Source organism: Orcinus orca, chromosome 1 (assembly GCF_937001465.1).
Source record: "Orcinus orca chromosome 1, mOrcOrc1.1, whole genome shotgun sequence".
Classification (NCBI taxonomy): domain Eukaryota; kingdom Metazoa; phylum Chordata; class Mammalia; order Artiodactyla; family Delphinidae; genus Orcinus; species Orcinus orca.
This window is the reverse complement of record NC_064559.1, coordinates 115,568,511-115,640,159: the sequence shown is the minus strand read 5'-3', so window position 1 is coordinate 115,640,159 and position 71,649 is coordinate 115,568,511. Positions and strand designations below refer to the sequence as shown.

General features: G+C 44.9%; 2 protein-coding genes across 6 annotated transcripts in view; both read right to left on the bottom strand.

Annotated features, from left to right (window-relative positions):
- Positions 1-3,840, bottom strand: part of KCNA2 (potassium voltage-gated channel subfamily A member 2) — a 5,115-nt gene extending 1,275 nt beyond the window's left edge. Inside the window, exons 1-3 of one of the 4 annotated variants that reach the window (XM_049710412.1) lie at positions 3,701-3,840; positions 1,410-1,748; positions 1-964 (exon numbers count right to left, since the gene is read on the bottom strand). The exon at positions 1-964 is cut by the window's left edge and continues 1,275 nt beyond it. In XM_049710412.1, the coding sequence (XP_049566369.1) occupies positions 1-801 (801 nt within the window). In that variant the 5' untranslated portion in view covers positions 802-964; positions 1,410-1,748; positions 3,701-3,840. Of the gene's footprint in view, positions 965-1,409; positions 2,231-2,253; positions 3,040-3,267; positions 3,378-3,700 lie in introns of those variants that run through there. The other 3 variants (XM_049710399.1, XM_049710396.1, XM_033435001.2) reach the window with 3 other exon arrangements.
- Positions 3,841-45,748: 41,908 nt separating this feature from the next.
- Positions 45,749-66,060, bottom strand: KCNA3 (potassium voltage-gated channel subfamily A member 3). 2 transcript variants are annotated; one of them, XM_049710328.1, is made up of 3 exons: positions 62,579-66,060; positions 59,270-59,391; positions 45,749-51,379 (listed from the first exon to the last, which is right to left on the bottom strand). In XM_049710328.1, exon 1 carries the CDS (start codon positions 65,928-65,930, stop codon positions 64,182-64,184), a length of 1,749 nt encoding a protein of 582 aa, XP_049566285.1. In that variant the 5' UTR covers positions 65,931-66,060; the 3' UTR covers positions 45,749-51,379; positions 59,270-59,391; positions 62,579-64,181. The 2 variants fall into 2 exon arrangements, with proteins under 2 accessions (XP_049566285.1, XP_004263219.1); XM_004263171.4 differs by lacking the exon at positions 59,270-59,391.
- Positions 66,061-71,649: the final 5,589 nt, after the last annotated feature.

Sequence of the window (71,649 nt, the reverse complement as noted above, 5' to 3'; positions counted from 1 at the left end):
GAAGTAGGGGATGATGGCTACAATGTCAATGATGTTCATGATGTTGGTGAAGAAGCCGGCTTTGCTGGGACAGGCAAAGAACCTCACCAAGAACTCAAAGGAGAACCAGATGATGCAGAGGGTCTCTACAATGAAGAAAGGGTCGGTGAAGGAAGTGGACTGCTGGTACCCGATGGTGCTATTGGAATAGGTATGGAAGGTCACTCCACTGCCATGTATGTCTTCATTCTCATCCCGGAATATGGGCAATGTCTCCAGGCAGAAGCTGACGATTGAGATCAAGATCACCATGACAGATACAATAGCTATAATCCTGGCAGGCCCTGAGCTCTCTGGGTATTCAAAGAGAAGCCACACCTGTCTCTGAAATTCATTTTCGGGTAGAGGACGCTCTTCCTCTTTGATGTAGCCTTCATCTTCCCGAAACATCTCCATTGCTTCTTCTCCTAGCTCATAAAACCGAATTTCTTCGGAGAATATATCTAAGGGCACATTCACGGGTCGCCTCAACCGGCCCCCAGACTGGTAGTAGTACAAAATGGCATCAAAGCTTGGGCGGTTCCGATCGAAAAAGTACTCATTCCGGAGAGGGTCAAAGTATCTCATCCGCTTCTTTGGGTCCCCTAAGAGGGTCTCTGGAAACTGGGCTAAGGTCTTTAGCTGGGTTTCAAACCGCAGCCCTGAGATGTTGATCACCACCCTCTCACAGCATTCGTGGTCTGCTTCTGGGTCATAGGTGTCCTGCGGGTGCCCAGGGAGGGCAGCGGCCTCATCCACTGGGTCTCCGGTGGCCACTGTCATAATTGGAACCAAGAGAAGCGCCTCTCGCTACGCCTTCTAGCTGCCTGGCGGCAGGGAGCTCAGGGCGCTGCTTACGGCCCCAGGAAACACAGCAGCATCGGCCTGCACTCCTGCAGGGGAGCCCCCAGGTCTCTCTGAGAGCCAGAGAGATAGCCCCGCTTGGCTGAAAGACAGAGGTGGTTAAGGACATAAGACCACTCAGCATTGGCAACTTGACCTGGGTTGCTGCTTTTTCTCTCTCATCTCTCAGCCAAGAAGCTCAAAAATATGAACGCCACCACAAAAAAGTAAGATTTATGTTCACCTCGTAGCCTGGCTGGGGATGAGAGGGGAGCAGGTGGCGGTCTCTCAAGAAAGCTCTGGATTGCCCTGCACTGGGGGCAGGTGGCTGGTACAGGTCCCTCTGCACTGCACAGGCTTCATGGAGCACAGCCCCATATCAGAGGCTGGAAGGGAACCTTCTCCCAGGCAGTGAACTAACGTCTTGCAGATACCTGCACCCTGGGAGGTATTTGCAGTGGTGGACCTTGGGCCTGGGCCTCTCTCATTGCCCACACCCCAATGACTCTACACATGGCTATTGGTTATTAAATAATAGATTGATTTACCTGACAAGGCAGGAATCTGCAGCTCTCTTCCTTGCAGAACTGATCTGATGCTGCAGGAATCCTAGATACACAAACAGGCAGTCTGATTCCCCATCACGTCTTCTCACTTGAGCTAGAAATAATGGTGAGTCATTCTGGGCAGGAGGGTAGGCTCCAGGTCCTGGAGGTGAGCTCCAGGGCTGGGCTGGGCTGGAGGGGCAGTGGGATGCCTGGTCAAGGGCACGCAGGACTCGAGGACAGCCGAGATTGGGTCTGGAGCCTTTGAAAGGAAGGAGGCAAGATGCAATGCTCAGCAAAAGCCAGAGTCCTCCTGGCTGTCCTCAGGAGGTGTGACGTTGCCTGGAAAAAACAAGGTGGAATCAGGGCTTTTGGGCAGCTGGTGCCAAGATTTAGGAGGGCGCTGGCAGCTTCTCTTCCATGCCCACCTTGCATTCTGGTGTCACACCTGAGAACTATCCCTCAGCCTCCCAGCCTCCTCTGGGCAGGCTTACATCAGTTGGAAGTATGCTCTCCCAGGGAACAAGCCTTTAGACTTGGCTGGGCCTGTCTCCTCCAGGGGCCTCCCCGGGCTGAGCCAGATGCCCCATTGGTCCTCTGCAGCCATCAGGAGGGACTCTGGGCAAAGCCTCCCACCCCCAGGTCAGGACACAGCATCTCCCAAGGGGAGGGCTTCCTACGCCGCAGCCTGACTTCCAGCTCTGTCCTCTGCAGAGTCCTGGAAGAAGAACGGCTCCTCCCTACTCTGGCCCCCCAACACACACACTCCTTCAGAGCTCATTTAGGGAGACTCCTCACACAGAAAGGTCGATCTCCAAAAGCTGGCTGGCTTGGTCCCAGGACTTACTCTCCCTCAGGGATCCCTAAACTGCAGGCCTCCCTCCGGGCGCGGTGGCATTTGAACTGGGCAGGCGCTCGACCACCGATTTCTCCCCAAGACAAAATCCCTCACGTCGTCTCCTCGGCAGTGAGCACAGAACCAAGGCTCAGTCAGCCTGGCTTCGAGGCGGCTTGGCAGCAGCGAGAGGGGGGAGCCTGGAGGAAGCCGGCTTCCGGGCTGGCCCCCTGCCGGCCCAATCCTGCCGGCCCCAGGGCGGGGAGGGGTCCGGGGCCTCTCCCCATCGCCCCGGGCTCCGGCCGGGACTCCGCCGGGCGCGCTCCGCGCTCGGCTCGGAGCGAGTGGATCAGACCCACCAGCTGGCCGCGGCAGCCAGCGCCACCTTAACCCCCTCCTGCCCGATCCGGAGGGGGCTCTAGCGTCGGGCCTGAGCGCAGCCCAGCTGTTTTGCCCCTAGGATCCGAGGGAGCTCCTAGGCTCCATCTCCTTCGGAAAACACTGGAACCTAAACACTGGGGGTGGGGAGTAGGCTGCTGCCCCAGATCTTGGCTTCCTCCCTCCTAAGAGCGGGGTCACCCCGGCAGCCCACGGCCCCAGGGAGGCGGAAAAGCCCTTCTCTGCCGAAAAGCCGTTTTCATTCCGAGCCGGAGGGGGGAACGCTGCCCGGCCGTCGCAAGTGATATGGGTCCTACCAACCGGCTCTATTTACCAGACATGGTTATGCTGTCACTGCACTTCCCATCACCCACCAGCTCCTCTCTGCGCCCCCCGCCCCGCGCCCCGCATTGCCCGGAGGGTCCCCGAGCCCGTTCCGTGTTCTCTCCTTCCGCTGGACGCCAGCCCCCCTCGCCCGCCCCGGCCCGGGCCGGCAGCCATGGTCGGCACAGACTCGCCCGCCCCGGACTCAGCCCGAGCCCGCCGCGCTGCCGGCTGCGCCGCCCGGTGCCCCGCAGCCCCTGTGGGCGCCGCAGCCCAGGCAGGGGGAGGCAGCACGCGCAGCCGAGCGCCCCGACACCCATTTACCCTTCCCGATGGGCACCCGGAGCCTCCATGTTTCTGGGTGACCGCAAGCGCCGGCGGAACCGCGGCGGCAGCGGGCGGCGGCAGCGGGCGGCGGCAGCGGGCGGCAGCGGGCGGCGGCGGCGGCGGCGGCGGCGGCGGCGGCGGCGGGGTGCGGGCGGCCAGCCGGGAGCCGGCTCTGCAGTCCCGCCGGCGGCGCGTAAGGAGAGCCCGGCCGCCGCCAGCAGCCGCACCGCGCCACGCAGCGCCGCACCTGGCCGCCAGCGAACTCGAATTAAAGGGGCCGGCGGGGGCCGGAGCCGACGAGGCGCGCCGCCCGCCGCCGCCGCCGCCACCGCCACCGCCACCGGGCTGTCCTCTCAGTGGGGCCCCAGGGCCTCGGCCCCCTCCCCGCAAGGAAAGCACCCCATCCCTTGGCAGAGCTCAGCTTACTGACCAGAACCTCGTGGAGGGCTGAGCTGGGTGCTACCAGGGCCGGGGAACCGGGGGCAGAAGTTGAGGAGCGGTCATGAGAGACTCCTGCCAACAGTAAGAAGTAGCCAAGGAGGAAACATCAGTAGCAGCTCTCCCAGGCCCGAGAAGGGATCCAGCCCCGTGGGAAATGTGTTGCTATTCTTATGATGCTGCCAGACAGAATCTGCAGACCCCCTCCTTGCCCTCTAGCGCCGCCTCACCCCCTCCTCCTGCTCTGCCTCCCACCCGCCTCTTACCCAGCCAAAGCTTTGGCTTCTCAGAGGGGAATGCAGCAGGTGCGGGCCGCAGTGTGGCAGAAACTCGCTGCTGTGTTCGCCCCCACCGGGACGAGCCGCAGGAACCCGCAGAACTGCAGCGCTGGCTCTCTGGACTCCCTCCCGCAGAGCCGGGGCAGGGAAGGCTGGGGGACGTGCAGCTGCCCCAGGGAAGCGCCAGCTCCTCACAAAATGGGCCCCTGACAGACCTCACAAAACCAGCTGGCCCACGGGGCTCTGGAATTGGAAATGCAACTCACGGCGCACCGGGGTGGGTGATGGAAGATGCCCTTTGCTTTTGGAAGAATGTGTGGGAAGCCCAGTCTGCCCTCTGCTCAGATGGTGGATCTGAGAGGGCCCAGGGTGCTCTTGGGAGCCCCGTGACAGCCCCAAGCCCTTGCCAGTTCTGGTGTCCTGTCTGAATTGCTGTTCCAAACAGCGGTTCCTGCAGCAGAGCCCAAACTGCAGCAGACACGGAGCCCTGTGTGCAGAGGACCTCTAGTCCCAGGGAGGCTGCTGCTGGGCCCTCCTTGATCAGATAACCCTCCTCTTTAGGCCTGTAGTTCCTGATGGAAGCTCTGAGAACCCACAGGGTCTGGGTCTGTGGAATTCAAGTGTTTCATCAAGGTAGTATTCAAGGCATTGTTTAAGACTGGGGGCCTAACCAGAGCTGCAGGCGGACAGTGACCTCAGTGAGCTCTGGGAATGACAGATGACTACCAGGCAGGACTGGTTTGGTTTAGGGCCTCATAGAAGCTGGACTGGCAGTGTCCCAGCCTGAGTGTGACCTGGGTATTTTGGAACCAGCCAGGCTGGGACTTAAATCCCTGCCAGGTCCTAGGCAAGTTCATTCATGTCTCTGGACCTCAGTTTCCTCATCTGCAAAATGAGGATACTTCACAGGCTGTTGTGAGGGTTAAATTGTTTATGCAAAGAGTTTAGCCCCCAGCAGACACTCCACAAATGTTGGTTTCTCCACTCTGCTTCCCTAGGAAACTCCCCTCCCAGCTCCCAGCTTCCTGCTTAGCTTTGGGCTCTTTCTCTAGGTACCCAGTCACCAGGTTCTCTCTGCTTCTCAGTCTGCCCACCCCTCGCTCTCCTTGAGGTCTCAGCCATTCCCACCTCCTTCACCAAACTATCCTCCAGAACTCTGCTTCACACTCCTTCTAGAGGCTTCCCCCGACCAGCCCCCAGGGCTCTCGTCCTCCTTCTTGCCACATAGGGTCTTTCTGTCAATTAAAACACAACAGTCTTAGCCATTTCATCATGTCTATATATTTTCTTGGCCCTCCTCTGTTGAAATGAAAGCCGTGGATAGAGAAAAGTTCTCAAGGGAGAATTAATAATTGTGCTCGTTGGTGACATATGCTTACCATGTGTCAGATACTGTGCCAAGCACCGCTAGCCCAGTGGGACGTGTAATCCTCACAGCTCGAGGAGGTGATTCCTACATCAGCACCATCGCAGAGAAAAGGAAGCTGAGGCAGAGAGATGAAGCAACCTGCCCAAGGCCACCGAGTGGTGGCTCTGGGACTTGAATGACGTCTTGACACACCTGTAACCCTCACAGTCCCTGCTCAGGTAGAATGGGCAGCCCTTACATTTCCTTTCCTTCTCTGGGATTTTCCTCTGACCCTCCTTCCATCTGGTTGGCCTCAGGCCTATGTCATCCTACCTCTCCCCTTTAAAGCCTGATCTAAGGGTGAACGACAGCCAAAAAGAAATTAACCAGAGAAGGAAAGAAATTAACCAAAGAAGGAAATTAAAAAGAGAAGCATAGGGACTTCCCTGGTGGTGCAGTGGTTGAGAGTCCGCCTGCCGATGCGGGGGACACGGGTTCGTGTCCCGGTCCGGGGAGATCCCACATGCCGCGGAGCGGCTGGGCCCATGAGCCATGGCCGCTGAGCCTGCGCGTCCGGAGCTTGTGCTCTGCAACGGGAGAGGCCACAACAGTGAGAGGCCCGCATACCACTAAAAAAAAAAAAAAAGCGTAACAGTTGTTCACGGCTCTACCTCTGTGGCTCCCGCTCTGAAAGGTGTCACTTGGTTTGGTAATGCTGGGTGAGAAAAAGAACGGGGCCCAATTCTTACCCCTGACACTTGCTAGCTGTGTGAACTTGAGCAAGTTATTTCAACTCTGAGCCTTAGTTTCAGAGTTGCAAAATGACTTCGCGGGGGTGAGGGGTAAGGATTAAATGAGGTATGGATTGGACAGCCAGCTAGCTTAACCTAGGTGTTTAAGGTCACCATTTCCCATTTTGGCCACGAAAGATCAGCTGGAGTGCCCCTAGATGTCCTCCCTGGGGCAGGTCAAACCCCAAAGACCACTCCCTGCCCCTTCAGTCCAGTTTTCTGCTTGGGAGCTAGGTCCTGCTTTCAGCAGAGGGAAAGACTGGTGACCGTCACAGCGAGTGACCGGCCCCCACCCAGCACAGGGAAGGTGTCAGTTCCTGCGTTCCAGGACTACAGCCATTGAAGGGAGGAGTTTATGACGGTGTGTCCATGCCCACACCGACCCCCATCCCCACCCAAGCACCACAGGGACAGGAGGGAGGGGCTTCGTTTTTTCCACCACAATTCATGAACATAGTGGGGTCACTCCCGGAGGACCAGCTCTCCCTCCTTGCATGACGGCCACATCTGATGATGCTTGCTGTAAAATGGGGATACCTCACAGGCTGTTGGGAGGGTTAGCCCACGAACCCACCCACCCACTGTGGCAGCGCAGCCCCCGCTAGCCCACCAGAAGCAGGGCAGGGAAGCATGGAATGTGAGCCCAGGCACTGGGCTGACAGCTCTCATAGACCGTTTGATTTAATCCTTGCCACCAGCCAGTGGGAAAGGTGCCATTATCTCCATTTTACAAATGCAGATACTGAAGCTCAGAGAAGGCAAGTCGCTGTCCAGGGTAATTTAGCCGGTAAGTGACGAGACTAGGATGGAACTGGCCTGTCTGGTTCCACAAATCACCGTTCCATCCTGCTGCTTGCTTCCACTGTTAGCAGAGTGGCAGGCCTCTGGGCTCGCTTCCTGGTCTCAGGAACGTGGATTCAATCCAGCAGAACTTGCAGAGCCTCAGGTCATATCAGCATGTCCTGTGGAGGTTGCCCAGCCCAACAGGAGGTCTGTTTTAGAGGCGGGTTGGTGCTGACGGTGATGAACTCTTCACACCAAGGGAGTCGGGGCTGTGGCGCATATGATTCAGGACCTGAAGGCTCTGCCCTGTGCCCTTTGCTGGAGCAGCTCTAGTGATTCTTCTCTCATCTGCAGGACCCAGGGCTCAGCATCCCTCACCCTGGCCAAGGAATATACAGCACAGAGCATCGGACCAGGGCTGTAGTCTTAGCAGGCAGAGCTGTGTGACCCAAGGCCACTCACTTGACCTTTCGGTGCCACAGTTGACTTGTAAAATAGGAAGGATGACATTTCCCGCCCCACCCCCTTTGTTTCATAGGGTTTAAAGAGAAAGAGGGAGGAAGGAAGGAAGGAAACTAACATTCACTTTAGTGTGTGTTACAATCTCATTTGTTAGGATCAAAGAGAAGAATACGTGTGGACACACTTGGAGAAGCCAAAAGCCTGATCCGTGTGGAAGAGTCCACTGTTCTTGTGATTGTCATCACTGCTGTTGTGACTGTGCCCTGCCAGTGTGCGTCATGCCTGACGTCTGAGGACTTCCCCCGGAAGTACAGTGAGCATCATTGCAGCCCCCTACCTATCTGAGAACTGCCTCCTACACGTCTCCTAAGGTGGTCAAGGGCTGCCTCCTACAGGAAGCCTTCTGAGATTAACTCCTGCTGCCTCCAAGGAACTCCTGTATGGAGGCCTGGGCCTTGGTTCCTGTCCTGAATTAGCTGCTATGCACTCATCCCACTGTCCTGCAAATCTTGGCCAAATAGAAGTGTACATTAAGGAATGGTTGAAGGGGGTGGGCCTTCCCTCACCTTTTGGAGCCACGCCCCCGTGTCAGGCGCTATGCTGGTTGTCTCACAGTCAGGCCCCTGCTGTTAACACCCAAAGGCGGAATAGCATAGTGGTTGAGGCACAGCTGTCGGTGCTGGCAGGTCCAGGGCCCGATCCCAGGCCTGGCACCTTTTGGCTCTGTGACTTGGGTCCTCCCCTCATATTTCTATTGAGTGATTGGAATGTAAAGCACTTAGAACAGTGCCTGTGCCCTAGCAGACACTAAGCGTTAGCCGCCAGCAGACCATCGTCTCAGCATGGTCACCATGGTCTTCTCTATTAGAAAGGGAAGTGGGAGAAGTTTATGACGAGCTGTGAGAGCAGACGCCTTTTGTGTTCTAGGCCACATCCCCTGGACCACCTATGACTTTAGCTGCCCGTGGAGGAAGTTTGGCTTCTGGGAGTGCTGGCAGTGTCCCCCGTCAACCACAACGTCTCTGGGCTCTTCTGATGCAGGACTCTTTCTGTGGCCAGGGCGGCTCACTCAGGCTGCCCAGTGTGGCCTGGATGTCGGAAGAGGCGACTGAATGCCCTGACAGCCCGTCTGTAAGAGGGACAATTCACGTTCTCCAGCCAGCACCACATATGGCTGCCATCTGTACCGAGTCCCGGTGGCTCACAGAGGAAAGCAGCTCAATCTCGTGAGCCAGCTGGCCCGGGTCAGATCAAGGTCCGGAGCAAGGTTGCTCCCTGGCGCTGCTCATGGCTGGCTCCCTGGGGCCTCTGTCCTCAGCCCAGGCCTGTCTCCACAGCTGCAGGCTCCTCAGCCCCACTTCACAGGCCTGCTTCTCCCTCTCACTCTCCTTGTTGGGAGTGGACACCTTTTACCCTGTTGCCCAAGCTAGAAACCTGGGAGTCTCTATCAGCTCTCTTTGCTTCCCCCACCCTGACATCACCCACAGGCAATTAATCACTTGGCCTTGGCGTCTGTTCACTGCTCTCTAACTCCCTCTCCCTCTCCTGCTACCCTGGTTTAAGCCACCTGCAGGCATGGTCTGGGCCACTGCAGCCTCTCCTGGTCCCCTGCCTTTAGACTAGCTCCCCCCTGTCTCCTCCCCCCACGGTTGTCATGGTTATCCTCCTAAAGCGCAAACCCAATCGCGTCACTTACTTCTTTTTTTTTTTTTTTTTTTTTTTTAACATCTTTATTGGGGTATAATTGCTTTACAATGGTGTGTTAGTTTCTGCTTTATAACAAAGTGAATCAGTCATACATAAACATATGTTCCCATATGTCTTCCCTGTTGCGTCTCCCTCCCTCCCACCCTCCCTATCCCACCCCTCCAGGCTGTCACAAAGCACCGAGCCAATCCCTGTGCCATGCGGCTGCTTCCCACTAGCTATCTACCTTACTGCGTTTGTTAGTGTGTATATGCCCATGACTCTCTCTCGCCCTGTCACAGCTCACGCGTCACTTACTTCTGAACTCCTGCTTTGGCTCCCTAAACTGCGTGACCTAAAAGGCAAGCAAAGCCCTTCAGGATCTGATGTTCCCCTGCCCTCCCTTTGTCCCCCATCCCAGAAGTCTATATTGGCATCAAATTAAATTATCTCGAAGGCTCAAACTGGCTTAAAACACACAGATTAACCAAAGACCTAAAGTCAGATAGGCCTGGGATTGAGTCCTGGCTCTGCTGTTTGCCACTCATGTGACCTCAGGTGGGGTATTTTTCCTCTCTGGGTTCCAGTCTGTAAAATGGGAATAATAATGCCTAATTTTCGCTCCAAGGATCAAATGAGAGAATGTGCACAGGGTGTTTATCTCAGTACCTCACCTGCAGGAAGGGCTAAAAGAAATATGAGCTTCCAGATGGTTCCAGGCTCCCAACACAGAACACCTGCCCCCACATCAACCCAATGACTACTTTTCTAACATTCAACTCATGTCACATCCTCCACGAAGGCTTTCTGGACCTCTTCCCTGGTCCCCACCCTCTAAGGCAATGCCTGAACGTTTTCTGGGACACAGGTTATCACATTGAGTTCCTGGGTTCTGTCTCTGTCCGTATGTTGTCTTCCACTGGGCAGAGGGCATCTTGAAGGCAGGGGTGCATGTCTTCTGCCTGCATCCCTGTGTTTGGTCCAGGCCGAGCACAGAGCATCTGGCCCAGCTGTGAGTGTGAACTAGTGAACACTGGCACATGCATGGACTCCGTGACACCCCACAGCTTAACCATCTCTCACTGCCTTTCAGCCCCCAGACTTGGCATCTCTGGAAGGCCCCTGCTTCTGAAGAACCCTGAGTCACCACAGGACCAGGTAGGGATTGTTCCTGACTCTTGCCTTAGGCCTAGAGGGGTCAAGAAGGAGGGCCGGCCTTACACCAGCCACTGCCAGGGGGCAGAGCATCGCCCAGAGGATGGCAGAGTGGGGAGGATGATTGCCTGGAGGGTTGTGGCTCCCTATTTCACAGAGAGGTTAGGCAACTTGCTCAAGGTCAGACTGCTGGTCCAGGCAAGAGCCAGGATTTGAATTCAGGCCCCAGAATTCATGGTCTTAACTGTTCTGCTGTGCTGTTTTCATAGCTCGAGTATCCAGGCATCCTACAGGCTGGACTTGATCTTGTCCACCTGTCACTCTACGCTTTAAGCTTTTCAAGGATTCCTAAGGACTCTTTAACTCACTTTCCTCCCGCTTCTGCATGCATGCTTTCAGGGACGGTGCTCACTCCCTCTCACCGTGGGCCATTCCAGTTTTGGACAGAGCTGACTTTTTGATTGCCTTTTGTTGACCTGGAATCTTCCTTCCTGAAGCCTTCACTCAGGGTTCTTCATTCCACTCATGGCCATAAAGTACAGTTCTGTACCCCCCTCCCCAGCAAACATCTGCACTTCACAAAGTTGAAGAGAGTGACCAGGAGCCCCAAGGCCTCTGTTCTTTGAGGTCCTCCTCCCTGGGCCCTCACCTCTTCCTAAAATGCCATGGCTGAAGGCTTTGCATCACCCTGCCATTCTCTGAAAATGACTCCTTAAGTATGCCTCATGAGAGGTCCCCACTGGAGAGAGCTTTGGCCCAGGTGTGGCCCAAACGGCCCAGAGGTAGGGGAACAGTCACTGCTCTTGCCCCACGAATGCAGCCTAGCACACACTGTCTCCTTAGTGTCCACAGCCCGGGGCCTGATGGTTACTATAACCCCTACATCCTTCTTCTCTCCTCTTTACTGCCTTTAGTCCATAGAGAAGGGGAATAAGGCAGACAAACCAGAAGCAACTTGATATCATGGAAAGACAGTCGGCTTGGCAGTTCCAGCCGCGGCTCCGCCACCTTGGGGCATGTGACCTTGAGGAAGTCATTTCCCCTCGCTGGGCCTCAGCTGCTTCCTCTGTAAAATGGGAAAGCTGGACTACGTGATGTACATGGCCTCTTCTTGTTCTATGACTTGTTCTTTGACTTTGCCCCAGCTAAGGAATGGGAGCCCCATACAGACAAATAGACGTGTCTCATTTATGCTCCACTAGTCTTCTAAGTGAGCTGATTATAACTATTCTACTGAGAGAACATAGAGGCTCAGAGAGGTTGTGTGCACCTGCTCAAGGTCACATGGCTCTAGTAAGTGGCAGAGCTGGGATTTGGGCCCAGGCCTCAAGGATCCCCAAGTCAGCAGTTCCCCCATCACATCTCACTGCCTGTTTAAAAAGGGAGGAAGGAATTTGGGAGCTGCCAAATCACTTTGAAACGAATCCTGAAGTAATTCAAAACAGTGCAAACCTGATGCTCAGAGCATCTTAATAATGTTCTCTGAGTCCAAGATGGGTCATTACAAGGGGAACTCAGGGGAGTCTTCAATTCTGAGCCCCTAGGGAGAAAAAGTGGGTTTAAACTGCAGTGAGAGGGTTCAGTTAGATATGGGGGCAAATGATGGACTCTGTGGGGCATTTGACTGACTAAGGGACCCAAAGGAGACCTTTAAGAACAGGGTAGGGGCCTGATTGCCTGCTACACACCACTTAGGAATGGCCTTCCCCAGAATGCTGAGGAAGTAGAATTGGGTAGGTGAAAGATTGGATAGGAAAATACTGGCGAGCAAATCCGTGTTTGTTGAATGGAATGAGTTCTGGTCTGGAGAGGCAGCAGGGCCTTGTCCAGGGAACTCGGATCTGGGGTTCTAGATGATTCCTACTTTCTGACCTGTCTTTGAAGAAGGGGAGAGAAAGGGAAGATAGAGGATTGAGCCATCTTGGCAACTTTCCTGTTGTTGCAGAGACAAGATGCACCTGGGAAAGTGAACGGAAGGCAACCTCTGAATGAACAAGGGCCTAGGGGCGCAAGGTATAACTAGATGAGGGGACAGGGCGTCAGAACCCTGTCCTTCTACCCGTCCACACTCCCAGCCCAATCTTGGCTTGCCTGCTTTTCTCCTGAAATTCCAGGATCATCCAACAGTGCCACCCAGTGGCCATATGGGTGAGGTGCGGAGAGGTGCCCAGGGAAGCCAAAACCGGATGGGGGAAGAGGGAGAGGACCCAGCCACGCAGAAAGAGAAAACTCTGAGCTTCTTCCTGCCTTAAGGGTGTGGTGCTGGGCTGTCCACGGGCCTCTGGGTCTAGGCAGAGATGTCCTATAAGATTCCTGCACACCCCAAAGGACTTGCTTTCTTCTCTGATCTCTGGCCCTTAGAATCTGCTGCGTTAAGCCGTAGATCCCCAAGCCAGCTTGGCCGTGCACTTGAAGAGGCAGGGGTGTCTGCAGCCCCTCCCCCGGGCCTCCCTTTCTGGGGTGAAGAGGGGCTGTGGAGGCAGCTGCCAGCTGGCCCTCCCCCTGCATTCATCTGGTCACAGCCAAGGTCATGGTTGTTGCCAGGTCAGCACAGTGGGGTCTCCGGGACAGCAGTGGAGGGGCTGGAAGTCACTTCACAATGGACTGCATACCTTTCCCTTCTCTTCCAGCTGCACCCTGTCTGAGGCCCATGAACTTCCGGTAACTAAGCAGAAGTTTTCCCTCTAAGAAAAGTGGGACCTCAGCGTTAAATGGTAAAGAAGGTGGCATGGTGCCTAAGAAAAATACAGTAGAACCTGGGCATGAGGGTTCAATGGAAACTCTTCTCTCCAGGCTTCTGTGATACAGATAAGACCTAACAGGGATGGGTACTATTTTCATTCCTGCTCTACAAATACAGAGACGGAAGCTTAGTGAGGCTGAGTGACTCGCCAATGGCCATGCAGCCAGTGACCAGGTGTAAGAGTCAGGAGCTGAACTGCGGTCTGTCTGACCCGCCAGCCCAGCCCTTGGCACGAGCCAAGCGCCATGGGGGCACCTGGAGCTTGGCACTTAAGAGCCACTCAACAAATATTAGTTGAATAAGTAGATCCTTCTCTAGAGCTGGAGGGGGCAGCAGAGTGGTCAGCAATTGACTCTAACCCAAGGCAGAATGAACTAGCTTAAATTCAGGAATAAAGTACAAAAGGGCATAAGAAAAGGAAAGCCTTCATAAAATATGGGGGATTTGAGAGGTGTCTTTAAGGAGAATGTCCAAAAGCCTGAAAGAGGTGTTGAGGCAAGCATTGGGGCTTTCTGCCTGGGAAATCTGTGTACCTCACCCCCTACTTCATACATCCGTCCACTCGCTGCAGAAGGGCTCTCCAGGACAGCCCATCTCAAACAGCAACCTCCACCGCTTTGCACCTAATCATGCTGTATTTCTCTTCATAGCATTTATCTCAACCTGTCAATTTGCTATGTACTTCTTTGTTCATTGTCTTATTCCCCTACTACTAGAACGTAAAGTCCATGAGGAGGGATTTTGAGGATTTTTCTATATTTCCTTATTCCCAGTGCCTGGGACACTGTGGGTGTTCAATACATAATTGTGAAATAAGTGCCTAAGTGAATGAGTTAATTCCAGGGTCAGGGGACAACAGGGACAGAGCACAGAAGAAATCTCACCTGTCCCAGGAATTCCAGGTCAGGCAGCATGGAAAGACATGGCAGGACAGGAAGGATCATTGAGAAAGACTGGGAAAGGCCTAGAATGTCATTCTGAGGAGTTGATTTATTTTGTCCTGTAGACAAAAGGGAACCCCTGAGGGTTTTGTGTCGGTGTGTGACAGGAGCTAACCTAGGTTTTAGGAAGCTAACTTAGGAATGTAATGTACTTTGTAGTGAAAACATGGAATGGATGATCTGAGAACAGAGGCAGGAAAGCAGAAAGGAGAAGGTTGCATTTCCAGGTGAGAGATGACAAGGGATGAAGGGATGAAGCAGTGAGGATGCCAGCAAAGAGGAAACACCAACAGCGAGCCATCGCAGGGAGCCAATAGGATTCAGTGGGATGGGAGTGGGAAGTGTGCTGGTGCCTTGGGCCGAGCAGGGGACTCGGAGGGTGCTGTGTGCGTGGCGCCTGTGCGTGTGAGCTCACCTATGTGCTGGGGGATGGAGCTCCCAGGGCGGGCCGTTCTGGCAGATGTGGAAGTTTGTGGGGCTGCTGTGACACGCCTGTCCGTTGTCAGCTAGGCAGATGGCAATGCTGGCCTGATGCTCAGGAGAGGGGCCGGGGACTGGGGATGGAGAGTCATCACCGTGGAGGGGTATTTGAATCCATAGGGAAGAATGTGATCCTCCTGGATGGCAGCATAGATGGAATGAAAAGAGAAGTCTCTAGAACACCCACACTATGGGGAAAGGAAGGGAAAGGAGGGGAAGGAGTGAGCAGAGCTGTGGTCAGAGGGTCAGGAGAGGGTCCAAGTGCCGTGGCCCACAGAGCTACCTCTGGGCCAGGGCCGCACAAACACACTTACAACGTCCTCCGTTGACAGGACTCCACACCCCATCTGGGTCCCATGGCCTCATCCTTGCCACACAAGCACAGGACATGGCAGAGTCTGATAGCACTAGGCCTCCATTCAGGGTCAATATTTGTACCACATCAGGGTCACAACTTCTATTTCAGGCAAGAAGAAATAATTTATTAGTGGTAGAGCTAAAAATGTTACTTAAAAAAAAGCCTGGTAAAGTCTCACTAGAGTTTTATTCAAAGTAGCCTTATCTTTCTTCCCATTCATCTGTTTGGAAGTGTGGATTGTAATATAGAGATGGGACCAGTATCCAGATGGGGAGAGTTCTGAGCAGGGTTTTCAAGGAGGAAAGACCTGGGCTGGCAGAGGATAGGGGAGGCAGTACGGCGGTGGGGGGAGAAGTGGTGGCCCCCCGCTCTTGGTGCTCACTGACCACAGGGGGGCCACAGACTTGCAGAAGGCGGGTGATGGGTGCGAAGATGCCGTGGGAGCCCAGTTCCCCGCGCTGGGTGGCTGTAGGAAAGGAGGCACAGGGAGGACTCAGGACTCCACCCTGGGAGGCAGGGTCCTGCCGCTCCCTGCTGGGATCACAGGATCCCACACTCCACAGTAGGATGGGTCCAGCCACATGGAGAGCAACCTGTCAGCTTGTGATGAAAAGTTTTTTCTCCTCTTCTAACCCTCCTTTGGAGAGTCCGAGGAACCCAGAATCCCAACCTCCTCCCTGGCTTTGCCATTCAATTGAGGCTCCACCCTGGAAGATCACTAACACCCTCTGTTCTTTCTGTTTGGAATTATTGCCCTGGGAGGGATTTCCTTTTGGGAAGTAAGAGGGAGGAGGCATGGCCCTCTGATGAGAAAGAGACCCAGGAGGGTTACGAAAGAAACAAGGAGAGAAGGAAAAGGATGCTCAGGCGTACCTTACATCATTACTTAGACTTCTAATAGGCAGCGCCAACTTGGCACTTCCAATGCAATTCTCCTTTTTGTCACCTAACTCCCAAGTCTGACCCCCCCGCCATGTCTTTAGGTAGCACCACTCCTCACCCAATTGCTCAGGCCCCAGTCCCTGGAGACAGCCTTTGACTAACCCATGAGCAACTCCTATTTATTGTCTCTGTCTTCAGTGTATTCTGAATCTTTTGTCTTGTCTCCTCCAAGAACAATCCAGGTGCCAGACTCTTATCTCTCACCTGGGCTCGCAACAGTTCTCCCGGCTCTTACCCTCGCCTCATGCAGAAGCCAGAGTGATGTTTTAGAAACAGAAATCAGGTTGCGTCATGCCTTTGTTCAAAATCCAATGGTGTTCACCACCCTTCGAACTAAACCCACAGCCTTTCTGTGGCCTGGAAAGCTCTGAACCATCTGTGACCTGGATACCTTTCTGACCTCATTTCCAACCACCCTCCTATGTTCATTTGGCTGGACCAGCTGCCTCCTTGCCCATCCTCAAACCCAGCAAGTACATCCCCGCAGCAGGGCTTGGAAGACTTGTCTCCCAAACATACTCATGACTTGCTCTCTTTATGGCATCTCTGCTCACACATGACTTCCTAGGAGATGCCTGACGCATATTGGGGGAATAAGTGAATGAATAAACGAATGAATGATAATACCTGTATTTACCCTGTGCGTGGGTCTAGGAAGCACGTAGTAACAGCCTGACTTAAGCTCTCTTGTCTTGGTTTTGAAATCTGCTCCCATTCCCAGGGGTCCCTCTGGACCTGCACAGAGAAGGTGGAAATCACTTCTGTGGAAAGAACCAGATGCATACACAGCTCGTGGCCACCAGAGGGCGCCACACAAGGCAGCATCTGCGCACTGCGGCACGGGCTGCGGCTACAGCGACCCTCCCCTCACCAGCTCCGGAGAGACGTAGAGATGGGAACTGGATATCCACAGGCTAGGGTTTCTGAAACAGCCCCTGGCTCCCTGCATATTCGCTAACCCAGGTCCTGAGAGCTTTTTTAAAAAGGGCAGGTGAGATTTTGAGACTTAAAAATGGGGTTTTCCCCCCACTATTTGTCAAGCTCCAAACCCCAGCACCTCCAAGTCACCTGAGATCAGGTTGCTGACAACAGTCCCTTCCTCCCCCCACCCCCACCAAATACAGACCCCAGAAACTGGAGGTTTAATTAAGTAATACAAACCCCTCTACCTGATAAACCCCTTTAATCATCCACCTCCTCCAGGAACAGTGTTCCCAGCCTGTCCAGGATGACTTGGGTGTATCCCCTTCTAGAAGGCCACTGCTCCATGTAACATCTCCCACAGCAAGCACTGCTGTGAACTGCGATTATGAGAGCCTCCTGAAAGCAGAATCTGGTTTAATGAGGGTGGGGGTGTGGAGATAGAAAGAGATTAGGCACCAACAAAGGGAGTACCCAGGGCCAGGAGTCTCCTTTCCGATTTCTCAGCCCCCGTACTAAGTCTGAAATCTCTAGCATCCAGACTCAATCCCTGTACTCACACACCCTTCTCCAGACCCTCCCTCTTCCCCCCTGGGTGAATCCTGCGTGGGCAGGTCAGCCCTGCAGGCTGCATGCTGGACAGCGTCTTAGAGGTCACCTCACGGTTTCCAGGGCACATCCAGCACGCTGAGAACCCACTGCTCATTCCCGCCTCCGCCCCATCCCAGGTCCTCATGTTGTGGTTTGGCCCACTGGGCTTGGTGGAGCGTCTTCCTGATGGTACGCACCCTCTGCTTCCCAGGCACGGCTGCCCATGGCCTCGCCTGTCTTTCCCGTGCCCCTTCTCAGGGGCTGAATGCTGTGCTGTTCAGAACGGGGCCCTCACTTAGCAGAGAGCCAGAAGGTGGGACTGGGCAGGGCAGGGAGTGAGGCGGTGAATTGCTGCTCTAGCCAACAGATGTCCTGAGGTGGGGATGTGGCAGGGAGGTGAGTTCAAGGATTTAGGGCAGGGCAGCATCTGAAGTGGATGTAGTCAGACTCCCAGGTCCTCCTGTCTTCCACATGGCTCCTGCTTTTTGGCCATTCCCACTGAAAGCTCCTTTTAAAATCTCCTCACTCACCCCCAGGTGCCCCATGTGTGGGATCGCTTTGCCTGCAAAACAAACTGCTTTCATTATGTAAAGATGAGTGTGTCTATTCACTGTTAACAATGTGAACATTTATAACGGCCAACATAGCTTCTGGCCAACATGAGAGACTGTGGACCGCCTCGCTGAAGTGTGAGAATTCAGCCCAAAGTAAAGCCACTTGACATTCTCTTTTGCCTGGGAAGCCTTGTTACAAGTAAAGGTGTGACTTTTCCTAGGGCTTTTTGAAATCCTAAAATAACTAGAGTGCCTCAGTATTACCCCCACAGACATCAGTCTCTGGAGATCCCTGAGTGTTAACACTGGCTTTGGCATCTGACTTGTTCTGTCCTGCAAAGTCCCACTCCTTAGATTGCTGTTTTTTGCTGGGTGAATAAAGGTTCATCTGCTAATTTTTCACAAGTTTCTGTAAAAAATGGATTCGTGGACTAATTTTAACCATAGCCCTTGCAGGTAACATAACTCTTTAGCCCAACAAAACACAGCTATCTCTGGAACATAAAATTGTATGCACAGCATGGCTATAACTCCATTAAAAGCAACAACAACTGGTAGGATTTCCAGTCATGGCAGAGTGAAGAGGTTGGCAAATCCTCGCATCCAAAAATAATGTTAAACTGGACAAAATTGTCAAAAATAATCATTTCAGGGCTGGCTCTGAAAATTGATCAAATACAAATGACACATTAAGAAATATTTATTCATAAAAAAACTGTTGAACTTCTGTTAAGAACAACGGGAGTCTGGGGTGTTCTTGCTCCAGGCTGCCCCCCTCCGTCTGAGCTCGGGAGAGTAGAGCTGGCAGAGTGTGGCTGGATGTGAAATCCAGCAGCTTTACTGCTGAAGGAGGCTGTTGATTCAGAGAAGAGGGTGAAAGTCCCATGTTCAGCAGTTTTCAGTGAAAGTAGCAAACTTGGTATAAAACAAATGGGAAAGCCCACCGCCCTGCTTGCTTGAAGTTTCATGCTGCTCGAATTAAAAAAAGAAAAATGTAGGGGGCTTTCCTGGTGGTGCAGTGGTTGAAAGTCCGCCTGCCGATGCAGGGGACATGGGCTCGTGCCCGGTCCGGGAAGATCCCACATGCCGCGGAGCGGCTGGGCCCGTGAGCCATGGCCGCTGAGCCTGCGTGTCCGGAGCCAGTGCTCCGCAACGGGAGAGGCCACAACAGTGAGAGGCCCGCGTACCGCAAAAAAAAAAAAAAAAGAAAAAAGAAAGAAAAATCTAATGCATCAAAATTATTGGAATGCCATTAAAGCAGTACTTAGGAGAAATTTATAGCATTGTATGCCAATACTACAAAGGAAGATCTCAAATCAATAACTCCAGTTTCTACCTTAAGAAACTAGAAAAAGCAGAGCAAATGAAACCCAAAGTAAGCAAAAGGAAGGAAATAAAGATCAGGATGGAAATCAATAAAATAGAAAACAGAAAACAATAGACAAAAATCAATGAAGCCAAAACCAATTTTTGGAGAAAATCAATAAAATTGATGTAGTCAGTTTAACTAGACAAAAGAGAAATAAATAAAACCATAAATGAAAGAGGTGATATTACTACTGATTCTGAAGACATGAAATGAATAATAAGGGAAAAAATCTAGTGAACACCTTTATGCCAGTAAATTCAACAACTTAGCAAAATGGAGAAATTTCCTAAGAGACACAAACTACCAAAGCTCACACAGAAGAAATAGATAGCCAAACACCTCAATGCTTATTAAAAACATAAATTTGTAGTTGAAATTGTAGTTGAAATTTGTAGTTGAATTTGTAGTTGAAAACCTGTCACCAAAGAAAATTTCAGGCTCAGATGAATGCTACCAAATATTTAAGGAAGAAATAATTCTACACACACACTTTCAGAAAATCAAAGAAAATACTTCTATCATTACCCTAATACTAAAACCAGACAAAGACATCACAAGAAAAGGAAACTACAGAGCAATATGCTTCATGAACATAAATGGAAAACTTGAACAAAAATTTATCAAATCAAATCCAAAATAATAAAAAAAGGATAATACATCATGACCAAGTGGGGTGTATCCTAGGAATACAAGTTTGGTTTAACCTTCAAAAATCAACGTAATTGGGCTTCCCTGGTGGCGCAGTGGTTGAGACTCCGCCTGCCGATGCAGGGGACACGGGTTCGTGCCCCGGTCTGGGAAGATCCCACATGCCGTGGAGCGGCTGGGCCCGTGAGCCATGGCCGCTGAGCCTGCGCGTCCGGAGCCTGTGCTCCGCGACGGGAGAGGCCGCAGCGGTAAGAGGCCTGCGTACCGCAGAAAAAAAAAAAAAAAAAAAAATCAACGTAATTCAACATACTAAAGAAATAAAAGAGAAAAACCATATGATTATCTTAACAGACACATTTGACAAAACCCAATATTCACTCCTGATAGAATCTCAGCAAACTAGGAATAGAAGGGAGTTTTTTCAACCTGGTAAAATGCATCTATTACAAAACCTTTAGCGAGCACCATACTTAATGGTGAACAACAGAATGCTTTCCCCCAACATCAGGAAAACAAGTATGTCCACTCTAACCGTTTCTATTCAAGAGCCTACTGGAGATTGTAGCCAGTGCAAAAAAGACATTCAGGTAGGAAAGGAAGAAGTAAAAGTATCTTTATTCACAGATGACGTGATTATCTATGTAGAAATCCAATGGAATCTATTAAAAAAAAGCTACTAGAATTTATAGATGAGTTCATCCACGTGTCAGGTTACAAGATCAAAGTACAAAAATCAACCATATTAGTTCTAAATACTAGCAACAATTAGAAATGGAAGTTAGAAACATCATTTACCATAGCATTAAAATATGAAATACATAGGGACAAGTCTGATACAAGATGTGAAAAACTTTTACACTGAAAACTGCAAAACATTGCTGACATAAATGAAAGACCTAAGTAAACAGAGGGATCTATTACATTCCAAAGTTGGAAGACGCAATATTAAGATGTCAGTTCTTCCCCAAATAATCAATATGTTCAATGCAATCCTAATTAAAATCCCAGCATAATTTTTAATAGAAATTGACAAATGGGATGCAAAGGACCTTAGAGTAACGAAAATAAATTTCAGAAAGAACAAAATTAGAGGGCTAACACTATGTGATTTCAAGATTTATTGTAAAGCTACAGTAATAAAGAGTGTGTGATATTGATGTCAAGATAGACAATTAGATTCACTGAGCAGAAAAGAAAGCCCAGAAATTGACTTCCACATATATGGACATTTCTGATAAAGCTGCAAAGGCAATTCAGTGTGGAAAGGATAGTCTTTTTAACAAGTGAGGCTGGAATAATTGAATAGCTGAATGCAAACACATGAACGTAGGCCCTTCCCAATACCATAAACAGAAATCAACTTCAAAACGGATCATAGACCTAAGTGAAAGAGCTAAAACTAAACGACGGCTAGAAGACATGTGGAAAATTTTTGTGACCTTGTGTTATTGGGAGATTTATTAGATGTGACTAAGAAAGCATGACCTATAAAAGAAAAAAATGATAGTCTAATTTTCTTCACCAAAATTAAAAGCATTTGCTCTTTGAAAGCAACACTAAGAAAATGAAAAGGGAGAGACCCAGGCTGGGAGATAATATTTGCAAATCCTATATCTGATAAAGGACTCACATCCAGAATGTAGAAAGAGTTTCTATAAGTCAATAAAGAGGAGAAAAACAACTCAAAAAATAGGTAAGAGATTTGAAGGAACATTTCACCAAAGAATAAATACAAAGGGCTAATAAGCACATGAAAAGATGCTTGACATCCTTAGTCATCAGGAAATGCAAATTAAAATCACATTGAGAAGCCACTACACACTATAACTATAATAAAAAAGACTGACAATACCAATTTTTGATGATGGTGTGGAGAAATTGAAATCACATACATTGTTGGTGGGAGTGACAAATGGTAAATCCACTTTGGTAAATAGTTTGCGGAGCCTGTGCTCCGCAACGGGAGAGGCGACAACAGTGAGAGGCCCGCATACTGCAAAAAAAAAAAAAAAAAAAAAAAAACCAACAAAACATCCATGACCCGCTTCCTGCTTCCCCTGTGAAGCTTTAATGATAAGAATGTAACAAGGATGCTGCTGCTGATGATGAGGAGGAGGAAGACGACCATTGTTTACTGGGTATCTACTGCAGTCCGTGTTTTATTGCATCTCATTTAGTCTTCCCACCAACCCTATGAAAGAGGAATTGCTGTCCCTGTTTCACGCACAGGAAACTGACTCCACAGGTGGTGTGGCTCTTGACCCAAACCTTGATGTCTGGGGTCACAGAGGCTTGGGCTAGACTCCCAACTCAGCTCCTTCCTGGCTCTGTGACTTTGGAAAGTTACATCATCTACAGAAGCTATCATTTAATTATCAGTAAAACATGAATAATAAAAACACCTACTTCAAGGAGCTGTTAAGGATTAAATGAGACACTGAAAGAAAACACTCAGCACACTGCTTGGCACAAAGTAAGTGTTAAGTTAATGGCCACTCAAAAAGACTTGGTAGTTCCAGATTCTATCCACTGCCCCATGTTGAAGTCTCCCTCCCTTGAAATGTGAAGTCCTAACCACTAAGCCTCTTGTTTATACCAACAAGACCATGCCAGCTAATGCCATGTTATCTTGATCTACTTCTGCTTCTCCTTCTCTCATCAGTTAGATCATAAGCACTTCAGGACCAGGACTAACTCCTGGGTTTCTCTATACTCCATGATTGAAACTGGCACTTAGTAGATGCTCAGTAAATGTTTAATGATTGATTAAGTCTGAAGAAAGAGAGCAGGGAGGGAAAGGAAAAACGGTGAGAGAAGAACACTAAAATAAAACTGGAGACATCTAAATAGTAATCTAATTATAGAAAATGTTAGTGCCAGACTTGGGTTGGGGAGGAAGTGAGAGAGGCAGAAACTCCTGTGAGGTGGACAGGAAGTGAATAGCAAGGCCAGGAATGGGAAAAGAGGGTATTGAAAGTAGTGCAATGCCTTGAGGCAAACATTTATATTTAGAGGGACCGCTCTTGGGCAATGTTGAGTTTCCCCTTTTCTTGAATTCAGTACCACATGGATGATTGAAATGAGGTGAAAAAGCCACTGTTGGCACAGTGGTCAAGAATCCGCCCGCCAATGCAGGGGACACGGGTTTGTGCCCTGGTCCGGGAAGATCCCACATGCCGTGGAGCAAATAAGCCCGTGTGCCTCAACTACTGAGCCTGCGCTCTAGAGCCCACGAGCCACAACTACTGAAGCCCACGCGCCTAGAGCCCGTGCTCCACAACAAGAGAAGCCACCGCAATGAGAAACTCACGCACCAACAAGGCCTTATTGTTTGGAGATGATGGTGCTGGTTGAAGAGGCTTTTCACTGATCACAGTCTGCACATGTGACCTGATGAGGGGAAAAGCAGTGTGCGGCCAGAAGCGTTAGTGGGCACGGGTCCAGCAAAGGTCAAGAAGCAATTCCCAGCTCTGTCCTCCACACTGGGCACATCCTGATTGGGAGTTGGCTTCTCAGTTTTGATCCATGGGTTTTAAAGAAGAGAGAGAAATGGGAAAGAATGTAGCAAAATAGGTGAGGAGTGAAATGCTTTCCCCTTCTTCCACGCTCACCCTCTGGAATCTCACCCATCTATTAAGGTTTGCTTTAAAGAGTCCCCTCCCCCACCATGTCAGGGCTGACCTGACCATCCTCCATATTCCTACAGCACTGGTTTCTACTTGGGGACAGGATTCACCCCAAGCTGTTTTGTATGAGAAAAATGAGAGAGGAAGACTTCGTTCCCCGTAGTCTGTGAACTCATTGAGAGTAGGTCTCTATCTCGTTCATCTCTGTACTGCCTTAGGGGGCTTCGCCCAGTGCCTGGCATATAATGGGTGTCCCATAAATTTTTGTTGGTTGAGTTCTCTTTGTGGAGGACTGCACAAGAGGAGAGGACTTGAAAGGATTCAGGAGGCCAGATACGGTGCCCTTGTGGTACCCTGGATTTCCCACGTCTTATTGCCAATCACACAGGATTCTCTTGAACATTTTAGATCCATCTTCCCCAACCAGATCCTCGAGAGCAGAGATGGGCTGACTTGTGCTCAGTGGAGGACAAGTGAGTGCTAGATGACCGCTGGGTGAGTGCACACAACTTCACACACTGTTGATTGACTTAGGGCTCAGCAGGGCCCATTCCTTGAGGGTCATGGTCTTGTCCTTCAGACTCAGGAGCAAGTCCCTGGCTGCAGGGCCTCCCATGTTCTCCTCAAACTTGCATATGATTCCATTCATCTCCCAGGACAGATCCTTGAAGTTCTTCAAGAGTGGCTCTCAAACTTGGCCTCCTGGGAGAACTTTTAAAATCCCTGGTATCCAGACCACATGTCAGATGATTAAATCTGAGCGTCTGGGATGAGGACCTGAGATGAGATTTTATTTATTTATTTATTATTATTTTTTGCAGTACGTGGGCCTCTCACTGCTGTGGCCTCTCCCGTTGTGGAGCACAGGCTCCGGATGCGCAGGCTCAGCGGCCACGGCTCACAGGCCCAGCCGCTCCGCGGCATGTGGGATCTTCCCGGACCGGGGCACGAACCCGTGTCCCCTGCATTGGCAGGCGGACTCTCAACCACTGTGCCACCAGGGAAGCCCCCTGACATGAGATTTTTAAAAGAGCCCCAGGTGATTCCAAGGGCTGATAAGTTTTAGAAACACCTGTTTGGGAAATTGAGTAAGTCTCAATAAACCAGAAAATTAAATAAACAAGGACACCCATGCCTCTGACACAACATAAATAGAGGTACCAGTGTAGGACATTTATTAAAGAACCAAGGATCTGGTGTGATGGCCATAATTTGTCCAGATGCTGCCAACGTTTGCAGATCACCCTGAGAAGTAGGCACTGTTGGGTACCTCCTTCTTAGCACATGTGTTCTCTCTTCCCCTGTGTGTTTATTCAGCATTTGAATATTTTTTGCCATGTTTCTCCCCTCACTAGACCATGAGTAACCTGAGAGCAGGAACTGTGTCTTCATAAGCACACTGTCTGACCTGTGGTAGATGAGTGACATATATTTGTGACATAAATGTGTCCATGAATTCATTCATTCATTGATTTACTCATTCATTTATGCAAGCATGTATTCACCAAACGATAATAATGACAGAGAGAAAGGTATTGCATTGGCAGAGAAGGGGAATTAATCAGGAAGGGAGGAAAGAGAATAGATCCCACGAAGAAATAGAATTGAAAGTAGGGAAGTCAAAGCTGAAGAAGAAAAGAAAAGAAAAAAGAATATTCATCTGTGTAATGCGGTGGTAGGTAAGTCAGGCTTGGAGAAGCCAATGTTTTTTAATCAAATGGACTCAAAATTAATTAATAACATCTGTAAGTACTCTGTACTTTTCCTCCTTTTTAGAAAATCCATTAATTACTATGGAGTTATTTGCATCACCTCTCTCTTCTCCTCCAGGGGAGTAGCTCTAGAAGAGCTCCCACCCTTGGCATTTCCCTCCCTGTCCCCAGTGTCTAGCGCAGTATGACACATAGTGAAAGCTCAGGAAATACTCACCAAATGACTCAATGAATTGCTCAGTTTCAGTTCCCTCTTCCATTAAAAAAAAATCATACTATCCTCACCTCAGGGTTGTTATGGGGAATAAGTTAGATAGTATACATAAGCACCGGCTGCATGGTAGGCATCCAACAACAGTTAGTTCATTATTAGTGTTAAGAAAAACAATAAATACTAAGTGCCGACTCTGTGCCAGGCCCTGTGCTAAGTGGTGGCCAGCAAGAGATGACCAAAAGTGCAAAGAAATTGCCCCTTTTAGAAAAAGTAAGGATTTGAAGACTCCAGTGTCACCACTTCTCCCTTCAGCCACCAGAGAGCCTCAGCAAACTCCCACATCCACCCACAACGCCCTCCCTGGCCACGCCCTCACTGCAAGTCCTGGAACCTCGCAAACTGGCCTTTCACTCCACCACCACCAGATGGCAGCACAAAGCCCATGGACTGCTCGGCCTGTGGCAGGCCAGGCACAGTCAAAGCCCTGTGCAGGGTGTCTGAGAAGGAGGGGACCCAGCCCCTGCCCATCTGGCCTTGATATGCTGGTTGGGACTTATAGTTAATGCTTTGGGATTGGCCCTTTCCTTTCCATTTCCAACGCCCAGATTCTAGCCCCTCATCCTGGGGTCACCACCCACCTGCAGGGTCCTTGCTCAGAATCCTTCCCAGAGCACCTTCCTTTCACCTCCGTTTGCTTACAGATCCCCTGCTTTTGTGAAGACTCAGAATCCCCTGTACGGCTCTTAAGGGACACCCCCATCAAAGCTCACCTTCTCAAGCCTTGTTACACCTCAACATGACCTGCGATTCATCTCCCGTCCTCTCTGCCTTTACTCACATCACTCCTTGTCTGATAATATCCATGCTCATATATGGGGCCCCTCTTTTTCTCTCACCCCCTCGGAAACCCAGCTGAATGCTCACTTTTAGGAAATCTTCCAGATTGACACCGGATGATGACTTACTCTTCTGTGTGCTCCATCAGCACTTCCTTTCTTGGTAACTGCTCTCTGGGCTTCAGGTTTGGGTTGACCTGTTTGCATAATGCTTTATCAGCAATCTTCAGGTGTTTCCTGTCACCCCAGCAAGGGAGGGCAAGAATGGGTCTTTCTCTTAAAAGAAAAACAAGGCCTTTCTCAGTGCCCTAGTCTGTACCCTTAATAGTCCTTAATAGCCCTTAACGGTCACTGATGGACTGAAGGGAGAAAGAAGGAGGTCTGTGAGTGATGAAGTGCACAGGAGCCTGGACGTCAGGGTGATGCCTGGACGCGAGGGGAGGACTGCGGGGCAGGTGCGAAGGCTTGCACTGACTGGGGAGGGACAGATTGTTGACAGACGGCCAAAAAGGAAGGGAATCTGGTGCTGTACCGGGTCCAGGAGCCTCCTAAGAGCAGGGTTGTTACAGGAGGGCCGGGAGCCGTGACTCTGGGGATAGGGTCGTGGGGAACAATAGCCTTCACCATTTGAAAGGGCAGCAGCTAAGTGCCGGCAGAGGAGACAGATTTCCTTAGGGTGAGGAGTACAGGAGCATCACCAAGCAGGTGAGGGTCCAGGTGCAGGGGGAACATATGGGAGAGAGGAGAGCCGAGGTAGGGATGCCCTGAGCCGCATGGAGTCAGAGGAGGATGAGCAGAGCCTGGTTGCAGGCGTAGGCCCTGGGGTGCTGCTTTCCCTCCCAGGGCTCTGCCCCCTCCTTCATCCTCTCCTCTACTTCTTCTTTGTTCTCCACTCCCCACAGCCAGAGCAAAGCACCAGTCTGTGGCATTCGAGCGGTGCCCTGATGACAACCGTGGTGGCTAAGAACTAAAGGAGAAATGCTGAGCCCTCGAGGGTGGGGGTGGCCCGGACACGGCACCTGCCAGCTGGGCGCACCCTCTCATCTGGATCCCTGTTCTCCACTCACCCAAGGCTCTGTTCTGCTGAGGACTTGCCATTTTCTAGATGCTGAAGTCTGAGCAGGAGAGGCCTCAAGAAGACACTGGACCTAGCCCCAGCCTTAAGCCAGCTGAGCTGGGTGGCTGGTCTGAACACAGGCAGCTGCAAGGTGGCAGAGACAAAATTAAAATTAACCTAATGTGTGGACTCACCTCCTCTTCCTACCTGCGTGGGCTGCCCGTTTGTACGGTTGTTTTGCTTTACTGAAAGCTCGGTTTACAAGGCCCTTTATTCTGCTGAACCTGTAGTATGTATTCACCACGTGACCTTGGGAAATGCACAACATGTACTCTGGCCCTCAGTTTCCCCCTCTGTACAGTGAGGTATTGAACCAGAGTGGTGAGTTTTCAACCATGTCAGGTGGAGCCCAGGACTCAGCAGAAGAGGCCAAGGGACCCCTGGGGGCGGATGCTGGGGAGAGTCTGAGCGGGGATGTTTCCCGGTTCCATCTGGGTTTCCACCTGAGCAGCTGCTCTTGGACCTGCCTGAATACTGTGGTTCTGCGTGAGATTGTGTTTGGAATGAGAATTCAGCTACTAAAACAATGTTAGAATTTGTGGTCTTGCCTAACCCTGACCCTGCATGAGCCTGTTGCAGTTGTACTGTGAGGCGTGTCCTTGGGGGTGTGTCCCCATCTGCAGGCCCCTGTCAGTGTGAATGCCTAACCACTTGGGGGGTCACACAGGCACCTTCAGGACCTCTCTGCTCAGTGAAAAGCTGATGCTCTTTGGTGGTGGTTGTGATGTTCTCTCAGAAACCTGCTTTTACTAAAGTTGTTTGATGGGCCCAGGGTTTGGGTCCCCCATAGTAACCTTGCTGATAAATTACATCCCAAGTCTAGCGAGCAGGGCAGACAGGTCCTATAGCCAAGGGACAAGGCCCGGACATGTTCTTTGTCACCTGGCACCAGCTGGAATCCCTCATCGCCGGGCTAGCAGCTGTGAGGGATCACTTGGCCACCAGGAGAACTCCCCAGCTGGGACCTTTCTGAGAATCTGTGACAGAGATGCGACATCTGTGAGTCTGCTCAGGGGAAAATCCAGCTGCTTGGCTCAGTCCCTGGCCCCAGTGGCCACGGGGAAGAGCTGAGAGGCAAAGAGAGAGCAGAAGATGGGCTGCTTTGCTTTTCTCAGTTTCCACAGCAGCTCACGAGATCTGCATTTCCCTGTTTCATAAGGGAAGTTGGCAGGCGGGACTGGAACCAAAAGAGGCCACACCTTGTGGCAGATGGTGAAGCCCACAGCTGCTGAGTATGGAGGGTTTCTTTCCCCTGACCATCTGGGTTCTCACCTTTGACTCATCCCTTTTGCTTCTGACCCACAGTGGCTCCAGTCCGGCTTTTAGTCTGCACGTGGTATGTCTGGACAGTGAGTATCAGGCAATGGGGTGAATCTTCGAGGTGATGAATCACAGAAAAACCCCCCAAATGTTGAGACAGAGGCACCAGGAAGGAGGATGGGGTTTGTTTCACAACTCAGCGAGATGGATTCTTGGTGCCAAAGGCTGTCTTTTCTGAAGGGAATGTTAGCCAAGTGTGGGTCTGACAGCCATGGGTGTTTAGAGAGCTAACCCTGGAGCAGTCCCTGGAAGGACTGGGGTGATCGTTCAGGACCAAGGTGGGGAAGGGCTGGTGGCTGGGGGTGTCACTCCCCACAACAGTGACAATCAACACTGAGGAGAGGGACCAGAATCTCTTCACTAACCTGAGGCAAATCCTCAGCTTCCGAGGAAGCCAAGTGACTTTGGGTTCCATTCTTGGACAAGTCTTGGTGGGGCAGAGAGCCGGCCTTGCTCTGCATGGCAGAGACCAGACAGAGAGGGCAAGGCTCAGCTCCAAGCAGTGGATTTTGGGAGTTACGAGAGAGGGCAGGAGTGTGTCTGGGGCCAGCACGGCAAAGGTCCTGCCAACCAAGAAGGGCTGCTTGAAAGGGTTGGGGTATCTAGTCCAGAGAAGAGGAAGGGAGAAGAGTGGTTTGGAACCCCTGTTGCTCCCAATGGCAGAACTGAGGCCATAGATGGAATAACAGGAAGAAAAATTCCAATTCACCAGAGCCAGACCTATCTGATCATTTGAAGACAGCAAATGTCAGTGGCTAAGACCCTGGGCTCTAGAGTAGTGTTACCATGAGCACCCTCAGGAACTGCTCTCACACGTGGTTATGAGACCCACTCAGTGTTGGCCTGCATCGTGAGTTTTGAAAAACTGTATCAACAACCAAAACAAATTGGGAGAGTATGCTTACAAATCTATAGTTATAACCTCTTTTGAAAAATCTGAAGGTCTGATCACCTAGGTTCATATTCTCTCATGGGACAAGAAATGGAACCTAGGTGGCCGCTGCCTCCTCTGAATAAGGTAATTACACCCTAGATCGTCATAGGTGCCACCTCCCTCCACCTTTCTTAGACCTACATGGTTTCACTGATCCCCAGGTAGGGATGGTAGTTCACAACCTTGTTCTAGTTAAGAGCTCAAAGTCTGCATCTTTGTTTGGCCACTTTTAAGCTATTGTGATTTTAGACAAGGGGGTCAACTTCCATAAGCCACAGCTTCTTTACCTGAAACTGGGAATCATAACAGTACTTACCTGGGAGAGTGTGAGAACTCCTGGAAAGCAGCTGGCCCAGAGCATGGCACACGATGAGAGCTCACCAACTCTTAGCTACTGGGGAACTGTCCAGCAGTGGAGGGGGAAGTCTCACAAAACTTTGGGAGCTCCATCACCAACAGTGGGCCTGCAGAAGCCAGGGACTGCTGAGGATGGAGAACCCCCAGGAATCTCTGAAATGAATGGGCTATGCATCAGTTCTCCTTGCACCTTTCCCAATGACCAAGTCAAAGGTGTTGGTTTAGGGCTACCCTTGATGCTTATTGAAATCACTTAGAGTAACTTGCACCCACTTGGGAGGCTGCTGTGTGCTCAGTGAGGTGAGGGCTCCAGCCCCAGCTGACTGGGAGGTGGGAGTGGCCCCCTGCCACTTCCTTTTCTGCTTCTGGGTTACTCTGTGCACCCTGGCAGCACTTCCTGCCTTGGTAGCCAGCATGGGCTCCTCAGTCAGCTCTGCAGGCAGCCGAACCCAACCCCATTCCTTGGCTCCATGATAGAGCATTAGTACATTAGGACCCGCCTGGGCCCTGGCTCTCCCCCTGGATGGGGCCTTGGTGGCGTGGGTGTCCTTCAGGAGGTCTGGACCCAGTCTGATGAGAGTCACTTTGGGAGCTGGCTCCCCCAGGCTCTGAGAGGTCCCCTGCTGGCGCATCACGGAGTGTCTGAGGGACTCAGTTCTGTATCCTAAGCCTCCAGGTACTTCCTGGCTCTGGGAGCCGAGTCTGCTCTATGGACTTGGAATGCTGAGCCAGGAGCGGACACCTCCTTCTCAGGGAGGTATCAGAGGGGAGGAAACTGGATCTAGAGGCTGTGAGCATAGCAGTATAAGGGAAGAAGGTCCCTGGGCAGAAGCGTGGGAGAGAGCGAGGAATCATCTGAAGGCCACGGGAGGGCAGCCTGTTGGGATCAGAGGACAGTGGCTAAGATGACACGGGTGCCAAGAACTAGCAGGGCAAGTGGAGTGAATTGAATGAGCTGGGGAATTCATGCTCTGAAGCTGCTTCCCTCACTGTGTCTCCATACCTCCATCCTCCATTCCCTCTCCTCTTCGGCATTCACTGTGGTCCTGACACCTAAACATTGTTACAACCAGAGAGCAACTCTCAGTAACCGGCCCACTTGCCTCAGCCCTAGGTGGTGCTTCCCGTGCTTGTATCTCCCTTCTGGTTGGCCTGGGGAGAGCAGAGCAGTAGGAGGCTGGTGCCGATGCTGGTCCAGAGCCCAGCCTCCTGCAGAATCATTAGACCAAGCCCCGACTTGGCGGGCTGACTTATCCCGATGTCAGGGCTCAGGCTCTTTGCTTCCTGTACTTGAGCTAATTGGTCTCCTTGGAGAAGCTTTTCAGCCTCTGCCCTCTGGGCACCTGTCCCCGGGGAGTGGCCCCTCCTTGGCCTTTGCATTGGGCCTCTTTGGCTGCTGAATATCCTCCCAAGCCATGTCTGATGGCCTCTGGCTTGCGTTTGGGAAGCTGGCAGGTCATTCAGACAGTAAGTCTGAATCAGATATTAGGTCTAAGAGAGTTTCACATACTTCATAGCATGACCTTGTTGGGATGTTTACTTGCTGTTCTCCTGGTTCTCCCAAATTAGTAATTGATTAACTCTTGTTTTGACATTCAGAGCTGATTTGCTTACATGCTATTGAACTGCACCTGCTCTGCGAGTGGGTGTGTGTCAGGAGGCTGGGAGAAGTCGGGGCAAACAACAGAAGCTTTCAAGGAGATGCATGGCTCGGGAACTGGTTTTGTACATCAAAATACAATTCAGCCCTAAAATTGTGGGTCATCTTCTGTATGAAACGTCTGAGATTAGACTCCAGTGGCAGAATAAAATCATGGAAGGTACTGCCTTCTCTCTGGAGACTTGTGTTGGGGGAACAAGAGCAGATACACAAACACCAGCTAGATTGCATAATGCACCCCCACCCCCATTTCCACTGTTCCTACACTCACAATCACAGTCAAATACACATCTGCCCGTGTCGCATCATACATGTGTAGATCAGCCCAGGCTGTGGGTTTTGAGATTTTGGCCATCAAAAGCTACAAGTAAAATCTCCCCTTTTTGAATCTGCATGTCATTACAGCACCGTGGTCAGAGGATGGGCTCTGAAGCTGGAGGGTCTGGGTGAGAATCCAGCTGCCTCCATTCTAGCTAACTGAGCTTAGACATGCCACTGAACATCTCTGTGCTTCAGTTTCCTCATCTGTAAAACAGGGTTTACAGTGCCAACTTTGCAGGGCTGCTGAGCGGTTTAAAGAAGCTAAAACAGGTACGTGGCAGTGCTCAGTAGCTATGACCATCATTCCTAAGATCTCACTGCTTGCAGAGGCTAATGGTTAACACAGAGGCCTGTTTTTAAGATAGGAACGTGGGGCAAATAAGAGAATATTTGCCTGGTTTTAGGAGAAGCCTGGGCCCTGGAAACTTGGTGCTTCCCACACAGCTGCTGGGTCCCACCTCAAATTCATTTAGTAAACATATAATGAAGATCTGCCCTTTAGAAGTTAGGTAAGGATTATTGGAAAACAGATACTTGAGGCATGGAGCCTATAAGCTACTTCAGGAGGTGAGACAAACAGATCAAAACAAAGAGTACAACAAAAACTTAGGAAGCCTCATTAAGTGGTGGGTAAGGAGGTCAGGAAAGACTTCATGTGTGTTGGAAGAGGAGTTCAGGTATCAGGAACAGCACGAGGCAGAACAGGGAGGCAGGAAGGCTCGGCATGTGTTTGAGAACAGGGCAGTGGCTAGTTTGGTGGGAGCACACTTTGGTAAGCAGCGTTGGTTTGGGCTACCAATGGAGAGATGAAATGCAAAGACAGGGTGAGCACTGGCTCTTCATCAACAGGCAGTGCAAGACCACTGAAGGGTTTTGAACAGGGTGCTAATAAGAAATATGTAGTGAGAATCTTTTACTATTTGAAAACTAATAGAATACAATGAGTGAAGAAGATGGAGGTAGCTAAGATTACAACACATTTTTCTACCTGGGTGACTGAAGGTGGTATTTACTAGGAATAGGGAAGACAGAAGGGGCTGGTTCAGTGAGAAACAGTGAATGCTTTGCTTGGACTGTTGGCATCAGAAGTGCCAATGAGTCATCCCTGCGATCATACCTGGATTGCAGAGTTAGTCCCAAAGAGAGTGAAACCATGGAATGAATTTGATGGCCCAGGAGGGGATTGGAGGAGAAGAAAAGAGGACTGAGGGCTGAACCTTGGAGACAGAACGTTGAGGGGAAAGGCAGAGGAAGAGGACCCATGAGGAAGGTGAAAGAGGAAGAATTAGTATCAAGGGAAGCAAGGCAGTACAGTGTTGTGGAAGCCAAAAGATGGAGACGTCAGGAGAGTAAGACCCGAGAAAAAGCTACTTGGAGGCTGTGGTGACCCCGGAGAGCCATCTGCGTAGGGTTCTGGGATAGTGCCCTATTGGAAAGGGTCTAAATAGTTGTTGGTTATTGAAAAAAAAAAGAGGTACTGAAGAATAAGGGGAAGTAAGGAGAGTGAGACAGTATGGTAGTATGGAGAAGAGGCGGGTCAAAGGATTAGGGGGAAACTAGAGAGGCTTTGTAGAACTAAAGGAAGAGATCAGCTACTTGGCTCATTCAGTCCTGCCTACCTTCCCAATGTGTGAAATTAAGATCGGAGAAGAGAACCAGAGCAAGAGGCCAGGTGGTTGCCGGATACCAGAATATTAAGAAATTCATGTTGGTGGCAGAAATGGGGAGTGTGAGAGGGCATATGTTACCCATCACAGAGAAAACAAAGAAGATTATCTACAAAACAGAATAGGCTGATTATGAACTGAATGTTGAATCCGTTAAAATATTTTAATATGAAACATTTATTCTTGAGGCAGGCAAGAATTCTACCACTGAAACACCCAGGCACCGACACACTTATTTTTGAGGAAAACAACTTAGACAGCATCAGATATATTTTCAATATTGGGTAGGTAAAGGGGAAGCAGTTCATGTTTCCCTCACCCCGCCATTTACCAGCACTGTGAGTTTCTGTGAGTTACCCACCCCTCTTTGCCTCAGGGTCTCATCTCTATAATAGGGACAGTAACACTTCCCAAGGTGGTTGCATAAGTAAGGACTGAAGGAGATATTCAGGAATCTGAATGCATGAGAGTTATTATCCCAGTGCCTAGCACATGGTAAGTAGGTGCTCAGTAAATATTAGTTATCATTACTGTAAGCTTTTCTTGGCTGTCTGTTAGTCAATGCAGTCTTGGAGGGAGCAGCTTGGCAATTGCAGCCCTGGGATTTAGCTGGACAGATGCTCAAACACTTGTCCTGATTTGATAAATCCAGCTGATGTAGAAGTGAAAGACTGTGTGTGACTAAACAAAGATAAAAGGGAATAGAAAAGAGAGGTTTGGGAAATAACAGAAGTACATTGTGTGAGTTTCTGCGTGTGTGTGTGTGAGTGTGTGTGTGTGTAGGGAGAGAAGATGATAAGACTAGGGAGAATTTTAGGCAACATTTTATGACTGGTAGAAATGGATCATTTCAACCATTTCACGGTTGACTTAAGTACAGGAAACCCACAGATTGTGGCTTCATAACTTGCATCTGTGAATACTGGTGCCCTTCATCCACTCCCCCAGCCAAACCTGCAAGGATATAGTCCAAAGCCACAGATTCCTCTCATTTTCACTTTGTAGCCATGTCTTCCTAATTAATGAGTATCTATCCTCTCCCCACCCCAGCTGCAACCTCCACCTCAGGAACTGTGAGAAATACTGAGAGTATCAAACGCAAGATTTGGTGCATGGTTCAAATTCATGGTCTACCTTCTCTGAGTCTCAGTTTTCTCCTCTCGACAATGACCTGATATGTACCATTTTGAACGTCTGTGGACTTACTAAACTTACTTCCCCAAGTGTTCAGCTCTTCAGGAAGAGCATTCTGGGACATGATGATCAAGTGTGCCTTTATCTCACCCAGAACTTTCCCTCTCATTAATCATGTTTTTCCAGTCTAAGGAGGCCCCTACTCTGCTCGGTGAGGCAGCTTTTCTCTGGCAATGCTCCTCCCTTCAGACACGATGTCAGCTTTCTTGAGCCCTGCCCAAGGCGTATGCGGCTTGTGCCTGGGATCTGACCTGTGGGGAGGCCCAGGAGTGGATGCTGTACTCCAGATGTATGTGTCACGGCTCACTGCTCTTCAAGGTGATCAGTGGATTATCTGGGGCCAATTTTCAATCCCTGCCTGCTTCCTCCCTAACCGCTCCCTGCTTGCTATTTCTTGCAGAGTGCATGGGGGAAAATGCAGTCACACTTAAAAATGATCTCAAACAGGGCTTCCCTGGTGGTGCAGTGGTTGAGAGTCTGCCTGCCGATGCAGGGGACATGGGTTCGTGCCCGGTCCGGGAAGATCCCACATGCCGCAGAGCGGCTGGGCCCGTGAGCCATGGCTGCTGAGCCTGCGCGTCCGGAGCCTGTGCTCCGCAACGGGAGAGGCCACAACAGTGAGAGGCCCGCGTACCGCAAAAAAAAAAAAAAAAAAAAAAAAATTATATCAAACATCTACTAGTAGCCTCCACTACAATATATGTCATGCATTACAAAGTCCTAAAATGATTTTTGGACGATCTTTTATCTCCAGCGTTACTCCCCTCCGTTAGCAGAAATGATGTAGACCTGCTTGTGTGTTATCTACATGTACATGTCTCTCTCTCTACACACACACACACACACACACGAATCTCAAAAAACTGAAGTATTAATTAATGGGAATAGTGCATTGTTCAAGCTGTCATAATGTGTGATGAAGACTGGCAATGCTGTAAAGCATCAGCATTAGTTCCATTCTCCAGGAGGGTTGGAAAATTCTTGCATGTAGGGGAGCTTAATTACTTTATTTCAGTCTGAGTTGCACACCAGGTTTTATGGGCTGCTGCAGGGCTGAGCAGTCCCAGGTTGCTGAGACTGCTCCCAGGCATCAAATGAGATCATGTGTAAGTACTTGGTATCCTGTAAAGTGCTGAAGAAAGGTTATCCTTTCCCCCTAGTTTCCCTTAGAAATATATTTTGAATTTGTTATATGTGAATTCATCTAATGTATTATGAGTGGGTAGAGTTCTGGAGGGTCCTGATCTTTCTTGATCTGCCTGGAGTCAATCGACAATCCTGAAGTGAGGGGTGGGCATGAAGAATAGTGATCCCAGAACCAATATATTAAAATATGCCCAGAGATCATGGAGGATAGTTCCTAGGAGGATGCCAGGAGAACTCCTGCTTCCTTGTGAGAGACAGTTGTTTATCCATAAATCATTTGTCGAGAGCCGCATTGTTTGGTGGCCTCTGTAGCCGAGCCATGCTGTGAAGCTGATGATAAAGATTTGCCTCCGCCAGGCTCCTTGCTCTTTGAGGAAGGGCATCCCCTTGTGAGGCCCGCCTCTGCCTCCCAGCTCATCACTCAGTTTAAAACTTGTTCCTCTGAGCTGTCTCATTCCATTTGCGATCACGTGTCATCCAGACTTCCTCTATTTCCTTTTCTTTATTTACTATTCCTTGGTCTTCCCCACTCTTTGAAAACTGAGGGATGGTTGAGTTGTCATGGCAACCTCCTACCCCATCACATTTCTGTTTCTCAACAATTTTTCTACATTTTAATAAAATCACTATAGTGTGCAAAGCTTCATTCCCCTCCACCACAGCTCTGCAAGGGAGGTTTCCTATCCGACCAGAATACTAATGACTAAATCATGGCTTTCTAGTGCGGCAGCAAGGAGGCCCTCTAGAGTGAGTACTTTGGTAGCGGTTTGTGTTCAGGATCAGGGTTTGACCTGTATACATGATCACAGTTGACAGGGCTTCAAACCCATCCTTGTAAAATACACCACACTGGATACATATAAAGTATACATGTTGGATATGGCTGGAGGGGAGGAGGTGTGAAGTGAGGTGTTCTTACCTTTGTTACATTGGCAGAGGGAACTGAACTCCTGGGCTCTACCAGTACCAAGTTGAGATGTCATAGGAAGAGCTGGGATTTGCAATATTGAAAGTGGCTGGGGGGTAGCATGAACTCATCGGGGGTAACGCAGGGGCTTCATCATTTCCTAGTCTATGAGACCCCCGTGTTCTCCACTACACACTATGTACCCCGTAGAGCTGTTGTGAGAGGCAGAGATACCATACCCCTGGCGTTCGGTGGTAATTACAGCCTTGTGACTGGGTGTCTGGGCTCTGAAACAGGCCTCAGATCCCAGCTCTGACATGGCCTAATTTTGTGACCTGAGACAAGTTATTCAACCTCTTCATGCATCAGTGTCCTCATCTCTAAAACGGGGATGGTAATGATAGAACATATCTTTTAGGGTGGTTCTGAGGATTCAATAAGTTAATATAGGTAAAGACTTAGAACCATGCTTGATAAAACCATCGTCATTGGTTATTGGCATTTGATAAATGAGAGCTACTACTTTACCAGTTTATCAACATCCATGAAGACTAGTCCAAACCTGGGCTTTACCAAGGGTTTACAGCTGTTGAGGGGTAGGCGTGGGGGAGAGGTTTGGTAGAGGTCATTTTGTAATGAAATGAAAGGTTTCGACTACGTTGAGAAGTAGAATCTGATTCTAAATAGAAAACTGTAGTAGCTTTCCAATGCTTAGGGTTCAATAATGATAATATTCGTTCTTTGCCATGTTGTTTTTGGACTTAAAAAAAAACAAATTTATATAGGAGCAAGATGGCTTATTTTAGCTTAAGTCTGATTTGAACTGAAGATTCTGTTTATCTGTTCTGATGGTTCACAGAACGTCTCTGAGTGAGGTTATGTAGTAGCACTCTGAGAATAGTGCTTCTGGAACTTTCATGTGTATATGAGTTACTTTAGGATTTTATTAAAATTCAGATTCTAATTTAGTAGGTTTGGGGTACAGTCTGAGATTCTGCATTTCTAACAAGCTCTTAGGTGATGCGGATGCTGCTGGTCTATGGGGACCAGTATGTAGCAAAATGGTGAGGTTTTTGAGGCCAGCTCTTCCAAAAGACATCTTGAAACAAAGGTGTGGGTTTAGAGGAAAGGGTTCTTCCATTTCCTATTCAGATACAAAGTTGGAATTACCCAATAATAATAGAACTGGGCCCTCATGAGGGAATGAGATTGAGAGTAACCAATGGAAGCTTGAAGCCTCTTTTCTTCTGAGGTCTTTTGACAAAGGAATTCAGGTAAAGCTATATACAATGTTTGGCTTTTTGTCCAACTGCATATTGTAAGGGTTCTTCTCTTGCTTTACAAGTGTGTGATTACTAGCTTTGTTTCCTTCTTGAAGTGTTTTCAGAACTCAATAAAACTCATAATTTTGATGATTTTTTTTTAGTGCTTGATTTATTCAGAGTACTCTGAAGAGATGATTGTTGGACCAAAACCCAAGTGAAATTGAGCCAAATAAAGATGTAATTTTTAAAACATTAACTTGAAATTTCAACTCCTGCTTAAAAGCATCGCTTTCTGGCGATATCTTATTTCAGTCTAAGCTTTTATTTATTTATTTTAAAAAAACACCTCAACACAAAACTCTTGACATGTTTTTAACAACTAACAATAATGGTGACATATAACAGCTGCAAGCTCACTTCTGAATTACCAGTGGAGGAATTAAAGGTCTGTGTTATAAGATGAGGGGTTTAGCAACTTTATAAGATGAATCAGCCAGTGACTCACAATTACAAGTTGTGTGATTTAAAAATCCAAGTAATTGTGAGCTTCTTTTTGGAGAATGGGCAATCTTCAAAGGAATATATGATGTTAGAGAAAGAAACAGGAAATATACTTCTTTAAATTCTAGACTGACCGTGATTCAAAAGAGCATGGTAGGACATCTATGTATGCTCATTTCATTAGAAAGGTCATCACAATTGGATTTAGACTTCTAGCCATGTAATATTCCCCTTTATGCAAGGCAGTATTGTATCCCAGCACAGAAAAATGGTCATTTCTCCTAGGTTATTAGACAAGGTCTGCGTCATTTCTCAAAAAGGCCCACAGATCAAGATATACTGATGCCAGTTAAGGGGAATTTGGCCTTTTAGTGGCACCTTTAACCATTGCAGTTGCCTATTCAATCAACTAGTAACAACTCAAATGGGAGATGGGAAAATATGGCAGAGATGGACAAGAATATATATTTCAAAATGCAAAGTTTTAAGCAGCATTAGATGTTAAAATCTTTTCAAATGAAAACCACACATTAGGATTCCAGATTAAAGTCTCCTCAACTGGCAGATAACTGGTGGGAAAAAATGAAATGAGACTTATCTGAGAATGGCTATTGTGACCCATTCTTAAAGCAGAGAGCTTTGTTTCTTCTAAGCTAGTGGGGGCTTTCTACGGTAGCAGCCTTATAGTTTGTAATTGAATAAATCACCAAGTGACATTAATTATATCTTCCTCTTTGGCTCCCTAAATTCCTCTTTAATAGACCTGAAGCAGTTGCAATGAATAATATGGACTGAGAGCCATTTGCAACTTTTAGACTCAGTATTTTACCTTCTAATAAATCTATATTCTTTTTCTGTTATTGCAGGTAGCAAAATCCATAGTTTTAATTTTGTTAAGGAGTTTTCTTAGAATTATCAGTAACCAAAATCTTACTCTAAGTTAGTTAATGGTTCTTGGTGGTTATAATGATCTAAAGTTTGGTGCCTCCTAAAGGCTAATTTCTGGTAGATTCCACAAGAATAAGAGAATGTGTGTATAGTTTTGAACTGGGAGTCATTTTGACTGAGGATTTATAGAGATATCAACAGGAAAATTCTGTACAATTTAAACACAAGAGCTTTTGTCCAAGTGGAATACTTCAAAGGACTGGGGATTGAAGGAGTCCTTTGATGAAATCTAGAAAGTACTGGAAATGTTTAAATACTGAGGTTAAAATTACACTAGATAAAATCTGATTTCCTGTTTCTAAGTCTAAAAGATTACAATAAGGTCACTGGAGGTTCCTGGAATAATACACAGATCTTCTAAAACAGCAACTGGATGAGGTAAGTGTGGTTGACTTGAAAGTACAGATTAATTTCTTCCACACTACTCATGTGTTTCAAAATTAAGAGGGAAAATTTCCAAGAGTGAGACATATTTGGGTTTTTATTGAATCCAAAATATTTTTAAGTACTGCAATAGTTTGAAAATTTTTTTGAAGGTTTTCCACTGCTAAGACAGCTATCTAGTTTCCCTGGAGTAAATTTATGTATGAATCTAGTGTTGAGATCCTCTAAACGGTGGTACATAAATGCATAGCAGCTTTTACAACTTGTGAAAGATAAGTAGGCTGGCATTGGCTGCAAGAGGCTGAACACCCTTTCCTCTCTCCATTTGCCTTACTCAGTCCTTTCTACTTTCTCATCAAACCTAAACTCCTGTCTTATTTCCTGAAGGTCCTTGGACAGAGCTAATTGCTCTTTCCCACTTCTCATAGTACTCCAAGTCTACGTGGTATAGAACTTAACACCATGCCATAATCATAGATTTTCTCATTTTCCACTACTTCTGTAAGGTCTTTGAGTGCAGAAGTTACGTCTTCTCGGTGTCCCATTTATTCAACAAATGTTTATTGAGCTTCCACTATAAACCGGGGACTGTAATTACAACGATGGCTAGGGCAGCTTTCAAGTTGCTCACAGTTTTGCAAAGGAGACAAAAGACTACACAGTTATATCTGAGTATACATCAGAGGGATATTTAACTTAGGTCTTCCTGGAGGAGATGTCATCTAGAGAAAGTCTTGAAAGATAATTAGCCATCACCCAGCTGAGGAGAAGAGTGTGGTTGGGTGGAGTGGGGCAGAAGAAGATGTAAGCAGAGGAAGCAGTAAATGTGAGGGTACATAGAAAAGAGAGCATATTACATACAAGGAATTCATAACAATTCAGGGTGACTGGAGCAGAGCCTATCTGTTGGAGAGTGACAAGGGAGGAGGTTAGAAAAGCAACAGGAGCTAGATTATGAAAGGCCTTGGATGTCATACTAAAAAGTTTAGGCTTTATTCTTAAAGAATAACGGAGTCATTGAAGTATTTTAGCCAGGAGAGTCACTAGCATATTTGCTGTTTACACAGATCATTTTTGCTGTAGTATGAAAATCTACGAGGCTACTGCAGCAAAATAGGCAAGAAATGACAAGACACAGAAACAATTCAGAGGCGGAGGTGGGGGAGGAAGTTGCATCAAGAATTTATTGGCCATGAGGAGTGAATGAGAAGGAGAAGTCTGAGATTAGATTTCCAGATTTCTAAACGGTAGCATTAAGAAGTGGTTCCTTTCCCCAAGATAAGGATATGGTTAGGGTTGGATGTGGTGCCGAGTGCAGGAGATGAGTCATTCTGGGTTGGACGTGTTGAGTTTGAAGTACCTTGGATAGTCTAGAGATCACCTAATTAGATATTTCTAGCAAGGACATTGGTATACAAAAGATAAATTGTGCATGTGGTCAGGAAATCCCGTAAAGCTGGCTAACAAAATCCTGGCATATGGGAAGGTTATAGAAGAATCTCATAGAACCCAACAGCAGGGGGTAGAGTTGGACCTCCCACATACTGGAAATTTGTCTGTAGTTACTTTCCATTTTTCACTGAGGCAGTATGATTGTTCTGCTTAATTTCTGTTTCATTCTCTAAGCTTCTCTAGCAGGTTTAGTTACTGCTTCACCAGAACATGGATTGCATGGATTTAAGGTTGTCAAGAGGCTGACCTTGGCTCAACTCCATATGACTTATATCTCTGCCTACTTGTTTCTACCTCTAAGTCTCCAAGTCTCGGTCACAAATTCCAGGGAGAGAGAATCTGATTGGCTCAGTTCGGGTTAGGTTACCACTTGTGGATGGAGAATGGGCTTATGTGAGTTCTAGGGCTCTCCCTTCTAGGCTGTGGGTTGGGGAGTTCTCTAAGAATGGAATGTGAGCAGAGAGGAAATGATGGGCAGAGAAAACAGGCATCTGGAGTACAGTAAGAAGAGTATTCAGGATATAGATCTGAGCTGGAGATAAGATGTGGGGAAGTAGTTAAAAATAAGGTATTGGTTGATATTACCTGGGGAGAGTGTAGACTCTAAGAAAAGGTCAAGGCTGAAATAAGAACCTTGCGGAACAGCGGTGTTTAAGAAGCAACAAGGGGAAGACAAATCAGTGAAAGAGACAAAGACAAGATGGAAAGAAGGTTAGTGTTGCAAAAACCAAGAAAGAGGGAGAGACCAACAGGGTCAAACCCTACAGAGACTGGGTAAGATGAGAACTGAAGGATGACAAGGAAACTAGTAGTGAGGAAGTATTCAGTGAGAGGTGGAGACAGAAGCTAGATTACAGTGGGGGGACATGATAGTAGAAGAGCAAATAAATGAGAGGTAAAGGAGTAGAGACAACTCTTTTTTAAAAGTTTGGCTTTGAATGGAAGGGGGAAAATAGAACTGAAGATGAATTTATGGTCCAGGAAACATTTATATACTAATCAAAGATTCTGGGGTGGGAGATATCGAGTATACATCAAAGACAGTCAGTATTTGATGAAGGCAAGTTCAGGAGGGGGTTGAACAAGATGGACCAGAGCTCCAGAGATTGGGACAACTTTTCCACTGAAGTGAGAGGGAGATATGGCATATAAGGGGTATTCAATAACTATTTTTGAATAATAAATGAATAGACTCATGGAGTGATAGTTAAGCCAGTTTGCAGAACTTAGGTTTCCATTTCTCTGGGGTCTCACTTTAAGGCAAGGGGATTGGGTGGTGAGGGCAGGCTGAGGCAGGACTAGGCTTGCCAGCATAAATGCAGAGTAAGACAAGCACAGTGGAAAAGCCTTTCTTCTGCTGTTCTTCTAGATATCCCTATGACAACCCCCTCAGTTACCTCACTTCTTAGGGAAGCCAGAACTTAGGAGAGCAGGGGTGGTGAGGAGTGGGGAATGTGGCTGTGAAAAACAACCTTGGCTCAGGAGTCAGGAAACTTGGATTCTAGTCACTTTCTGAAATTTACTAACCCCATGGTCTTAGACAAATTGTGTAACTATGTATCCAGTTTCTGTATTTGTAACAAGTATGTGATGTGACCTTCTCTGCCTATTTTACAGATCACAGATTTTACAAAATGCTTTTAAATATACATATATATGTATGTGTTGTAAATATTGTAAAGCACAGTCCAGCTGTAAGGCCCCATTAATTTATACTCCAGATATTCTGAGAATGTGGCTTGCCTGCGCAGTGTCCCCTGTGGAGCTAATTCTAACTATACGCATGCATGGCATGGCCCTGGAGGGCTGTGTGCCAGGTTCCTTCTTGGCTACTACACGTGTTGAGAGCTTGGCCTGACTGATAGTGTAGAGCATTCCTACTGGCACAGAAAGTGCCTGGAGGGAGAAGCATATTAAAATCACAAGCTCATTATTTTCTCAAGACTAGGATATATAAAGTTCAAACAGCTTTATAAACTGCCTCCAGAAATTATAAGGCAAAAATTTACTCTGCCTCCAAACTTTACATCCACATCATAAATGCCACTTCCCTCTCTCTCCTAATTATTTCCATCATCATCACCACAAATCAAAGACAACAGAAACACTTGCCTCTGCAGACTTCCCCAGATTTTCTATAGAAATGAAAGAAAACTAAAGACATTGGTATATTTATCATCATTTAGCTCAGCTTCCAGATTCCTGTTAGGCCCTCTGACTAATTCCCATCATTGCTTGTAGATTCAGGTCATGTGGAAACAACTGTTTGTTTTCCTGGCTGGCATAATGTGTATAAAGTAAACTAGTAATACCTGGCATCTACTTCTCACTGACATTGTAAAGGTTCATGAGATAGTGCCTGAGAATCAATTTCTGTTCCTCATCTTCATCTAAAAGCATTTATTATGCCAAATTGAACCAGACATGGGTGAGGACTGTGCCACATACACACATTTCCTTATCAATTGTGTGTTTAGAAATCAGATTTCTGGGTTCTCTGTTTTGTTCCTTCTCTGCAGCTTCATTTCCAAAACAATGACTTCACTGACCTTAAATTGTAAAAGCCAGTAGTGTCACCAGAGGGTTTAGTTCTTCATTTGGCCTTTTCTCCTCTACCATGACTCAAATTGCCAGGTATCATTTAGAGTGAACAAAGAAGGATTAATGGAACTTATAAAGAAATGATAAATGGACCTAAGGGAGAGAAAGGCTCAATATTGATAAAGGTTATAATACAAAAGAGAGTACAGGAAAATGAACTGAGGATTATGTGGTCCCTAACCCATAGGAGATGTACAGCAGTAATTATATATAAATTTGTTTCTGTCGAAGTCCAACAGAAATGTGAAAATTCTCTTGGAGGGAGGCATGGTTCAAAGAGGATAGCTGTAATCCATTGGAAACCACCTGCATCTCTTAATTCACCCTGTAAATGTTTACAAAAGACTGTAAGATTTGGTTCCTTAAAATGAAATACTTACAAATTATGGCTCATGGAGTCCACAACTAAAGCTGCATGGCCAGAAAGCTTAAAAACATATATTTCTTATATCAACTGGAGACTCAGAAAAATACGTTTTGTTCTTTTCTCTAATAGCTAATTACTACATGTGTAAGGCAGCCTAATCTGCACTTTTTTTTTTTTTTTTTTAAGACAAAGTAAAATTCCAGATGGAAACAAGAGGGCCTCTGTTTTGGTGATGTAGCATTTGTTGACATTCCAAAAACACAAACACATTTGAGTAACTAGCCGCTATTAGGAAAAAGATTTAGGATCAACACTGCTAAGTACAAGATAAGAACAATGGGTATGTAAAGGTTGATGCATAGAAATTATAGTCTGTCATGGTACACAAAATATTGGACTTACATAGATGATACATATGGAAAACAAAATGTTCTTATTTAACACTTGACTGTTCTGGATCTAAATAATGAGAATCCTAACCTACAAGCTCAGGAATATATATATATCACCCACTAGACTCTAAGTTCTCTGGGAGCAGGGTCACCTTCGTATTTACCTTCACATCGCTCACAGTGGTTTTTTTTTTTTGGCAGTATGCGGGCCTCTCACCGTTGTGGCCTCTCCCGTTGCAGAGCACAGGCTCCGGACGCGCAGGCTCAGCGGCCATGGCTCACGGGCCCAGCCGCTCCGCAGCATGTGGGATCTTCCCGGACCGGGGCACGAACCCGTGTCCCCTGCATCGGCAGGCGGACTCTCAACCACTGCGCCACCAGGGAAGCCTGCTCACAGTGTTTTGAACAGAGCAGTTTACACAATTGATGCTCAATACATATTTTTGGATGAAATGATGTACATTTGCTTTCTCACCATTTTCTCGTATAATTGATAGTATGAAGGCACAGACTTATTACATAACATATTTTTTCTTCCTTGAGACTTTCCTGGGCCCTCAACAGTGTACAGTTGAATAAAAGAAACCTAGGCAATGCTGGCATCCAAAAGACTTGCTAAGTGTAATGCACAGAAGTTTCACTATAGTCATGTGAGAGGACACAAAACAGTCTGCAGAACTGTCCAAATGTAGCTGACACTTGAGCTGTTGACAATAGCTCAGCTTTGGTGTTTTCTCTTTTGCAAAGCAAACAAACAAAGAAAAGAGAAGGAAAGGAAGGAAGAGAGAGAGGGAGGGAGGGAAGGAGGGAGGAAGAAAGGAAGGAAGGGAGGGAGGAAGAAGGATTTGGACATAATTATTAATATGAGTAACAGGATTTTTTTTTTTGGTATTTTTATTGAGTTCTGCACATAACATTTGCAATGAAAACACTTTAAGTCCAATGACAAATTTATAAAAGGAATCAGAGGAAAATATCACATAATCAACTCACAGGTATTTACTGCTATTTACTTAACAGAAGGCCCAAAATTATCATGTCAAGAACAATACAGAACATGGCATAACAGCTTATTTTAACTCTACATTAATATGTGATAAATTAACATAATTCAATGTCAAAGGAAGACAAATATAGAAAAATACAAAATATGGTTTGATTTTACACTTTATTCAGAGTTCCATTATTTATTATGTCATTGTTTAAGAATGATTATTATTTCATTCCATACAAAATAATACTTGTTTGACTTATCTGATGAAGAGAACTACATTTAAGGATACAAAATTTTAAATTCTGATATCCTATAGCTTATGTTCGATTTAATTGTTTACAGTAACACTGTGTTGCTAGTCAGTAAAAGTACAGAATGTATCACAGACTATTGATTCACAAGGGAAAGCAATTACAGTGTCTCTCTGTTGTTTGAGAAAAGAATTAAAATGTAATATTATGTCATGGATTAACACATGAATGTTCTCCATATTCAAACTGAGCGGTCATCAGATTTTAATTTTATCCAGGAAATTACTTAAGTGGATTTTTAAATATGTGCATCAACTTTACCACATATTTGAACTATGGCTAAATGTTAATAATCCTGTTATCTAATACTTGATACCAATTCTTTTTGAATAGTTACAGGAAATAATGAGTTTTCTTAAAATAAAGGCAGTTTTTCTACCCACTCCCCATTCCCTGTCCTCCCCTAATCACAGAATACATGTGATGAAAAACAATAGGCTGAAAAATGGCTAATATGGTGGGTCTCACAGTATGTTTTCTTTGAATGAGAATGTTTGTGGTTTCTTAGGTTGATTATTGCTTCTTTCAACTGTTCAGAAATCAGTCATTGTGATGGACTTTTTTAAAAGGAAATTAGAAAGGAGACCAGTGGAGAAGATAATCTGTCAGTCTAGATTTTTGACATCATACTGATTTAATGCCTATGGTCAGAGTGAGGGGACTTAGTATGTTTTAGATGGAAAATGTTTGGCTCTCTACCTGAGGGAGGACTATATTTTGGAAGTATCTAAAAAGGTCTGACAATAACAGCAACCATGCCTTGTAGCTTAGACCTGAAATTTCCCAATGTATCATTTAGAATTAAATTTTAGTCAAAGTTAAAGATCATGGCAGTGGTAGAAAAAAAAATAACTTGACAGAGAATGAAAAGTGTAAAGAACATGAGATTTAAAGTCATTTGCTGCCATATGATCTTGGACAAGTCATAATCTTTCTAAATCTTGGTTGTTTAATCTCTAAACTTCAGATAGTATTATTACTTCATAAGGATATTTTAAGATTAAATAAGATATGTTAATGATCTTTGAAAAGTATGAGATAATAAACAAATGCAAGACATCTCTGAAAAAACTGAAGTGTTGTAGTTGTATTTGTTTTTCTGATATGTGCATACTTTCTATCTGCATAAGATTTCAAAAATGGATTCTAAAACATTTAGCATATTACATAGAAATACTACACACACTGCTTGCTTTCCCTCATATGTGTAGAAACTTTTTAACAGAAATTATATCATTTCAAAAATGGTCTATACAGTGTCCTTAATAGGATATTCCTATTTTGTTTATAATCATACACTTTCATGGCATTTAGGAAAAACAGTTTGACAGTTAGTTTTACGTAAACTAAATACTTAACCTCCCCACCCCAAACCTGGTATTAAGAGATCACACCATGGAAACAATTTACCGGAAGAGATACTACTATGTTTTGTTTTCATATGGTCAGTTCACAAATTGTTGTAAGATACACTATTAACACAATATGCTAGAATCACCATTTAGCAAATTTCATCAACTGTAAAAAAAATAGCTAAATTACTTCTTACAAAGATCACTAACACTAATACATTAAGAGACTTAATTACACCTAAAGTGAAAATTCAGATTCACATAACCAAAATTACCAGATTAAATGTTTTAATGAATTGCTCCACTAGTCAAAACATACATTTCCTATTATGATAGAGGTTTTTAAAAACTGCCCCCTTTTCTGAATGGAAGGATATAAGACTATACTTCTGGACAGATAATCTCAGTATGACAAAATATTTCTGTATTATTCAAATGGACTATCATTTTAACAATTTCTCTAGTGTCCATATTTTAGCATCTTTCTATACTAATCTCTTTCTACCATAAACCAGCAACCAGAATATACTCTTCTTTTACAATGGGTATAATTGCCTATGGGCATTTTACCTATGTTGTACAAAACCTATAACCTTTCGTCTTCCCAACTGTCCACTAAAGCCAAACAGAAGTGTTTGGGTTATCCCTGAATTTTGTTTCTCACTCCTGAGCAAAATTAATTACAATGTGGCTCTATCAAGCCTCTTTTGTATTCACAAAAATTTACAAAATTCTGTGAATATTATTTTAATTCATAGCCATTGTTTCTGGGGCAAAAAGGTATTAACTTTTAAATGTGACAAAAATGCACCTTACAATCAGCTACAGTTCACTGGGAAACATAATATACTTAATTTTGATTTGCTAAGTGTTTATTCAACTACAACATTTTTAAAAAAGGTTCACTTGAGCAGACGTTTCATTTAGACAATTAACAACATTCAAAGATGAAATGATAAATCATAATAATTAAACCGTGGTCAAAATAAAAATATTTCCATGTTTTACATCTTGCTGAAGTCAATTAGCAAACATTGGAAACATGAATGTTTGGATTTGCAGTCTGTTCAGTCACATGAGTAGAGATGTGGCATCTAAGTGACTGGAGGGGAGCGACATGGACATGAACATGTATATTACAACCATCTGAAAACAATACAGAATTTTCAAAGATGTAAAGAAGCATACAGACTACTAAAAGGAACTGGGGCTCAGTGACGTTAGAGGGACTTTCCTAGGGCACATGAGAGTTATTGGTAAAGCCAGTATGAAAGCACAGAGGCACCTGCTCTACCAAACTGTGGCTTATGCGGAAATAATCAAGAGATCATAAGGCAAACACTCCTATCCCTCTAACCTCTTCCTACCTTCTCCTACTCCCAGGATTATAATGTTGAGTATGATAAAGCTCTGCTATAGTTTTAGCATTTCATATATGATTTCAAATCACCTTAACATCAAATTAAATTAAAAAAACTAACCTCCCCTCCTTTTCAGGTAATACATTAATCTGTTTCCATTCCGGAGAGTGATTTTTTCTACTTTTTCATGATTCCATTTATAGACCAGTGACAATTCTCAGAGGAGAAAAAAATCCCATATTCTCTCTCACAAGCAATTTGAAGAATGATATATTTATGACACTTTCAAGACTTAAATCTTATTTCAATTTATTCATTCCTTCAGAAATTCATAAAAAATCTGAGTACTTAAGTATGCTTCAAAGCCTTTTCAAATGCATATAATGAGAATTTGAGGGCTGGAAAGGGCTTTGGAGAGTAACCCAGAACATTCATTTTGCAATTAGGAAACTGAAGCCTAGCAGTGGTAAGTGACTTATCTAGGGTCCCACAGGCAGAAAGTAGGTAAGAATTCTGGTTTCCTGATATCTAGAATAATACTATTTTTACTACGCATTTGGTGAACCATACTTGATATGACAGTTTCTTCATCTGGTACCATACTGTGTTTTATTGCAAAGTCCAGATTTTGTCTTTTTTTTTTTTTTGCGGTACGCGGGCCTCTCATCGTCCCCTGCATCGGCAGGCGGACTCTCAACCACTGCGCCACCAGGGAAGCCCCAGATTTTGTCTTTATTTGAAACTGTAGCCTATAATAATAATGTGGATATGATATTAAACATACTATAATGCTTAAGGTTGTGTCATTGGTATTTTATAAAGGTAGCTCTTGTGTCTATTTTGGTAACACCTACTGATCCTTACTAAAACATCTGCATGTTCTAAGACCTCCTATTAGGACAGTTGTTTGGTTTGTTTCAATCATCCCAATAGCTGATGTGACCAGGCTGTGATCATCAGTTACGAGTATTAAGGTGGCTGGAAATGGACTATTCTCTGGGCCAGTGTCTCTACTACACAGGCTAACACAGAGCAAAAACACTGTGGTGGCTATATTTTCACTTTAATCACAAATTATCCAGATTGGAGGTTCACATAGCTCAAATCTGAGACAGCTGTCATTTTTTTTTACTTCCTTTTTTCCTAGAGTGATCTGGTCTCAAAGTTTTGACCAGAGAAATTTCCAGCAGATTGTGCAAAATCCATTGTAGACGTTGCCTCAAAGAAAGTTACCTGGATTGTATCTCCTGTCTGTTTCGCTGCTAGTAGGTATAAGATTGTTTCAGTTACTGATTCTTATATGTTAACAGTGAAATTCATCACCTGCATTTCCTTCTACAGGACATCAAAAAGTGTTATAATTTTGGCTTTCCTACAACAATATTTTGATAGTAATTGAAATTATACAAGTACTCGTATTATAACTTAGCATTGTTATGCATTTAAATAGCAGGAGGTTGGAGTTTTACACATTTGTTCAGGTATATTTTGAAAATGAAATATGGAAATGAAAAGTCTTCTTTATATTAAATGTTCACAGTTTAACTTTCCATAAGGCTTATTAAATAATATGCAAATAGCTACCATTCTGCTGAAATGTCACAGTAAATACATTAATAATGGCACAGAAGTGAAATGTCCCCAAATGGGAAACCATTTTCATGATCTCCTAAATCTCTTTTACAAATAAAACTTTGCTTTTCTTTTTAACTGAAAAAAGTTCCATTTCTAAAAGAATATAAAAATAGAAAATGAGTCAAGAAAACTTTTACAGATACAATTTTTAAAGAAATTCTTAAAACATTAGATGAAATATTGTATATATCTTTAAGAATGTGCTTTGTCTCACCACACCAAACATCATATGAAAACTAAATTAAATTAGTATATTATATATGAACTGTTGAAAGGTATAACTAAATGTTAAAATTTTAGTTAAGATAGACAACTTAAACATATAATAAGTACTACTATATTTTTTAAAGTTAAGCTCTGCTAAAACCTACCTACAAGACTAATTTGCAAATCTATCATTTTGAATCAAAAAATAAAAGAATGTTTAATCAAGCAAGGCACATTTCTTTTAGGCAAGTCTGTCTTTAATACCATTCATCTGGGCACAGTGTAGACTTCGCTTATTTACATATAAACGGGCTAATTTATGTATGAGAGGCTTTGGTACAAAACACACGTTCACAAATAAAGTTGCACATAAATCAGAACAGAGAAGATAACATTAATATACATCATGATTAAACGTAGTCCAGTAATTAAATGAAAGAAGAAAACAGTGTAATAAGTTGCCTTGTTAGAAACAAACATTTAGGTTTTCTTTATTAGCAGTAGTGATTAGTTTTTGGATGATTAAATATCATCAAAATGTCAAAAGGTTGAAATGATACTTTATTATTTTTAATGTTCTTCTTTATTTCTTGGTCAATATCTTTTATATTGCACACAATTTGAAGAGAATCCTCCAGGTTCAGAGCTGTTTCTTGTATATGAAGCATTTCTTAGAGACATGTTATTTAATGTCAACTGAAACAAAAGTATGTGCTGGCAGACAGATCACTGTCCATCAGCAATATAACCAACACTGTATTCTTGATCTAAGCAATTTAAAAAGAGCATCCTACTGGTCAGTGCAGCTCTACAGTTCTTTACGTAGGGCTCTTCAGGTATCTGTTGGACAGAGTAAACACAATAATTTACTGTATATTTAGTTTTTAAAAAATTGTAGACTTTAGGTCAATATTAAATATTCTACTCATTACACTTTTAAAAACTTTATTTTTTTTTTACTGTTACCTTGAGAAGTTTGAGCAACTTAATTTTCTAAATGCATTAACCACATATTGAGGGCTTTTAATTGATAAGTCAGAAACAGTTTCAGAGTATGCTGAAATTATGAACCTTTTTCCCCTTATTAATAATGAATTCCAAATGTAGTCTAAACCAATGTGATTGTTTTTGGAATAGGAAAATTTATCTTCATCTTTACAACCATCTGAAAGGTACAGTCTACTGATTTTTAGAAAAATACATGTATCAATCTTCTCAATGTATTTTCAAGGTGTTGTTTCTTTTCTGGCTGTGCATCCCACTGTGGTAATCTAAGAAGAGAACTCCTTTGAAGTGAATAGATAAGTGTTATGGAGAGGAAAAAAAAGGAGAGAGAGAAACAGTCTCAAAATGAGTATTTTGACAACCAGGTTCTAGGTACTACAAATGTACCTAGAACTACAGATAATCTGTAATGACAGATTACCCTGTCATTACAAATAACTTTCAAATCTATTGATCCTTTAAAATATGAACTCTGTACAGTTATATACCACTTTAGGGAATAAAAAATTAAGATAACAATAGCCACTTAACCAAGGTCTGTGGAGAACCAAGAAATAAGAGTTCAAGTGTATTGCTTTCCTCTCCCCAACTACAAAAAAATCATCTGGAAATAAGGATAATAAAGTGTTTCTTAAAAATAGCATAAGGCAGCACAACTGTCTTGTTCACTGCTACATTCAGAATACAGAATGGTGTCTGGCACACAGTAGACACTTTATATGCTCAGTGAATGAATAAATCACTATTACTTTGTACAGTGTCTACACATAGGAGCTACGCAGTAAACATACGTTGAATGAATGAACGGATATATAAAAATTAGGGTTATGTACTCTAGAGATTTACTAATTGTGGTACTTATACATACAAAAACAGAAAATCATACACCCAGCTTCAGATTTCAATATGTGAATATAATCCATCATAATACATAGAGAAGACTGTTTCTCATAAATACTCCTGGTCTTAGCAGGTGTCTCAAAACCGTTGTAAATGCCTAATGATGGCCATCTGGAATTTGACTGTGCTTTTCATGCAAGACTCATTCACTCACTAAACTACATGGTGTACACCTACTATTCTGGGAAATTATCTAGTGAAAAGTCTTCCTTTTTGGCCTGGATTATACTTGCTCATCCTTCATGAAGGAATTAACTTCTTCTTAACCCTGGTCTTCAGTCAAAAAGCAAGAGTACATTCTTGCATCATAGTACACTTAATGTTCATTATGAACGTTTTAAAATTACAGTGGTCTACTAGCTATTGATGACAACTAATTATAAGAAGTCACAAGTAACATGAATGATATGAGAATCTTTTTATTTCCTCAGTGCCTAGCTTCTGCTCAATGCTACTGCAGCTTTGATTACCTTGAGATGGTTCTATTAAGCTATTCTTTTCTTGATGCACCCTTTTTATATAAGGGGCTGGGGCTTTCTTTAACTTCATGTGTCAATACCTGCGTCAAGGCTCTTGGGATTATTAAGTCTGGTACAGCTTGGCATCCTAATAGACCGTAGGTGTGGAAGGAGTTGCAATTCAACAGAAACAAAACAAAAAATAAAAGTGATTTTAGATGGTAATCATATTGTTTCTATTAGTGGCTAAGAAATGGGTTGAAGGGCTTAGAAAAATGAACATTGACTTAAGTATCAAAATTACAGAAGAGAGAAAGAAAGTATAATGGTGACTTATAATTGAAGATATCAATATTTGACCAAATAAATATTCTAACATATAAAGCAAGAAAAAAGGATAAGAATAGTCAAATTTCAATAGCTATCAAGTCTGTGAAAAAGTAACTGATACCTCTACTCAGGCCTAAATGAAAGAGGTGCAGATATCCAGGTTACCTGTTAGCCTCACTAACTCGTGTCTGATGAGGAAAAAGCTGAAATCATTCTGTGACGCGGTGTTATGGGAACTTTGTCCTCGTGTGTCTATACTTTGACATCTACTAAATAACTTGCAGTTGGCTGCACATCAACAACTTCTACAAATTCTACCAGCTAAATGGTCATGAATTAGCCCCAAGGACTAGAAAGAGTTCTTGCTAAGTTATGTATAATTCTCTGATTGTCCTCTTGGAAATTATGCACTCTTGGGGAGCAGAAAAAGTTTAAACTCACGCAGTAATTAAAACTGGTAATGTGCCAAGATGTGAGCTTTGTCAAAAATCTGAAAGTCATGCGAAAATGAGCTGTGAGGTATAAGCAATACTACTTTAAGCAGTATTTAGGTCTACTAAAAATAAATCTCCTCAATTCACATAGTAATATATTTATAGTAATATAATTTATAGCAATATAAATTGACCTTTCAAAATGAGTTAAAATGTTTGCAGGTAAAAAGTTTACAGAACCTAGGTATAAAGCAACTCAGACACAGTTCTTACTTGGAGAAATTATTTCTCTCTATGGTTTTTAGTCGCTTACTACATTTTTAAATCTCACATATAGTCACTCTTGTTTAACTGATTTTAATTACAATTTCTTATAAAAGTAATAGATTAGTGAATTCCTCAAATACACATTGCTCTTCCTCAAATACACCAGGTATTTTGTTTTGTCCTGTAGTCTTACCTGAGGTAAATATAAAATGTAATGGCATGTGAGGCTGCCTCTTAAATATCTAATACCTTGGCTATACCAGGTTACAACAGAATATCTGGAAAAACCCATATTGAGTTAAATAATAAAAATAAACAATGTTACAATTCCTCACCCAAAACCAGAAAAAAAAAAAAGAAATGAAAATTATGCATTTTCAATTCTCTAGTCTGTGTCATTTCTTTAAAAAGTCCTAACAATGGGTCCTCAGAAGAGAGAAATGATCTCTGTCCTATGTGGCCTTAATTGTACAAAGTGATAGAAGATGAAAGAGTTTCTAAGTTCTACTGGTCTACAGATGTAACCTCAAGCATATGCAGACATGCATTAGCTTTGATTAATTTGGTGACGTATCTGGTAACGAAATTGTGCCACTGCATATGCAGATGCAACACCCAGGTGAATCTCTGGTCTGGTCTGCCTGAGAAATCCAGGGAAAGGAGAAAATTCAGAAGTGGTGTGGGGAAAGTTCCTTGCTATTCACATCAGAAGAATCCCCATTTCCTACAGCAGAATAAAGTGCATTTGTTATATTGCCTAAAATCATGGCAATATCTGCAGTACTCATTTATATCAATGTTTTAATTAGTTTCAGTAATTCCATATTACACTTTGGCTTTTCAAGGCTGCTAGGAATCTCCCAATACCAACATATGCTACTGGACTGCCTCTCACCTTCCATCTTATTTTATTTAGAAGCAGCTTAAGTTTTGCCATTATAACTGTCGTTCTAAGAATCCACCCTTATTTCTCATGGATGGATCTTCTTTCATGCATGAACAAATCACTTTTAAAAATAGCCGATTTTTGTGATCCTACCACATAACTTGACAACTACATGAAAAATTAGGTTATATTGTAAAAGAAATAATTTTATCCAGTAAGGCCTTATGTACAGTAATATAATTCTTTAACGTGATTCATTGATGAGATCTCTAATAATTTATTCAATCAGTTTCCATAGTCCTGAAGACCCCATGGGTGTTTAAGGACTCACTATTAACTGAAACCAAGACTGAACTTACAGGGACGTTTCTTAGAATGTCTGCTAGATAGGTAAGTTCCTGGATATATTACTGGCTTGTTCTGATTTTTGCTGTCTGTACTACTTGGGTCAACCAGTCAACAAGTATATACTGAATATCATTTATAAAGAGCATTCTATTAGCTATTAGGTAGGAAACACCGTCTCTGTGAGGCATTCTGACTTCCAGATACCCTTGGCGATTAGGAGCGACATCACATATAATGTTATATTTAACACGCCCCGGCTGGAGCATGTTTTGCCACATGGAAGGCTTCTCCAGTGAACCAATGACGAGGAATTTCATCCAAAAGAGCATGGTGAGGAGTACAAGCCTCACAGTGATAAAATGAAGCATAGATACACAACACAAACATTTTGTTTGTAGTTTAAAAACGCTCAAACTGGAATGCTATTCCCTTCTTCTCATCGCTCCCTCAAATAAATACTCATTAAGCACTAACCTTATTCCAGGTAATATTCTAGGCCTTGGAGGATACAGTCCCAAAGAACAGACAAAAATCTTTGTTCTCATGGAAGTGAAGGGAAGACAGCAATCAACAAAGTAAGTGAAATGTCTAATATTTTAGAGGATAAAACAGATCAGAGGAAGGTATAGGGAGTCCTGTGGAGGTGGCAATTTTAAACAGAGCAGCCAGGAGAGGCTCCACCGAGACAGTGACACCTAAGGAGGTGAAAGAATGAGCCGTGCAGAGAGCAGACACTACAGCCTTCCAGGCAGGGGAATAGGAAGTACAGAGACCTGAATAGAGCATGCCAGATATATTTGAGGAAAAGCAAGGAGGCCAGTGCAGCTGCAGTTAAGGATGAATCTGAAGAGGAATCAGAAATAAGATCAGAAGGGTAACGGGGGCTAGATGAGGTAGGGCCTTGTAGGCCACCGTAAGGTCTTTAGTTTATACTCTGTGTGAAACGGGGAGCCAAGTGGGGGTTTTGCCGCAAAGAAGTAACATGATCTGACAAGTGTTTTAAAAGGAACAATCTGGCCGTTATGTTGAGAATAGACTCAGGCAGGGGAAAGGATAGGAGGCAGGGGGCCAGTCAGGAAGGTCGAAAATCATCTGTAAAAACCAGATGAGAGATAACGATGGCTTGGATGGTAGCAGAAGTGGTAAGACTCTGGAAACATTTAAAAAGTGGAGCCAATAGGATTTGCAGACAGATTGGATAAGGGGTGTAAGAGAAAGAGAGAAGGACGATTCGAAGGATTTTAGCTTGAGCAACTGGAAAATTGAAGTTGCCAGTAACTGAGATGGGGACGAAGTCAGGAGGCATAGGTTTGATGGCGGGGGTGGGGGAGGAGAAGGAAGCTCAGTTTTGGATATATTAAGTTGGAGACAGACATTAGCTGTGCAAGTGGAGATGTCAAGTAGACAATCGGAAATTCAATCCAGAGTTCGGGAGAGGGGTCCAAGTGGGAGATATAAATTTACGTATAGATCATCTAAAGCTATGAGAATAAGACTGAATTCAGAAAGAAAAGAGGTCTAAGGACTAAGCCATGGAGCATGGGTTTCTCCAACATGAAGACCCGGGAGAGGTGAGGAAGAACCAGTAAAAGAGTTTGAGTAGGAAAGGTCAGAGAGGTAGGAAGAAAATCCAGAGTGTGGTATCCTGAAAGTTAAATGAAAAATTTCTTCCCAGAAGTGGGAATGTATTCTACAGTGCCAAATGCTTCTGATAGGTCAAATGAAATGATTACTGAGAAATGGCCTTGGGTATAGCTATAGGAGGTCAACACTGACCCTGAAAAGTACACTTTTGGTGAAGTGGTAGGGGTGAAAGCCTGAACAGATTCCAGAGAGAATGGGAAGGGATTCAACGGTGAACAAAGAGAGATACAGTCCCCTCTCTCACAGAGGAAATAGACATTAATTATACAACACAAATTAATGTAAAATTACAGCTATGTCAAGATAACATACTATATTCAACTCATTCTACGATACACTGTTTTAGATTTGAGCAGCTATGAAATTAGGATGTACCTTAAAATCACTGGTACTTTCCCGTATAATTGGCAGGTTTTCTTTGTTTTTAAAGGCATATAAAATAATGGTGGTTCTAATAATCAAAAGCACTTAAATTTGATGAAATATACCATAATAGAGGAATTGATTAAACCAGTCATGAGAGATATCTTGGAGGAAGTACTGAAGTAAAAATAGAAGTGAATGAGATGAGGAGGGAAGGAAGGGGCCAGTAGTGGGAACATTTGCAAAGATCCCCATTCTTAAAAAGGGAGCTTATTCTGTAATTGGAAGAAGATCAGGGTTGCTGGAGTACAGCAGAATGAGGGAAGGAGCACAGGTATAGGATAAGGCTAGACACGAGGGCTGAGCCAGATCCTATGGGGCCATGAAGGCTATGTTAGGCCTTTGGGTCTCTATACTAATAGACCCAAAGAACAGGAAAAAACCTTGAGAGAATTTTAAGCAGAGGCAGGTGATATAATCAGATTGAGTCTCGAAAAGATCATTCTGGCTAGCAGGTGGAGAAAGGGTCAGGTTGGCCACAGGAAATGTGGGAAGGCCAGTTACATATAAAGGTATCCAGCATAGAGGTGATAGGAGTGTAGACTCTGGTAGTGGTAGCGATCTAGAAAAGTGGATTCTTTATAGAGATATTTAGGAGGCGAAATGACAAAACTCAGTTATAGACTGAATGTATTTACTACTTTTTGAATCTAATACATATTACTACCTTAATAGATACAATAAAACTGCCTTTTAAGCAAGGCTTTAAAAAATAAAAATGATTTGTAAATGTTTATGCTGCACATATGAATGAAAGCAAGTATTTTGGAAATTCACTAATTTTCAGAAAAAGAATTAGACTGTTTAGATCTACAGACAACAAGTAAATACATATTAGGATAGGAAATAACTTATGAAGAGGTGAAGTGTGTGTGCATGCGTGTGTGTGTGTGTGTGTGTGTGTGTGTGTGTGTGTGTGTGTGTGGGCGTGTGTGTAATAAATTAACCCCACTGGTTTCTCCTCCAAATTAAATTAAAGGCTTTAATTTAAGGAACATGTTTAAATGCAAAAAAATAAGAACCTTAGGATTCTTAAAGAAAAAGAGTTTAAAATAAACTTAGTGGAAAACAAGTGAAACAGCAGTGCTGATTGGCCTATAACACGTAGGCACAATGCTGATTTTCATTCTAAGGAGTTGGTGGGGATCTCCATAGAGATTCCCCAGAGCCTTTGTGCTCTTAAGGGAGGGGTGAGGGTGAGGTTGGGGGCTCATCGGTAGAGAAAAAGCTCCTCTCCATTCCCTATCACCATGCTGGGGGCTATGATCCCTGGATCTGCAAAGTCAGAGCCCTGCATGCACAGGTTTATTCCTAACATTCTTCAGATAGGAGGAAACATGATTTTTTGTTCATTTAAATGTTATCTTACTAACAATCAGAATCCCAGGATTTACTTTTCAAGCGAGAGTTCCTATTCTGCACTATTTAGATTGCAACAATAATAAAATGGCTCCCAAGAAAATGATGAAGCCTCTTTTCCAGATCTCTTCTTTAATGCATTTGATGGTTTAATGGTGCAAACTCTGAAATGTAAGAAAAAACACATCCAGTACCAAAAAAAAGAAAAAAAGAGAGAGAAAAAACATGAAAACTTTTTTTGTAAAATGTTTTTTCTTTACAATGTCAAAGGCAAAATTAGTTCATAGCATCACTGAAAACAAAGACAAATATTTGAAAATTTTCTAACCTGTCTGAATAATTTAAAGAATACTATTATCATGTATACTCTGTGGCAATGGCCATTTTCTGGCAGGAGGTTGGGGGCTGAGTAACAGTGGTAAGGTTTGGGTTCTGCATGGCTTCCCTTCTTCCTGTCTTCTCTGATTTGCCTTCTCTCAAAGATTATCAACCACTTTCAGCAGGTTATAAAAAACAAGTGGTTTCATTTATGTATAAAATTACTACACAAAATGTAGGAAATTAGTAGTATAAAAGCAATAGTCTTATTCTCCTTAGTTTAAAAGGCCAACTACAAAACAGAAAGAAAAAACCCCACCCTAAAATGCAATCCCTCAATATCCTCTTCCCCATTTACCTCTATCTCACAGTGTCTCTGTAAGTCTTCAGACTCAGGGGCACATGTGCTTCTCTGCATTTCTTAGTGGGAGGGGCTATCACTTCTATTCACAGTTGAGAGGTAGAAAGAACTCGTAACTACTGTAGAAAATGTTGACATTTTAAATGTATTGAGAAGTCAGTAAATTACAGTTACGGTTCTCAAAGGAATAGATTATTGGCATATATTATATATATTGGATTTATATATGATCAGCAAAGCAATTACTTGAGTATGTTATATACCAAAGAGGTAAACAATAAGCTTTATGTATATGAACCATAGCTTTGAATTTCTTCATACTGTGTATTTAAAATTTCAATCCCCAAATTTTATTTCAAAGTTGAGAAATAACTGATATAACACTCCTCTTATGTGTAGCCATTTGTGATTATGTCACCTTAGTTGGTGGGTATTTAAATTTGCTATAATATCAGTTTAAAACAATACATAAGAAATACAACAATAGCAATGTTATTGTTTTTATCTCTGGATTCACCAGCTATAGGGTATATACATTTTCCCAGGGTTTTGACAGATGTGTGTTGATCCAATCACACCTCCTCCCATGAATCTCTTGTACACACAGACATACGTATACCTTTCAACATTCAAAACAAGCAATTGAGCTCGGTGAAGTCTGTGGTTTGACAAAGCTAAGTAGCATGTGTAAACTCAGACTCATTAGCATTCTGCTCTAAGCCCAATTCACTACCCATTTTCATTTTCTAAATGCCTTAGGACCTCAGGGAAGGGGCTACAACTATCATGTGGGTCACAATTATATTCTAATTGTTTTTTTAAGCACAGTTGCTCTTAAAGATTCATGGAGTGGTTAGGTCAGGCAATAATGTCACAAATTTCAATGAAATGGCAACCTCCTTCTGCTTTCCATGCTATTGTTCTAAGTAATTTCCCCCTTCTTAATAAGGGACAGTCAAAATGTTTATACTATTTTCTGGCATGGCTCTTCAGTAACCTAAGCAAAGTATGAGAAGATGGAAAAATAACAATCTGCATAATAGCAATACTATCATCTCTGGTAGATTAAAACACATGAAAATAGGAAATTAATCTTAAAACTGAAAAAATATCCATTGTCCTAGCAGGTATCACTACCAAGACTAATTATACTTTCTGAGTACTATAATATTAAATCCAGATAAATCAATCGTGTAAGAAAATAATCTTTTGTTACTAAAAAAGTCAGTCTCTTCACCTGATTTAAATACCGTATTTGGTCCCTATGGTTAAAAATATCTGATGGTTAAAAAAGGGTTAATTTTTCGGTACGCTGAATGAATTACGTTTCTGGAAATATGTTCTTCACATGAATTCATTAATTAGTAACATGGGCTGAAGTCAAACCTAAAAGCATAAGAAATTTATTTTCTCAATCTCTTTCAAGTCACTCAATAAAGGGAACATGGGTTTTGGGGCCACAATGACCTAGCTTTAAATCACGCTGGATTTCTTGCTAGCTGTGAAGTCTTAGGGAAATCACTTAGCTTTAACCATCTGTTTTTTACCCTCCTAAGATAGGGTTAATACCACTTACCTTGCAGAGTTGAGAAGTGTCCTGGACATGATTGACCCTTAACAAATCGTAATTATTATTGTTATTATAGAAAGTAAATAGGAAGACACTGATAATTGATGTATTTCATGCCATTCACAAGGCTTGATATTAATTATACAGTGCCTGTAATGATCACAATCATAATGTAATCCCTTAGCAAATAATGTAATGTAATCTCTTGGCAAAATCTCTGATGCAATATACCTGCATTAACATTTACCCTATGAGGGTAACACAACAACCCTATGAGGTACTATTTATTATCCTCATTTTACAAATAAGGAAACTGAAGCACAGAGAGATTAAGTAATTTGCTCAAGGTGATACAGTATTCAAACCCTGGCAATATGACTGCAGAACTTATGCTTTAAATCACTTCATTAAAAGCCTGAAAATAACACTAATGTAAGATAATAGCCATTCACTCATCAAATGTATTGAATACAAACAAGGTGCTACATTTGGTGCTGGGCACTAGAATCCAAAACTTTGTCAAGACATGTACAGAACCTATAACCTTCAAGGAGCTTACAATATGGCGACCAGAAGGAATAACACTACCTCAAAGTTATGACTCAAAAGTCATATTTTTCTGGGTTAAAAAAAGTCTCCTTTGTATTACTGTTATTTTAAAACCATACAATTCCAAATATTATGGCACAACCATAATTTACTTATAGAACTAATCAGGGTTTCTACATCTTCTGAGTAACTGTGAATAAAACTGTTACTGCACTTTGTTCATCTTTATGCTAACATCTTTTAAGAACAGATACAAAAATTATTCTTATGTAATTACTAGAGTGTATCTACATATCACCACTAAAATGGGTCCTAAAAACAACTTCTGGTCATTAAGAATACCAAAAGTTTGGTCAAAAGGTGGATCAATGTTAAAGCCTCAAACAAGTAGCAAAGGGAACTAGATAAAGGAGTTCTATTTCGAAGACCATATATAAGAACAATGACTCTATGACCAGGTACACAGATTTCTTGCTTCTGTTTGTTTTTCTTTTGTCTTTTTCTCCTCTTCCCCCTTATATAGTTGTAATCATTATTTTTCACTCTCTCAAATGCACAAATAATAAAGTAAGTAGGCTTCTGACTACCTGAAAATATTTTATGAGCTTTAAAAATAGTGTTACTCTCACTTACTCTAGGATAAAATAGTTAAACCTATCAAACCAAAAAGCAATTGTGCATAGTGTATAATTTATACTTTATATAATGTATATTCAATAAATGGAATATGCTAAAATAAAATGTTACCCTTATTGCAATTTTAACCATCTTTGTTTTGAAGAATTGTACAATTGCACACTACTAAATAATTATGTAAATGAAATCAGACCAATAATCTAACAGCAGGTCTGCCTTTTATCCTTTTTTCAGGGGAAACACGTTGTTCAGAAGCCAAGGAGGTTAGTAAAAGGAATGGAATCATTTTCAGCTCAGTTTGGGTGAAGGTTATTCTGAAGAGAAATGACCCTTTTCCCACTTTTTTGCAATAAACAATGGAAACCAAAGAATAGTTGGCAACCTGGACATCAAACAGAAAAGGTGTTATAAATGATCTTTAAAAGGCACCTAGCATATAATGAATATAAAACTATTGATTTTGCAAGTTAGCACAAATCTAGATATGAATGGTACCCCCCTGGTTCCCTGTACAAAAAGAGAGTGTTCTCAGTAGCTCCCACAGTGCTCACCTGATGCTGTCTTCTGGCCATCCCTGGCACATGGCTGAAACTTGCAAGTACTTCCCCAAGGTTTGGTTACTTCCTGTTCCTCCTTCTTATTGATTGTCTGCAATTCCCTCAGTTAAAAGTGTGCATCCTTTATATTTTTCAAGTATATTTAGTTTTTCAAGGGCTGTGATGGTGACACTGTTGTTGTGGGATCTGGATAATGTTTTTAAAGAGGAAGTCTGAAGGTCCCTTGTAGTAAGGTTTCAGGTATATTGACTGAATCTTTCACTTGCTTATGTGCAGAACACTTTGACATTTGCTTTTTAACTTCATTTGTTGGCTTCTTGGGAAAACAGTAGAGAAGCATCTTTTAAAATGATTGCCTAATTACTGGCATTTCATTCAAATCATGGCTACTGTAGTGTATATTTAACATTCCAATGACGATATTTTCCTTTTCAATTCAGTCAATATGGGATGACATCAGTGATTTTCTGTAGTAAAAATATGCATTTTGTGATTCATTTCACCACTTTGGATTCTCAGACTTTACTTGTGCGGTTTATTCAAACAGTGGTTTTCCTTGTGAAATCATGTAAGTAGGAACCATCTGGAAAGGTTACTGTGGAAACAGCAGGGGCTAGGGGGTGGGGCTAGAGAGCAAGAGATGCCATGACAACCTTTTCGGGTTTCCCGGGAAACATGGGTTGCTATGGGAACTGCATCAGTCAGGTCCGAATTAGTAACTTCTGCTGGAAGGAGTGTCTGCCACTTTAATCTTCTTGTGATACTGCAGAAGCTTATCTCTCAGATGCATTAGGAAATTTTTTTGTTTCTCTCAGCAGCACTGAAAACATCTGTTTCTAGACTTTGATAGATGTTAGCTAGAATGAATACAGAATTTCATAGGAATCTCTTAGTCTAATACTTTCGAAATGCTTAACAAGCCCCAAAGAGTTAAACTAATTAGTCAGATCGGGACATCTTGGGCATTTCCCTTAGTTCAAAGTTGTAGAGATCCTTAAAATTCCGGGAGGGGGGCTTCCACATAGAAATTCCAGTTGCAAACAAATAAACTTACGGTGGGTTTACAAGTCATTGTTCTAAATAGACTTTTCATCCACCTATCCACAGTGTTGGCAATTGAACTAAATATTCAATAATGTTGATGGGTCCATCAAACCGAAGCATCCTTTAAGTATGTGCCTGCTTTACTTAGTAAAGAAACAGCTGCCTTTGGATTCTGAGGTTAGACAGTTACTCTGTTCTTTAGTTTCATTTCCTTCCAGGATGTAGTTTTTTTTGTTTGGTTTTCTTTTTTTGTCTTTTTTTTTTTTTTTACAGAGCATGTGCTAAAAATCAAGTTTAAAGTAAGTTTGTTGTTCGAAATATTAAGAGAGGGAGAGAGAGAAAAAAAGGAGAGCTGAGAGAATGCAGCCCACTTGCAAAACAGACACCTGTTTCAGTATGAAGCAGTAGGGAGAGAGAGAATGAAGTGTGCTTTCCACTTCTTCATGTCCTTTCCTTGATGAATGGTCTGGAAATGTATAAAACAAGGACATACACAGACCAAGGGGGCACGTTCCACACAATACTGGGCACAGCATGTCACTTGTTTCATATATTAAACATCGGTAAATATCTTTTTGATGTTGACACAGGAGTTGGGATTATTGTTCGTGGTGCAGGTGGCCGTGGAATTGCCCGTTTTGAAGGGGGTCTGGGGGAAAGCGCTATGGTTCATATCCCCCTCTTCGATCACCATATACTCCGACTTACTTAGAGTCGAGTTACTCCTCGCTTTCCGGAGCTCCTCGGCTGAAGGGGAGAGGTGCTGGCAACTTCCCACGTGCAGGTACTGGGCTTGCTCTTCCCCTTCTGTCTCCCGGTGGTAGAAGTAATTGAAGTTGGAAACAATCACAGGGACTGGCAAAGCAATGGTCAAGACACCAGCGATGGCACAGAGTGACCCCACAATCTTGCCCCCTATGGTCACTGGGTGCATGTCACCGTAACCTACGGTCGTCATGGTTACCACAGCCCACCAGAAGGCATCAGGGATACTGCTAAAACCTGAAGTGGGGTCGTCTGCCTCCGCAAAATAAACCGCGCTGGAGAAAAGGATGACCCCAATAAAAAGGAAAAAAATGAGCAGCCCCAGCTCCCGCATGGAAGCCTTCAGCGTCTGCCCCAGGATCTGCAGCCCCTTGGAGTGGCGGGAGAGCTTGAAGATGCGGAAGACCCTCACCAGGCGGATGACTCTCAGGATGGCCAGGGACATGGCTTGCTGTCCATTGCCTTGTCGCTCAGCCAGCTCGGTGCCCAGAGTGATGAAATAAGGGATGATGGCCACAATGTCTATCAGGTTCATGATATTTCGCGAGAAGGTGGCTTTGCTGGGGCAAGCGAAGAACCGCACCAGCAGCTCAAAGGAGAACCAGATGATGCACAGAGTCTCCACCACGAAGAAGGGATCCGAGAAGCTGGAGGCTCCCGCGGGAGCCCCCGACGTGCTGTTGCTGGCCGTCTCGAACAGCTCCTGCGACGGCGAGGCGGTGTAGTACTTCTCATCGCGGAACTCGGGCAGCGTCTCCAGGCAGAAGATGACGATGGAGATGAGGATGACGAGCACGGACACGATGGCGATGCCCCGGGCCGGCCCGGAGCTCTCCGGGTACTCGAAGAGCAGCCACACCTGGCGCTGGAAATCTCGGCGGGGCAGGGGCCGCTCCTCCTCCCGCAGGAAGCCCTCGTCCTCGCGGAACTTCTCCATGGCCTCCTCGCCCAGCTGGTAGAAGCGGATCTCCTCGGAGAAGATGTCGATGGGCACATTGACCGGCCGGCGGATTCGGCCCCCGGACTGATAGTAGTAGAGGATGGCGTCGAAGCTGGGCCGGTTGCGGTCGAAAAAGTACTCATTGCGGAGCGGGTCGAAGTACCTCATGCGCCGCTTGGGGTCGCCCAGCAGAGTCTCCGGGAACTGGCAGAGGGTCTTGAGCTGCGTCTCGAAGCGCAGCCCCGAGATGTTGATGACCACGCGCTCCCCGCAGCAGTCCTGCTCGCCGGCGGCGGGCAGCGCGGGTGGCAGCGGCTCGTAGCGGTCGCAGCCGCCGCCGCCACCGCAGCCGCCCTGAGGCGGGTCACCCCCGCCGTCGGTCGCCTCCGGCTCCAGCAGGTGGTCCCCGGGCACCACCGTCATGTCCGGCGGCAGCTCGGGGCCCGCGGCGGGCTCTGCGTAGCCGGGGTTCACCAGCGTGTGGGCGCCGCCGCCGCCGCCGCCGTCGCCGCTCGCGGGGTGCTGCGGCGGGTGGGCGCGGTGGCGGGCGGAGGGCGGCGGCGGCGGCGAGCGCAGGAGGCTGAGGTGCTCGTCCATGCGGCGGGGAACAGGCGGCGGCGCGGGGCCGGCTCGCTCCTCCTCGATCTCCCCGCCCCTTCGCCGCCTCCGCCTCCCGCCGAGCCCGCCGCCTGTTGCTGTTGCTGTCGCTGCCGCGAGGCTCGGTCTGGGTCTGGCGCTGTCCGCCGGGCTCCTCCAAAGAGACGCCTCCTCAGCCCTCCTCCTCCCTCCTCCGCGGGGCGCGCTCCCGCCCCTCCGCGTCCCCTCCGGATTCCGGCCCACCGCGCGGACGCGCGCCCCGCTCCCTGGGAGCCGCCGGGGCCAGCTCTTCCCCGCCGCCCTCCTCGTCCCTCTGGGCCACCCGAACGCCCATATTTTGCACTTCGGCGTCCCCACGGAGCCCTCGCGCGCCCAGTCGGCCCCTTCTCCAGCCCCCCGAGGCCGCGTCGCCGTCGCGCGGCTTCCAGATTGGCCCTGGGCCGCACTGCAGCCGGCGGGCGCCGGCCTCCTCGCCCCGCAAGATCCACCTGGGCCCCCCGGGGAGGCTGGCTCCGCGGAGCCGAGGTGGCCGAAGGCGGAGGCGGGCTGGGAGGGAGGATGGGGGCTTGCTGTGGGGCCGCCGCGGTGTCGAGGCAGGGAGTGGCAGGCCAGGTGGGCGCCTTGGGCAAGAGGCAAGCCGGGTGCCTGCATCCTGAGCCCACTCGAGGGTGAAAGACCGCCAGGCCGGGAGGGCTGTAGATAATTTCGCTCCTGTTTGGATGAGAAGCCCAGCGGAGTAATGGGTACTGAGGCGTTTCGCACCCGGAGTCTGAAGAAAATGATCATTAAAGACATTCAGGGACTTCACTTCTGCCGTGGATAGTTCACACTACCTTTCGTAGCTGAGATTTCAGCCATTAGGAAGAGTCAAGGACCCAGTTTCTGGTTAGGTTTGGCGAGGGCAGCCTGGCCTTTTCAGTACAGTGAGTTTCCTGTCGGTGCAAAAATTAGAGGAAAATGAAAAAGGAAATTCACATCTCAAGTCCGTGGTGGGAGGGACGGCAGCCAGACCAGTACCTAGGCCGTGCCTGATGTTCCACCGCTGGCCTTGCCATAGGGAATTGGTCACGCTCTAGTTGTTAAACTGAGAGAACAGTCATTCTGCAACTTGTATCTCTGTTGCTTGATTTTGGCATGGTGATAATAACTAACAATTGTCCCCTTTGAACCTAAACTATTTCTTTAAATTGTTGTGGGCACACTGAACACAATTTCTGTTTCCAGACATTTTGGCAACTCCAATTTAGAGTCAACCCTAGGCTTAAAAATGTGTTTTCGATGGTATCCTTCAAATCATTTACAAAAGAGGAACTGTTGTGTAGACAATTCCCTCACCCTTCATACCTTAGCTGACAATTTGACTTGAAGTAAGAGTGATTTGTGGTCATTGCTTTCCATACCACTGTCAACTGTGAGGTTCTCTAGGGCAGAGCCAGATCTTATCCAATTTATATTCCTAACAACTACCAAAGTGCCTGATCAATAGTAGGCACTCAGTATACGTTTGTTGAATTGAATTCCCCAGCAAGTGATGTTTTGTATTTCTATCTGCTCTGGAGTGTCAACATTTATTTCTTCTGAGCACAGGACCACTGAGATTCCTGGGATGAGTGGTGGGGAGAAACTGAGCTCGCAGTACAGCATGTTACTCAGTTATGCCATAGGGTTTCCATCTTTGCCTTTTCTGGGTACAGCAAGCACCCATGTTCTTTACTGTCCTTTATCTTCCACATCGCCTCCAGGTCAGTGCCAGGCACTGAAGGCAGTAACATGTTGTAAGATGGTAAAAGTGGACAGCCATGTAAAGTACTCTCTCACAAAGCTAGAACAGTGTACTTGAGCTGGTAATTAGGGTAGCAGTATAATCAATCATTCATATATTTAAATCTAAGTATAAGACAGATGGCTCACTGCAAGGATGGCTGGTAGAAAGGCAAAGACCCTATTTTTAAAGACCGAATGTTTCATGCACTTCTATGTCTGACTTAGAAAGTGATTAATTTCTCCATTTGCAGGAATTAGTACTGAAATTAATATTAATCAATGGCAAGGAAGAGCAGAACAGAGGATGGTCCTGTGATGGATGGTCACAGCTCCTCCCTTCTGTGATCTCTCTCCTTCAGAAATGACTATTTCCATTCCTTTCATGCATTTGTTTTGTTTGGAAGACTGCTTATGAGCTTCTTAGGATGGTCCTGACTTTATATTTGAGGCCCAGAGAAGTTTGTTTCTTCAAGCCTACACAGCACGTTTGTGGCAGAGTTGGGCTTAAAATCTTGGATTACTTCCAAATCCAATGTTCACTTTACTGTATCACACTGTGAAACTCTTATGTCGATCACTGTGAGTGCTTTGTAAATACTAGATTTCTAACAGCACCCAATTTTCTTCTCATTGCTGACTAGTTCACTTCAATTCATATTTATTTTAAGTGAAAACCACTTTCTTCTGATGGCTAGTCTATTGTTTATAAGAAATGAGTTGGTGGGCAAATTCCAGCCCTGTTGGACAGCAGAACCCATCACAACAAATCAGTGTCAAAAATGACACTTCAGGAGCAAGTATACCATTTATTTAGTGCCCCCAGTGGAGTAGCTCAAAGTGATTTGAAAATGTCTCATTAATCCTCATGACACCCCTGTGGGATAATAATAATATTATTATAATGTTTAAGCGTAGAACTGTGGCAAAGCCGACAGCTTCTCTGAGCATGTGCAGAATTTCCTTATATTTCTGTCTTTAATGTTAGAGCCTAAGTGAAACCATCAGATTTGCAAACAGCAAAGGTAAATCTTGGTGTTTGGGCTTTCTATGTTGCTCTGGATGTAGCTTGAGTTTCTTACTGATCACAACAGTACTAGAGATAGCTTATCAGTGGTTTACTGGATGTTTAGCAACCTCTGGAATTAGCCCTGAATTGTTTGAGAGTGGGACAAGGCAGGCCTAGAAATTACCACTAATTACAATTACACATAAATGAATGGAGAAAGAACACCTACTATGTGCAAAGCATTGTTCTAGATACTGTGGGAGTATGAAGTTGGAACATAGATCTTGACCTCAGTAGGCTCACATGGAGCTGGGAAGATGGGATATAAATCCAGGAAAAATCTTAACAGCAGCATTTAGTTAACAATACAAGACAATAGTACCAGAAGTGTCACAAGATACCCTGTGATTATTTGGTCTATTCTAGCCAACCTGGCTGCCTTGTTGTTTCTCAATTATGCCAAGCTGGTTCCTACCTCAGGGTCTTCATACTTGCTCTCCCCTCTGCCTGAAACATTGTTCCTCCGGATTTTCATATGACTTTCTCCATTACTTTAGGCCTCCATTTAAAATGTCACTTCATCAGAAATGACTCCGCTGATGACAACCACTCAATTTCAAAGAGTTCCCCTTCCGCTCGCATCTTGGTAACTTTCTTACCTGCTTTATTTTTTCCTTATTGCATTTATTTACTTGAAATTTTATCTTTATTTGGTTACTTGCTTATTGACTGTCTCCTGCACTAAAACATAAACTCTCTGATGGCAGGGTTTTGACTTTTTCACTTCTGTGTCACCAAAGTCTAGAACAGTACCTGGCACAATAATAGATGCTCAATCAGTATACATTGAATGGAGGAAAGAAAAGAGGCAGAGTGAACACACAACACATATGAAGGTACAATGAGTGAACCAGTTTTGCTGGTGTAGAGAGGTTATTTTGGAGAAGTATCTGTCCAGTTCTGGTTCTATTTCATAGAACCTGCTGGGCTGTACATATATATAAGGCTTGTTTTTTAAAGTGTCACTTCCTCCCTGTTTCTCTACTTTCCCTTCTCCCTACCATAATGGATGGGTCTATCTTGCACTCCAGAATTACATTCTCAACTCCCTGCTTGGGTATTCTTCCTGCAGATACCCCAAACTTAATATTTATAGCACCGAACTCATTATCTCTCTTTCCAAACTTGCTTCTCTTCCTGTTTTTCTTATTTCATGTGGGAACGTGAAGTCATCCCTGAATCGTTCCTCTACCCCCACACCCAGTCAGTCACTAAGTGCTTTCTACTCTCTCTCCAGGTCCCTCTGTATTCTGTCCTCACCTCTCCATTCTCACCGCCATGATCATTTCATAACAGGCTCCCTGCTTTCAGTCTCTCTTTTATGTATTTCATCTTCCAGGAAGCAGCCAAGTTATTTTTGTAAAATGTAGATTTGATCACATTGCTCTCTAGTGCTGCTGTGATGATTGGCCCTGACCTGTCTTTCTGGCAGCCTCTTCTGTGTTCCTTCCATACCACTTGCCGGTCCCTGGACATGCCAGCCAGTTACACACTGCCAAGCCTTTGCTCATGCTCCAGCTCCCTGGACATCCTGTCCACCTTTTCCCCACTAGTGAATTCAGTCTTTAAGGCCCAGCTTAGAGGTCACCTCTTGTGAGACCCTGAGCCTTGCTGTCAGCCATGATTACTGCTGCGAAAAAAGCTCAAAATAAAACTGATTATAAATGAACTCATGATTCTCTTTCTCATCAGAGCTTCTATGGCATTTTGTTCAGAGCTCCATTAGAGGGCTTTACTGAACTATATTTAGTGTGTATGATATGATCTGTCTCCCTATGAGAATGTGAACTCCATAATACTGATAGTTAACATAGTGAGCAGTGAATACACTGTGCTAAGCCAGGACTGTGTATGCACCTTATATGCAGTAACCTTCAACAACCCTGTGGGTGGTTAATAGTACTACTAGTTCACACGTGGAGAAACTGAGTGCAGACTGGTAACATCACTCCTTGCAAGAGTACACAGCCAGGAAATGATAGAACCAGGATTCAAACTGAGAAGTCCACAATCTCAAGCCCTACCTTAGACCACCTCTGTGAGGATTAGAGGGCTTTTCTCATTCATCTTCGTATTTCCAGTGTTCAGTATTGTGCTGATATATGAAAAATGTTTTTTGAATAGTATAATAGAAGAAAAGCGATTATGAAGCATGAATACTTATTCATTAAAAAACTGATAGACCATAATAAAGCTATTAGTCCTGTTCCCCAAGGCAAAGGTTAAAAAAGTGCTCTTCTGAATTTGTACCATTTTTTAAAAAGAAGAACGATGCCCTATACAAGGAGGAAGTGATTCCAGAAGTAATGGGTTGGCCAAAAAGTTCGTTCGGGTTTTCTGTAGCATCTTAAGGAAAACCCCAAATGAACTTCTTTGGCCAACACAATAAATGCAGACTCCTGGGGTTTGGGGTCCTGACTGGGGTTAGGATGGCTCTCTGATGTTGCTCTGTCCCTCAGAATCACCCAACAGTCTGTGTTCCCACATGGCAGGGTGATTCTCAGAAAAAAATGTCTATCCTGAGAAGACTGAATTCTGTCAGCAAATATGCCAGCGAAAGAGTTAAAAGTATTACGTTAGGGCAAGCATTTAAATAAGTCCGGTGTTTCTTCTTGAGCCTCTGTGTATAAGAGGATGCAATCAGACACTGAAACACCTGCGTGGATTTTTCTGCTTCTGGTTAATTTATTGAAAAATCAGGCACAGCCATACCTCTAATCATAGACAAAATGTGCGATTAATGATGAGACAAGCAGTAAACTCCCTGGTATGTACAAATTATTTGTTTGCAGATGGGAATCTTAACATTTGTAGAAGCAATTGAATGGCTTTAGAACACTACCAAACATATTCACTTTCCTCTAGTGAGATGTACATTACAAATAATAC

Coding starts and splice junctions, on each gene's coding strand:
- KCNA3 (XM_049710328.1), bottom strand. CDS start 65,930: ATGGACGAGCACCTCAGCCTCCTGCGCTCGCCGCCGCCGCCGCCCTCC.